Here is a 72089-nt window from a genome sequence, read left to right on the forward strand (position 1 = left end):
TTGAAAACGGGAGCCCAGTTGGGCTCTTAGTTGCACAACCCAGTTGGGCTTGGTTCTCTCCAGCAGCAGCATAGAAGGAGAAAGTAGCAGCAGCATAAGAAAGTAGCAGCAGATGCTCAGCACCAGCAGCAAGAGCACCAGAGGCTCAGCTTAGCAGGCAGCAGCAGCAGCAAGTAGCCGAAGTTGTCAGCAACAGTAGCAGGGAGAAGAAGCAGGTAACAGCCAGCTGCCGCAGCAAGAAAACAAACAGCAGCAGCACCAGAGGCTGGCTGTAGCAACACCTGACATTCATTGTGTGTGATCAGTACACATAGAAGGCAGGAAAAAATGGAAAACTGCATAAAGCAGTGCAGTTTGCAGCTGTAGATGCATTATCATGAGGCTACATGGCATCATGCTTATAGGACAGGGCAAAGCTACAGGCAATGAACAAAGCCACAGACACTTTGCAAAGTTGCAGGTATGTTACAAGGCATGCAAGAATGCAAAGAAGAAAAGCTACAGATGCAAGATGCAGATGCAGTATGGATGCAATGCTTACACCAAGATGCAGATGATTACACTAATATGCAGATGCAGATGCTTACAGTGATAGACTAAGTTACAGCTAAAACAATTACACTAAGCTACAAACAGGTATACTAAACTACACTAAATTACAGCTAAGTTACAGAAGATTATAATAAGTTACACTAATTTATAACAGCCAAAGAACAACAAAGAACAACTTCAACACAACAGCACCAAGTCCCCGGCAGCGGCGCCAAAAACTTGGTGGCTCTCTAAAAGAGTCACAAACTGATACCTGCAAGTGCACAGGGTCTGTTATAGTGAGTGTGCAAGGCTGGGTCGAACCACAGAGACTTGGGTGTGAATTGAAGTGATGAAGCAAGTGACAGTTAACAAGAAAAATCAGTGGTAATGAATAAGAAACATTGAAACAAAGATAAACAAACCAAGGCTGTGAGACAAGAGCAGTGATAAAGAAACAAAGGCAGGTCCTCCAGCTATGTTCTTGTCCCTTGTTAGTTATCAGTCAGCTTCTAGGCTTTCTGAATAACTAGATGACAGTTGCGGTTCAAAGCCGGCTGTTCATCTAAGGGTTGGTCTAGAAAGGAGGCTAAAGGCTCTAAGATGAATTCTAAACCTTGTGATAGTTGGGGCTCTCACACTGCAACTACCCGAAGAGAAGCTTGCTTAGTGTTTTAACAACCTATAAGAATATTCAATCCTAGACAATTCAAGCACAACAAGATCAGAGCATGGATAAGATAAAAACAATTGAAGTTTACAACATCATTTAAAATAAAAACTAACCCTTGAGGCACTGGCTATTCCAGTCCTCTTGGGTGAAGCACTGGCTAGTCCAGGCATGACTTCTAACACACACCCATCATCCCTATTTATACACAAACCAACTTTCCCCAAAACAGGACCACATCAGTCCAATTAGGGTTTGGTGAAAATACAAATTAAATAAAAAAAAATCCTACCTAACTCTGATAACAACCCTAATATACTAACCCATACTTCAATTAAACATGTAATCGATTCCCCCAAAAAATCCCCAATGTCAGAAAAATTAGGGTTTTAAAAATTGAAATTAAAATTTTACCTAATCTCTGAATCCAATCAAACTTCGATCCATGCTTGTAATTGGTCCTCTCTTGCTTCCCATACCGCCAATTTGACTCTAGCTCGACCTAATTTACCCACTTCACACCTAGGGTTTCGGAGAAGGATATGTGTGAAATAGGTAGAATAGATGGACTAGGGAGAGGGGAACAGTGATGGGTTATCATTGTTTGACGCTGTGGTGATTATGGTGGTGATGACGGAGCAGTTGGGAGAGCAGGTGGAGGAGAAGGTGGTGGAGATGGTGGTGGTATGGCGTCTGTAGAGGAATGGAGAAGATGGAGTCGATGGTTTTGGGAAGAAAGGTGCGTTTGGTTGGGTTAATAGATTTGGGTTCTTGGGTGTTGAGCGGGTTTAGCAATTGTTGATGCACAGCGAGGATGAGACGTTGGATGCGAAGATGATGGATCGATCTAACGGCGAGATGGAAGGAAGCGGGGAGCGACCGTTGGATGCCCGATACAACGAAACTGACGGCTCAAGATGGAGTTAGGTGCTGTAGTGTTTGACAGGATCTTCAGACTTCGATGCACGACGATGAAGCGACCGTAGGATGCTGAGATGATCCAATCTGACGGCTGAAGATGAAGGCGGGTATGGATATTGGAAATGGGTTTGGGTGAGGGTTTTGGGCCTTGGGTATGCCAAGACCATATCTTCTTTAAGAACAATTCTTCCTCTTCAAGCCCACTTCTAGCCTTTTGGTCTTGTGCACAACATTCTTCGCGGCTTCCTTGTGTAACTCCTCCCGACTTTTCATTACTTTTCTTCTCTTTTCGCTCCGCAATTCATCCAAACTTTATTTACAACCTAAAAATGCAAAATTAATTAATAAAAATATTTATTCTTGAAAACAAAGAAAATACAGAATATGGGATAAAATGTAGAATTAATGCACAAGAGATGAGTTAAATGCCAAGAAAAATATATAGAAATATGCACTTTTTAGCACTCATCAGTTAGCATATATGGAGAGTCTTCGTTCCCAATTGCAACAAGAACAAGAACGAGCCCGAGGACTGGAAAGGAAGCTAGATGAAGCCAAAGGTACTTGTTCAAAACTTTGTTACCATTGATTGATCGTGTAGTATCAATATCCTAAGTTTAGTATTGTCTTCTTAGCCGAGGTGTCTAGCCTAGATAGAAATGCTGCCTCCGAATATCGTCGGATGAATAAGAAGTTAAACATCGAAAAGGGACAGGTTTGCTATGCTTCAGCAGAAAATTTAGAATAAAGATGATAAGATCGATCGTCAACTGCAGAGATTGAGGAGATTCGGTACGAGTTACTCCGACATCAAAGGTTCGAGTATGTTCTCGATGAGATAGAAAATCTTTGGGCCAACTTGCTTCGGGATAAAAGGGATGCAGCTGATAAAGGATTGTTGGCTGAGTCTTTAGAGAGTCAGCGCGAATCATTGAGACTCTAGATTAGAGATCTTCATTCTGATCGCAAGCGGCTGCTGCAGTCAAAAGATGTGGACGAGAAATCTACTCAAGAGTTAAGGCAGAGGCTTCGAAAATTTAATCACATATCCCAAGAGTTGGAATGGACTCGGGCTCAGTTGTCGGGTCTTCAATTAGCACATGATCGACATAAGGCCATTTGGAGCGATCATAAGAAATATTTCCCCACTAACGAGTTTAATGAGCAGTATTATAATGAGTTGACTTCGAAAATATCCGCCCTTGAGAGTAGCTTGTTTAAATTCGAGAAAAACGTTAAAGTAGTTTTACCCTTGCTTGAAGGTGTTCCCGCATGTTTTAAATTTCCCCAATGTTTTTTCCTTATATTGTCATGTTGTTTGTCCTAATACTTACCAGTTCTTTATGTTTGTAGTCTAGCAAGGGAAGGTTCAGTCTTTGGAGGAAGAGACTAATCGATTGAAGACGAGTGAAGCTCATTTGATCGGGAAAGTTGCTAATGCTGAAATCACTTCAGCAGAATTGACTCTTCAACTTGCTAAGGAGAAAAAGAGGTTCGGTACTGAGCTCGCTGTAAAGATTAAGGAGGGCGTGAAGGAATTTCGTGATAAGAAGCGAGCCGATCTTGCTGCTAAGAAGGCGAGATCGGGTTCAGTTCCTCCGAAGGAATAGTGTATGCCTTTTGTAGTGCTGCGTCACTATTTTGCTTCTTTGTATGGGGATGTAATTCTCTCTTCGCTTGAACACCTTTACTCTTTTTTGAACATGTTGTTTTGTGGAGTGCTGCGTCATCGGCCGATCGCTTTATTTTAGGGATTGTTCCGTTTCGACATTGTTCTTTTGTTATCTGACTTGGTCGTTCGTAATCGTTAGCTTTTTTAGTTCCTGCATTTTGTGTCAATAATCCATATGTTAGTGGAAATTCCATTTCTGTCGAACACACTCAACAGGGAGGGTCATCAGACCCAATGCCATGTCCCAATTGAGGTACCTCATCACTGACACTTGAGTCAGTGGAAGGGTACTTAGTCATTCCTAAGTTATATGTCCCGATAATACCGGGTCAGTTATCAACCAACTGTCCCAGGCAAGTGGGATCGATCACTTGCGATGGGAGCAATGTTGTATGCTCGATTATCAAGTACTCATGCCTTGATAACCGGTTACTGGCTTCCAACCACCAGAACCCTTAGACTACCTTGGGACTTGCACACTGCCACCGCCCGAGTTCGAATAGACCTTCGAGTGTAAGTCGCTCCGACACTTGCACAATGTCGTCGCCCCGGGTTTGAAACGACTATTCGAGTGTAAGTCACTTCGTCACTTACACACTGTCGTCGCCTCGAGTACGAATGACCATTAGTCACAGATGTCATATTCCCTACCCCTCTTGGATTTAAAGTAATCGAATGACAAAGTATCATACTTGCTTATACACCATTCATGGGTGATATAGTTTCAGGTGCCGAACATTCCACGGTCGCGCTTATGGGGTTCCGTCTGGCTTCAATATATTATAGGCTCATTCTCTTACGTTTGACACGATAGTGTATGGTCCGGCCCATTTGGCCTCCAGTTTCCTATCCTTTTTGTCACGCTCATAACTGGGTAGTTCCTTCATTACCAACTGTACCGGTTGGTATTCTCTCAGACAAACACGCTTGTCGTATTCATGCTGTAATCGCCTCTGATAGTTTTCCATTTTTTGTAGAGCCATTTCTCTAGTTTCTTCCAAGTCATCAAGCTTGGCCAGAATTAGATCCGTCGAGATATTCTGCCTTCATGCTTCGGTCCTTGTGGTGGGTATCATTTCCTCGGTTGGAAGGATGGATTCAGTCCCATATGTAAGCATGAAAGGTGACAAGCTGGTTGCTTCCCTTAGGGTAGTTCTATAAGCCCATGGAACATTGTAGAGCTCTTCACACCATTCTCCGTATTCTCCATCCAACTTCTTTTTTAGGTTATTCGCTATTGTCTTGTTTTTTATTTAGGCCGGCCCATTACTCTGTGGGTAAATGGGTGTTGCCTTACTCTTTCGACTGTTGTAAGTATTAAACAGTAGGTCTATGTTCTTTCCTTGCAGCTGTTTCTCATTGTCCGAGACGATTGCTGCTGGAATGCCAAAGTGACAGATGATATGTACCCAGATGAACCGAAACACGTCCTTGTCTCGGATATGTCTTAATGGTGCGGCTTCCACCCATTTAGTGAAGTAATCTATAACTACAATCAAATACTTTCTTTGTCCCGACCCGACATGCAGTGGTCCCACAATATTGATCCCCCACTTGGCGAAGGGCCATGGACTTATCACTGAGTTTAATGATACTGCTGGTGCATGTATTTTCTTGCGAACTTTTGGCATTTGTCGCAAATTAATGCCATGTGTTTTGCGTCCTCATTCGTGTATGGACAAAAATACCCCATTGTCTTGGCTCTGACTGACATATTTCGATCCAGGCTATGATTGCCTGCGACACCATAATGTAGTTCATTCAAGATTGAGTACCCCTCTTCTTTTCTCAAACATCTTAAGAGCGGACCTAGATAAGATTTTTTGTATAGGATACCATCTTGCAATTCATATGATCCTGCCTTACTTTTCATCTTGTTGATTTAGGGTCGTCCCTTTGGTAGTTCTCCCGTCTTCAAGTATTGATGGATGGGCTTGCGCCAATAACCAGCCTCATACTTATCAGCCGTGGTTACGACCATGTACACCTGTGTGTTTACTGCTTCGGGTATTGTTTCGGGTATGGATGGCATCAGCACCCTCATGACTCGGATGCCTTCAATACTTGGGTATGTTAACATTGAACCGATATAGGCTAAAGCGTCCGAGTGTCGATTGTCTTTTCTACAAATATGCCGAAACTTGATGTTGGGAATCTGGTCGATGTAAAATTGGGCGAGCTCCCAATACTTCTGTAGTACTGGATCGTGAATAACGTACTGCCCACTAATCTGTTGAATCACCAACTGAGAATCGCTAGTTAGTCTTACATCACGAATTCCTAGTTCCATAATTAATCGTAAGGCATGTATCACAACTTTGTATTCAGTGACATTGTTTGTCGCCTTGAACTCAAGCCTAAACGAGTGGACCATTTTCTTTCCTTTTGGTATAGTGAAGACTAATCCTAGACCCGATCCTTCCTTATTGGACGACCGATCTACAAATACTTCCCATCATGTCGGACTACACATCTCGAGGAGATCGGATGGATCCTCTCGATCTTCTTCCATGCCCGAGATATCCTCAATCTCGTCCTCATCGTCTAAGGGAAAATATGCCAGGAAATCATCCACCGCCTGTGCTTTTACCGCTGTTCTCATTTCATTGAAGATGTCAAATTGCTTAATTTGAGCACTCCATTTAGAGATCCGTACCGATCTCGCTGCGTTGTCAAGAACTGATTCTATAGAATACTTTGTAAGTACCCGAATCGTGTGAGTTTGGAAGTATGTTCGCAGCTTCTGCGTCGCGAATACTAAGGAGAGTATTAATTGTTCAATTCTGGTGTAGTTCTTTTCCGCCGGGTTCATGGTCTTGCTTATGAAGTACACCGATTTTTCTTCTGCTTCGACATTTTTAACTAGGACTACACTTATGGCATAGCTAGTTTCCCCGAGGTATAGGGTAAGCACTTCATCGGGCTCGGGTCTTTGTAGTATGGGTAGGCTCGCGAGATGTTGCTTGATCTTTTGGAATCCCCCCTCGCACTCCTCGCTCCATTTAAATTTTTGCCCTTTTCTTAGTATCCCGAAGAAATCTTTACATTTGTCCGAAGATCGTGAAATGAACCGCCCCAATGCTGCCAAGTTTCCGTTTAGCCTTTGTACGTCCTTCACCGTTATTGGAGATGGCATTTCCAAGACGGCCCTGATCTTGTTGGGATCTGCTTCTATAGCTTTATCAGTGATTATGTATCCCAAGAATTTAATCGAAGTTACCCAAAAGGTGCACTTGGCCGGGTTTACTCTCATTTTATATTTTTTCATAATTTGAAAGATTTCACGAAGGTCATCGATGTGGCTAGATGCCACCCTGCTCTTCACCAGCATGTCATCCACGTAAACTTCGATGGTGTTGTGTATCTTGTCTTCGAACATATCCTCTACTAATCTTTGATAAGTGGCACCTGCGTTTTTTAACCCGAACGACATCTTGGTGTAACAATATAGTCCTCTAGGTGTAAATAAAGACGTGTTTTCTTGATCCTCGGGAGCCAAGGGAATCTTATTGTCCCAGAGTACCCATCCATTAATGTTATCGCTTTGTACCCTACTATGGATTCTACTAGTTGATCGATTTTTGGGGAGGGGAAAGATATCCTTCGGGCAGGCCTTATTCAGGTCGCTAAAGTCGATGCAGATTCGTACCCCTCCATTTCTTTTAGGAACTATCACCATGTTGATATCCATTGCGGGTATTGGGCCTTTCGAATGATTCCATCCACTTGCAAATTTTTTAATTCAGCTTCTACCGCTGCTTGTAGCTCGGGAGCAATTCTGCGTATTTTCTGTCGGATCGGCCTAAACTTGGGATCTATCCTAAGGTGATGACAACACACCTCTGGGTCGATCCCCTCCATATCGTGCATTTTCCAGGCGAACAGATCCATATGTTCCCGTAGCAGAGCTATTAGTTGTTCTGCCTGCTCTTCTGATAACAAGGACCCAATTATGACTATTTTTGGTTCTTCCTCGGACCCTGAGTTGACCTCCGAGTGGACTCTAGGGCCGAGAAGTTTGGCTTTGGTTCTTTGATAGGTGTCGGCTCATTTGATTTCTATAAGATCCCTTTCTCACCTGCTTCATAGGCCATGACCGCTTGCGAACTTACTTTCTCTAGTTCTTCCCCGGCCTTGATCTCCTTAGCTTTGTTCTTTTCTCGTCGTATCCTAGCTCGCCTATCTTCATTCTGTTGCACATCGACTTGCATGTACTGCCTTGTGGCCTGTGGGTCGCCTACTACTTCACCAACACTCCTGTAGGTGGGAAACCTCAACCTCTAGTGATAACCCGACGCTACTCCTTTGATACCTGCAATCCATGGTCTCCCTATGATCGCCTCATAAAGTGACACGACATCAACGACACAGAAGGTGGTGAGGGTATCCAGATATCCTTCCCCGTCCGAGACCCTAAGTGTGACTTCCCCTTTTGGTATAGTTACTGTCCCATTGAAGCCGTAAATCCGGTAGGTAGAAGGAATTAGAATATCATCGGAAAAGTCCATCCTTTTAAACGTATCGTAGAATAGGACTTCGACCAAGCACCTGCTATCCACTAGTATTCGCTTCACTCTCCATTCTTCAATGAATAAAGTGATGACCAATGGGTCTCCATGCGCTTGGTCGTTCATCAGGACATCTTTAGCCGAGAACGAGATTGGTTGCATCATCCATGCCTCCATGGGAAAGGTTTTGGCTATACTGAAGATTTCTTTCCCCGCTCGATCCCTCTTATGAATTCTTGACGTGATTCCAGTTCTAAGGTCCAGCCTTTGGGTAGCAGAGTGCGAGATTGTGTTGCATACGAACTGGGTTCCCCGATCAATCCTAACTTGGTGTACGGGTGCGTTGGGCGCCGGTGTTGCCTGCTTGACAAACTTCCTTAGGTATCCATATCGGATTAGATGTTGAACTATGTCTTTGACCTCTCGACAGTCGTTGGTTGAGTGCCCTCGGTACCGGTGATAATGACAAAACTCGGGATGATTCTTCGTCTCGTCAAATTGTATTCCTCGGGTCTTCAGGTACCTGATATAATTTCTCTTTTCCACCTCTTTGAAAATTTCCTCCAATGGTGCATATTTAATACTGTGTACGGCCTCGGCTCGTGCCTGGGTCTTTTTCCCTTTTCGACCCATTCTTTCTTCCCTGTAAGTTTATGTTGTGGTACCGCTCTCTTCTCAGGCCACTTGGATATTTCTTGTGGTGCTACTTCTTCTGCTGCACTGGCTTCTTGTACACCCCTAGGTTGTGTTCCTTCTTGTATTTCTTCCAAAGAAATGTAATGTTCCCGCATCTTTCGCATCTCCTTCAATGTTTGTGGCTTTTCGGTGAACATTGTTATCCATATAGGATCTGTTTTCCCAAGAGAATTCTCGAACCCGAAGATCTGATGGTCTACGGGTACTTTGCCGATGTCGGTGCACAATTTCCTCCACCTATCTGTCAGAGACCTCAAAGGTTCCCTGAACCTTCTTTCAAAAGTGAACAGTTTGTTTACCCTAGGACGGGAAATGCTGTTATGCATGTATGTTTCTAGGAAAGTTTCAGCCAATACCCCGTAGTTTCCGATGGATCTCAAACACACATATTGAAAGTAAACAAGCATGAGATGAACATGTACACAAGATATATGTGGTTCATCATAATTACCTACGTCCACGGGGGTGAAAGGATGATCTTATTACTCGATTCAAAGTTACAAGTGATGATTCTTGCCTACAATCTCCCTCTCTTCTCTCACAAGGTTACTAATGCTCTTCTCTCCTGCTGAGTTGACTGGTCTTAGCTCTTTACAAGGCACTCTATTTATAGGCTAACATGTTGATACATCCAAATCACAGTGTGAGTTACAGTATATCTTTCTTGATGCTCTTCTCGGGTGGTGAGTGATGTTCCATCCGAGATATTGTTCCGGCCTTGGTGAGTATGGCTCCCGATATTCTTCTACCCGATGTAGGCCACTTGATGTTGTATGGTCCGATGTATCCCTTCGTCCGGACCCGATGTTATTAGCGTTCGGCCCCACTTTGACCAGATTCTTCTTATCTTCTCCAGCTACCCTGTCAGAGCATTTATTACTCTAGCGTCCGAAAGACATCTTTCCATCACATCCGAGTTTCACCTTTACATGTGCTGGATTCACGGATTCTTCTAGGTATCTATTTATTCGCGCCAGGCTTTAAGAAGATGATTCAGTGCTTCACTCCTTTCTTATCATCGATAAGACATTGCTTAGGATCGCTCAACCTAGGTCTGTGGATTATTTACACCTACAGTTACCAAATTTGACAGTACCCTTGTTGAACTAGCGAAACAAATGAAAAATAATTTACCTGAAGGATTGTTGGATGGTCGCTCTGAGAAGCAACAAAAGCCTATTCTGAAAATCCTTTGTGCTTAGCATGCATTTCTTCAGGAATCCTTCGCAATTTCGTTGCAGTTTTGATCCGTTCCACCATTTCCTCGTATAATATCTGGAAACAACAAATTGAAAGAGCTGTAATTGTCATCAGAGCAGAGACAACAACCCCAATTCATGAGAAATCATTTATGACATGGTTGTGATTGACAGGAACATATAGCACACGAAGTGCTTATAAAAAAAAACGTTGTTAGTACCTTAATGTTAGACCATTCTTGAGAATTTAAAGCTGTAGTTGGGGGATTTGAAAGACATGCCAAGGGAGACCTTGGCTCCACCTTAAATTTTTTGCGAAATGAGAAGCCTCTGTCAGAGCGTAAAATCTCATCTCTTACCCACCGTCATCCGACAAGTACACATTGAGATTCTCAGGTGGGTAATTGAAAGCCATGACCGACAGAATAGTGTTGATCACCATTATTGGTGGCTCTATTGTGGGGTCTGCAGTACATACAAATACATCCACACCCGGTAACTTCTCCTCATATCTTCAAACACAGACAAACCTGAATGCCAAAATTCCATGCCAACTACAACGACAGCGAACGAGAAACTGAAATCTAAAGTTTCAGACACTGTTGTTCATACAACTACTGACTCCCAACATAGCAGTCAGCTGCTAATGATTTTTGAAGAATTTCTCAAGTGAGTGTCTGTGTTGTGTAATATGTTGTGTTTGGCACTAGTCTAGGCAAGACGAGGCGCCAAGCCCATCGTCTGGCCCCTAGGGAGCCTGTGGAAAAAAAAATTGTACACATCTTCGCACCATGGGTGCTTTACATGTCTAGGCACCCCTTGGGAAACTCTTGCGCCTAGGCGAGCGCCTTTCACACCATAGGTTGTGTGTGTAAGATAGAGAAAGAAGTAGCTGCTGGTACTAGTACCCGAGTGAGAGTCTATGTCTGAAGGTGTTGCGATATACGAGGTTCCATCGAACATCTTGAGTGAAAAGCCAATAAATAGCTAGTGAACCGTATCTCGCACCCAAACAAACCGATCCAACACCATCTTCTTGTTTCTCTAAACTCAACTCCATCATCAAATCTTGTTACAAAATACCTGACTTTATACAACAGAATCAAAAAGATACAAATGAAGGTAGAAACTGAAAATAATCGAAAAGCAAGTTGACCCTTCGATTCCTTTTTTTTCAAATAGTGGAAGAACATATTCTTCATCATCCCTGATCTCTCTACTGCTTCCCATCTCCCTCTACCTCACGGATCACCAAAATTGTCAAAGATATTAGGCGGCTAGAAGAAGAAGATAAGTTAGTCGATTTCTTAGTCGGTCAAGTAAGGGTCTGAAGGTAAAGAAGCCATAACCACTCAAAATCCAGGATGTTGGCCTTCAGAAATAAATATTACTCCCTTCGTTCATTTTTAATAGGTTGGTTTTGTTTTTAGAGAAATTTAAGGAAACTAAGAGAAATAATCATTGAAAGTGGTCCTCATGACACTTTTCAATAAAATAAATGAAGTGAAATGGTCCCCATGACACTTGTCAGCAAAAAAAAGTAAAGTGAAATGGTCCACATACACTTGTCATCAAAAGAAGTTAAGAGAAAAGTGGTCCCAGAAAATTAAAGTAACATTTGACTTTCCCAATTAGGAAACCAGTCTATTTCTTTTGAAACATTTATTTATAGAAATCAGCCTATTAAAAAGGAATGAAGGGAGTAGTAGCTTTGTCCAAAAACCAAAAGTAAAGAATTTCAGTAGTTTGCCATCCCAATAAACTTTTCCACATAACTTGATGTGCAACATAGTTAAGAAGGAATATGTACCACCCAGCATTATTTGACTTCTCAATTTGTTGGATTTTAATGCAGCACCATCACAATCATAATCTAGTACAAAGAAGATACCAATATACAGATTGATAGAGCTAAAGTGACTGATTTTAGAGACACAAAAGGCGGAATCCGACCCTTGTCTTTTCTAAATACTCCTTGGTACACTGGTAAGTTTATAAGTACTATAAAACCACACTGGACAACTTGTATTATCAATGGCTGCTCAATCGTCTCGAGTTTCATGTCAATGAACACTCTTTTCAGACCTCAAACTAAACTGAAAAGTTTGATCAAAGCAAGGGTTGCAATGATTGTTGTGAAAATGCGAGAAGACGTTCCAAAGTCCATTATTTCTTTTTCATATGTGTCGGAAACATCTTCTTCAACAACCTTAGACGTGATGACGAATGCTGACTTGGACAATCCTAATAGCTTGCTGATGGAATCAATGATTGCGAACAAATACGAGGTTGTCCTTTTAAACATCCATATCCTCTGCTCATTCCACCATCCTTGAAGTGTCCTACCTAACAATAAAAACTTCGCCAAGCTGTATGTGTACGTTGAGATGATCAAATACGCGAAGGGCAGGAACCATAGACTTGTATTTTGATCACATAACACCACATTTCGTTATAACTTGAATTTGTTGCCTTATTGGTCACCAGACAGAAAAAAAGAGAGTACCTTTGGGAACAAGGGAATGCCCTTCAGAAGACAAAGGGGTGGGATGGAAAGGTAGTATAACGTGGGTAAGCTGTTAGGAGCCCACAAACAGTAAACACAATAACCCATTTGAAGTCCTAAAGAAATCTTTTTATGTCCATACAGAAAAGGATTGTATTTTGAAAGAAAAATCTGAAAGTCTCCTTCAGACCATCTTTTATGTTGCACAAGAGTGTCACATAATCTGTTTGGAGCAACACCCAAGAACCCCTTCCTTTCTGGATTCAAGTAAACCGATTTCCAGCCACGGCATTGAATGGTCAACCCTGTCAGTACATCTTCCACCGGATAACCATACTTCAATCCCATATGAAAAAATGAATCATACATAGATATGAATGGCATTGGCTATCTCATACATGTATAATATGAAGAGACAGCGAGTGACTAACAGACGCACGCATACAGAACGAACCTTATTTCCTCATTGAGTATTCTCCTCATAAATACAATTTGCAAGATCCTTCACGTTGTCTTGGAGTTCAGCAATACTTTCTGTAAGTACTCACTTTGATAGGATATCATTAGTTTTCACATTGATCTCTCTTAGATGATTTGTTATTCTCTTTCCCCAAAAGTGTTTCTCTTCTGTGAAAGAAATTGTAAAGACCCTCAAGCTCGTCAACGCTATTAGACTAGTCATTTGACGAATTAACCGATAATAACTTGATTAGTTTAACAAGAACGATAATTAATTGGAATTAATCTAACAACGATTTAGATATGAAACTAGTATCTTGAGATAAACCTCGAAAAGTTACGAAGAATGGACTATTCGAACGTGTCATTCGGATATCGGACGAAGAAGATATCATCAGATTTATTTGAAGGGAAAAATAGTCATTTTGCAAATTAGCCGACTTGGGATCCCCATATCATCTGGGTGGGTACCTTTATCATTTTTCCTTGACCTTATCAAAAAATACCGGCCGAGAAGAATTACATCTTATCTTCTTCTTTCTCTTTCTTCTCTTCTTTTTCTTCTGCTCTTCTGTTCCCCGTTCTTCTTCTGCTGAGAGTCAGTGAGAATCAATCGAGAGAATCAGTTGAGTGTTATGTATGGTTGATGAAGGTATATGGTGTTGTTAATGGTTTGGCGATAAAAGAAGAAGATGATAATTATGTGAATCAGAGACAGGGTAAGAATTAGGGTTTTTCAGAAGACTGTGTAGAAGTTCGATTAGAAGATGAAATTAATGTTTTAAGAAGGGATTGTTGTTGAATCAAGTTTCTGAAGTTGTTTTGATGATGAATCGAATAAGTTAGAGTTAGGGTTTCTTAAACAGTAACTCAGAGAAGTTTTAAAGATGGAATTGATATTCTAAAAAATGGGATTTAAGATGGGTATTGATCAATTGACTGATTTTAGCTTAAGGATGAAGAGTAAATAAAGATTGAAGACAGTTAGGGTTCATGTGTTCTTCCCCAGATTGAAATTAGGGATTGAGTAGAATTGATCTGGTAATTTGGAAATTCAGAAGATGTTAAAGCTTGGGTAAGTCTCCAACTATTCTAATTTCAATATTTTGAATTCAGTTGATTAAGGTATTTGGTTCATTTGATTTAGAATAGAACCAGGATTGAGATAATTGTAGAATGGAGTTGTAAGTTTAAAGTTGTAGGGTATTTATGAAGAATGGCAGGGGACTAGTGTTGTAAGCTTGGAAGATACAAGTATTGATCATATAGATGAATGTTAGGGGATGTAGAAGGAATGAATATTGCAGATTGTTTGAATGAAGATATTACAGCTAGAACTAGGATTATCATAGTTATTAGGTTTAAGTGTTGTTACAGAAAAAGGTGGATTCAATGATGAATTGTGTATGTTGCTGATGAGGTTGGGGATTGCAAGTGTTGTGGTTGTTTAGGAATTACTGTTGTTGAGATTGTAATTTGGGGTTGTGTTAAATCACATGGAGGATGAATTGTATTACAAAGAACTATTGGTGTTTGCAATGAAGGACTGGAGACGATGTTTTGAGTTTTGAATTGAATTATGGAGAGGGTGTAATGGAACTGTGATTGTGGATATGAAAACGGTGTTGAATTGTGAACAACAACTGCAGGGGATGGTTGAATTCTTTTTTCGTATGTGTGTGGTATGAGATGAGTTTGTAGGTAGTGTTGTTTGGGTTGAGGCATGTTGGATATTGCAGTTACTGCACATGTAGATGTATAAGCTAAAATAGGTTGTAATGATGTTTTGACTGTGATCTTAGTGAAATCCTGCAAGTGCTGTTCAAGGTAAACCTTGTATTTCAGTTGTATTGAAATTATAGAATTCTGTTATAATGAATTTATTTGAGTAAAAAGGTCTTTGATAAAATCAGGTTGGTGAAATTGAACTAGGATTAGAGATGCAGGTGTGGTAGGATCTTTGACTTGTGTTTGTGGCTCAGGCCTGAACCTTATCCATGTCTGACTGAACAGATTCGGTCTGACTTAGAATCTTTTTTATCTGACTCAGGTTATCTGACTGAGTTGAATCAGTTTGACCATTGACCCTCGACTTGACTTGACCTTTATTGTTGACTTACATTGACTGTTGTTGACCCGTGACTGTTAGTTTCACCGTTATTGACCGTTAGTTAACCCTAATGGACCAGGCCTTGTGTAATGGGCCTGATTAGTGGACTTGGCCTTAGGATTAGAATTCCTACTTCTATGTTTTGGACCTCTTGTGGTCTGAATTATCCTTTGGTTTAGGGGTGAGCAACGGACGGTTGCGGATTAGGGGTCACCCGCAACCAAACCGTCAAAGTTGCGGATTTGGGAATTCAAACCGTGACCGGCCCAATCACCCGCGGATTTGCCCTCTGCGGATCGGCGGATTTTGCGGGCCAGTTGCGGATTAACCGCGGATTTGATCACAAGAATCATCAAAAAAAAACAAAGTATAGAAACTAGAAAGTTACAGACTAGAGTACAAACGTTTTTTTAACACAAAAGAGTTCTAATTCAGTAATTCAAAAGCAACAATAGACATAAGATAGTTAACAGCTAACACAAAAGAGTACTAATTCAAATGCAACAAGTCTGGTGCCAAGCCATATGAATCTCTGATGCCAAAAACTGAAAAAGAGACCTTGGATTCGAGTACTAGTTTATTCAATCCATGATAGATATGTCTGGAATTTCCTGCAAGATTTCTGCCGCATCTGTAAAATGAGGAGTTATAGATAATCAGTAAACACTAAATTTGGGCATCATTCTGATCATAAATATTGATATATGGTTCCCACTACAAGATTAACATGCAAAAACTGTTCCCACTACAAATCAATGACCTAACAATACCAACAAAAATTTGACTCAAATCAACAAAATAGAGAGGGATTTGGAAATCAGTTACCTTACCGTAATAATCAAGCGATTTGATGTCTACCCAAATCAAAAGCCTCCCAATACTCAATTCCTCTGATAGAAAAATTTTAGTGGGAAAATATGATTAACAACTCCATCCAGGCTAATCATTGTTATTAGAAGAATACAAACCTTTCTTTGCAACGCTTCCTCGTCTATATCCCTTCGTCTTCAGCCGACTAAAATTATACTTCTTTTCTTCCCGGATGTGAAGGAAAAGCTATCAACATTAATAACCCCTTTTCCAAATATGATTTATTCACAAAAAAATGGTACCCATTGATTGAACCAATGAAAATAAAAAAATGAATTAGAAATTGAAAACGAATATAATTTAACCTTAATTCCCAAAACAAATATACACCAATTAGAATTCCCTGTACCCAATTGAATTAAAAGTTACTTAACCCTATTTCCCAAAACAAAATAAGAACTCAAAAATGAATACAATTAAATGAGAATGAATCCCCAGTTCCCAATTGAATTGATAATTGAAAGTTAATCCTAATTCCTAAAACAAAAATCTGAACTGAAATTAAAATTATCTAAATTTAATTGATAATGGAAACCACTAAATCATACAAATGATCTAACAAATATCAATCTCAAATTCTCAATTTTCAGTTCCACATAATCTTAGATGAAAAATCAAACTTTACACCAAATTAAAGTAAACCTAAAAGTAATTACCTTTTATGAAAGAGTCAAAGAATACTGAATACATGAACAGAAAGTGGTATTTGCTTGAGGTTGCGAGAAAATCAACTTTTGATCGCCAACGCTGGTGATTAGTGAACAAAGAGCTTGGCTATTAACCTAGAAACTTAAAGAAACGAAAGAGAAAGAAGAGAAACTTTTACTTTAAACCAATCACAAACATGCAATCGATTTGGGGAAAAAAAATCAAAAAATTTAATTTTTCTGCAATCAAAACTAAAGTTAATCGTTACTTACTTCTCTGCAAATCGATAAAGATGTTACAACCAATGAAGAAGAAATTACTTCTCTGCAATCGAAGATGAACTCGATGAACTCGAAGAAAAAAAGATGAGACGATGAGACGATGAACTCGAAGAAAGAAAAAAAGGCTATTAGGGTTTAGAAATATAAGATCCTTATATATAAAACCCCAACTTCCCATATTATCCTTAATACTTTTAATAATTCCCTAAATGTCCTACGGTGCGGGTAATCCGCGGTTATCAAATCCCAACCGCAACTGTAACCGCACCACGTGCGGATTTGAAAATGCACCCGTGTCCGGTCCATAATTCTTGCAGATTGGTTTTTACCCGCAAATTTGCGGACGGATACGGATGAAAACCGCGGTTACGGTTTTTCTGCTCAGCCCTACTTTGGTTCCTTCGACAAAGTTGTAGATGTTCATAAGATTTAACTAATGGACTATAGAATCAACCTAATTGAATTAATAAACCTTGGATATGTTAAAGATAAATAATAAAATGGTGTAGAAGAAGGCTTAGAACCATTAGATAGACTTGTGTGATTCTTGTATGAGCCATTTTGGCTAGTTTCTTAGAGTTCTTGTATGATCAACAATTAGTCTATATTAACAACGATCGATTCAAAGGATGAACCAGTGGATCGTGGATATCGAGGTAGGCGTGGCTTGTCATCAAAATAGGTGGGAATACTTTTGACTCTCTTGTAACCATCGATGTTTTCTTTTACAAAGATTTATGTTTATCAAATTCATGCGTTGTCTAGTTGTGCATTCCATGCTTTGTTTAAATTGCATTACGATAATTCTGTTGTTTATGTTAATCTTTCCATGGTTTGGAAAAGACTTGTAATGTATTTTCAATATGAATTTTTATGGGAAATGAGAATTTCCACTTGTGGTATATAGGATACGCTCCTTCATATTTATACCTACATGAATTCTTCTTTTATTGCTTAGAGTGGGTCATCATGGTCTTGGTGATATCAGTAGCTATTGAGTGTAGTTAGCACGAATATTATACATTGTTTGAAGAAGGGGTTTGTCCATATACATGTTTGTTTATTTCAGTGAGGATAGGCTCTTTCACATTTATACCTACATGAATTCAACTTTTATTGCTTAGAGTGGGTCATCATGGTCTTGGTGATATCAGTAGCTAATGAGTGTGGTTAGCACGAATATTATACATTGTTTGAAGAAAGAGCTTGTCCATATTCATGTTTGTTTATTTCAGTGACTTGGTCACTTTTTAATGTTTGGGAAAACATTATTGTTTTCTAAATCTTGCAATGATTACTTAAAAGTTAAATGTTATTTCTGCGGGGCACCACTTTTAGGGATGATGTGCTCACCCGTTTCCACTTTCAGTTTCAGAGACAGATCAGAGTTGCACAGCGAAAGCTTCAAGGTTGATTTCGTTAGTTGGTTAACTTCTGTTATGTTTATTACGTTGTATATTCTGTTTGTATACCAAATAACTATTGTATATGTCTCATTTGAGAGAAGTTCTTATTTATATATTTCTAAGCGAGGTTAGTTATCGGGTTAAGTTTTGTAACAGATTTCTTAATTGAATGTTTAAGTAAATGATTTAGATTCTTAGTGCCTCTTTATTTAGTTAATCTCTTGGATTAGTCAGCTGTTAGCTTCGGAGGCGCTACAACAACCACTCCCGACGTATGACGGTCCTCCATTACCATCCTGACCCGGAAAGTCTTGCTTCAATTATCAAAACTAAACCAAACTTATTCTCATATTCACAAATGATTTAGCATGAAAAGCATTACTTTTGCTGATTACCTACCTCAGCAATTACTCGCAATACCCCACCATATAGATCGTTCTTGCCGATGTTATCGAAGTTCCGTGGGAACTGAACGTACGCAATTTCATGCCTCTTTTCTTCATTTATGAAGAAACACAAGGCATCTCTTATGGATATTGAATTGTTTGAATACATATCACAGTCCACATTGAGGATGATACTCCCATTGCTTATCTTTGATGATACCCGTATCTGCACATTTAAATCAAAAATCAATGGTCTGCTGTTCTTAGATTAACTCATCAAATGAAGGCAATAATGGAAACATGGCTTCCAGCAGTATAATTTACCAATGAATTCATAGCTCCAGCTTTGAATTTATGGTGGTGTTGTGGTCTTTTCTCCCGAGCCATGTACACTAGTGTTGGCAACTTACTTCCTTCCATATCCACAGCATCTGGTGTTCGACTATCGATCAGAATCTACATTTCATTTCAAATGTTAAGGAAATTCTTCAGAGTAACTAGAAAAATTGATGTAACTTGACAGAAAGAAAAAGAGAAAACACGCCTAGTATAAGGTTCATTAGATTACATTACCTGAAGAATCGTTTGATGGTCACGTGGAGAAGAAACGGAATCCCATTCTGAAAATCCCTTGTGTCGCGCTCTCATTTCATCAGGAACCTTACCCAACTTAGTTGCAGCCTCAATCCTATTCTCCATTTTCTCATATAGTATCTAGAATAAGAGAAATAATGGTCTAGTGATCAAAAAAGAATTGTGCTTGTGATTATCCTATTATCAGAATCCTATTTTCTCCGTGACTATAATCCGGCCCTCAGGAATGACATCCCTTAGAAAAGTGAGACGCGTATAATGCTCTACTTTTAAAATGATGATTTTACTAATTTTACCTTCATGGCTGACCATTCTTTGCTATTGAAACTGGATGAGCTATGGTTAGAGTTGGATGAGAAGTATGCAATAGGTGATCTCGGCTCCACTTGAAACTTCTTGCAAAATGGTATCAAATACTTGCAAAAATGAGAAGCTTCTAACAATGCGTGAAACGTCAAGTCAGAACACCGTCATCTGACAAGTAAATGCTAAGCTTCTCTGGAGGGTAATCATACGCCATTACAGATAACACAGTGTTGATCACCATCGCTGGTGGCTCGATCACCGGGTTTGCAGTATATACGAATACATCTACACGTGGTAATTTCTCCTCGTATCTGTCAATTTAAACTCAAGTCAGATTAATATACTAGTCAGTCAGCACAGAAACTCAAGTCAGATTCATATACTATTCAGTCAGCAAATAAACTAGGTACCGAGTCATCCAAAAAAAAAAAGCTACTACCCACCTCCACGGTAGCTGGAGTGATAGAGAGATACTTGGAGAGTAACAGTATGTCTCTGAAAGTGTGAAGAAAAACTTGATTCAAAGGGAGAGGCTGAGAAAGAATCCAGTAAAACCCGAACTAAATTTCTGCTGCAAACAAACCGATCCAGATCCATCTTATTGTTCCAAGCTTATGATTGTCAGCTTCAGCAACACTTCTAGGATCATACTTAAATCTATAAAACCAAACCAAGCATATACTTATCAGTGTAGAAATCAAAAATAACCAGCGAATAACTAGTTGATCTTTATTAGCTTTCTTTGTCTCGTACAAGATTGGAAAAACATCATCCTTAGTTTCATCATCTTCTCTCACTCTATTTCTCCCATCTTTCTCTGTCTAGATGTTTTAGTTTTATTATCCAAACGTGATTTACATCGATTCCGGCAGGATATATATAGACAAACTATTTGTCCTGGCTGATAACAAATCAAAATAGTGGATGAAAATTTTGGGCTCAATCACTCCGATCCATTTCAGCAATCAATCGTAAAAATATGGAAACACTAGCAATAATCACATTAATAGCGATATAATAGTATTGCTACATGTCAACTTCATCCCCAATCACTGGGTAAAATATGGAAACTTCATTAAATTGAGATATATGCAATGAATGATCAAAGTGTGGAAATTTTTACATATAGTGAAATATTAATATTAATATTAATATTGATGCAAAATCAATTACCTTCGATAAACAATGATCAAAATATGGAAACAAATAATAGGCAATTTGCATCCTTCAATGTCCACGGCATGTGGATCTCGGCTATTGATTAATATCTACACCCAAGTGAAAATTTTAACATTAATATGATAGTTCCCAACTTTGATAGTACCCTTGTTGAGCTTGCGAAACAAATGAAAATAATTTACCTAAAGGATTGTTGGATGGTTGTGCTGAGAAGCAACGGAAGCCCATTCTGAAAATCCTTTGTGCTTAGCCTGCATTTCTTCAGGAATCCTTCCCAACTTCGTTGCAGTTTCGATTCGTTCCTCCATTTCCTCGTATAATATCTGGAAACAGAAAATTGAAAGAGCTGTAATTGTCAATAGAGTAGAGACAACAACCCCATTGCCTGAGAAATTATCTATGACATGGTTGTGTTTGAGTTTGACGCAAATACATAGCGCACAAATTTCTTACGAAGCAAAATGTTGCCAGTACCTTAATGTTAGACCATTCTTGAGAATTTAAAGCAGCAGCTGGGGGATTTGAAACACATGCCATGGGTGACCTTGGCTGCACCTTAAATTTTTTGCAAAATGGTACCCAGAACTTGGCAAAATGGGAAGCCTCTAATAGAGCGTAAAACGTCAGCTCTGACCCACCATCATCCGACAAGTACACCAGGTAACTGCTCCTTATATCTGCAATTACCGACATAAGAATAACGTGAACTCCAAAATTCCATTCTAATTGAAACAGCAATTGAAGTCTTAGGTTTCAGAGACTGTTGTCATACAACAACTGACTCCCTACACAACAATCCACTGCTAATGATTCACGAAGGACTTCTCAAGTGTGTGTCTGTGTGTAAGACAGAGAAAGAAGTAGCTGCTGGTACTAGTACCTGAGTGAGAGTCTATGTCTGAAGGTGTTGCGATATATGACATTCCAACGAACAGCTTGAGTGAAAAGCCAATAGATAGTGAACCATATCTCACACGCAAACAAACCGATCCAACACCATCTTCCTGATTCTCCAAACTCACCTCCATCAACAAACTCTGTTACAATATACCTGACTCTATACACCAGAATCAAACAGATACAAATGAAGGTAGAAACTGAAAATAATCGATAAGCAAGTCGACCCTTTGATTCCTTTGTTTCAAATAGTGGAAGATTATATTCTTCATCATCCCTGCTCTCTCTACTATTTCCCATCTCCCTCTACCTCAAGGATCACTGATAACCCAAAATTGTCAAAATATTAGGCGGGTAGAAGAAGAAGAAGATAAGTTAGATTGGCTTTCTTAGTCAGTCATCTATAAGTAAGGGTCTGAAGGTAAAAAGCCACAGCCACTCAAAATCGAGGATGTAGAAATAATGAATTCCTGATTTTGGGCATACCTAAATATTTCTAGGCATACAAAGCAATAGTCCTAACTTGGGTGACCTTATAGGGGTACTCTATGGATAGTTCAATTACCTATACGCCCTTAAATCTTTTAAATTACTAATTTATATCTAACCCTAATACAAAAACCTATAATCAATAAACCTAAAATCAGTTTCATTCAACCCCCTTTTCTTCTTCCTCCTCCACGGCCGAACCCACCATTCTCTTCTTCTTTTTTTTCATCGTATCACCGCCGAAATTTAATCGTCGATTCGTGAAACGATTAAACTCATATATATAATGGGTCGTCGTAAGCCAGTATCTCGTTCTAATCGATCGATTGAACAACCTATTGAAGAAGAAGAAGATTTAGAGAATGAAGAACAAACTCAAAATCAACCACAAAATCAACCAGAAGAAGAGATTGAAGAAGAACCAACTCCGGAAATGAGAATAAGAAGGTTAGTTCTACAAACCCATCTCGTATTTGATGTTTTTGATTGGTATGATAGATTTAATTCGTCAAAAACATGTTTGTGCGGCGGTTACAGGGTATGGTTCGACATAAAAAAAAACCTTAGATGTGCGCCGAGCTGTTCTTGAAACTGAACCCTGAAAGTGCATATGAACGACTCGGCTTAAAATGCAAATCCGTTTTTAGCCGAACTTAATGACACGGAGCCTTATATTTAGGACGGCTTATTCGATGGTGTTAGTTTTGTGCCGAATAAATGTTTTTTGAATTTCAGAAATTTTGCATGTGCTTAGGATCAGCTTATATGGTAGTATTAGTTTTGTGCCGAATAAATATTTTAAGAATTTCAGAAATTTTGCATGTGCTTAGGATCGGCTTGTATGGTTGTATTAGTTTTGTTGTTTGAATTTCATGAATTCTGCATGTGTAGGATCGACTTATTTGTATGACACCATTTTGCGCCGAATAAATGTTTTAATTCATAAGTCTAGGTTCGGCTTATTCGATAGTATTAAGGTTGCGCCGAATATCATTGTTAAAATTCCATAAATTTTACAAGTGTATAGGATCGGCTTATTTATATGATATCATGTTGCGCCGAATACATGTTTGAGTTCATAATCATAGGTTCGGCTTATTCGAAAGTATCGGTTGTGAGCTGAATATAAAAGATCGGCTTATAATTATTTTGTAGTATGAGCCGATCCACTCTATGTGTAAGCTAATGAAAATTTCAAGACATGGTCCCGCTCATATGTGTTATTTCGGGTAAGCCGAGCCTTCTTATTTGTTGACAAGTTTTTGGCATTTCAAATCCATATTTCATATAATTTGTATCCCTTTGTTGTTCGAAACATACTTATAACTTTCATACTTGTGTCAAGACCAATGCATCTAAAAAGAGGAAGAAGATGGAGGTAACACCTTCTACTTCTAAAACTCCCGATCCTCGAGGAGGAGGTAAGAAAAAATTGGGAGCGGGAGGTAGAGGAGGCATTTTAGAAGAAAAAGCTGAACAATTAAGAGTTGAAAGACAAGAAGAAGGAATACTTGAAGATGAAGAAGTTGATGATAATCAAGAAGAACATCAAGAAGTTCATCAAGAAACACAACCCCAAGGAAAACCCAAGAAAGACAAGAAAGGTAAGAAGGTGGCAGAACCCGAGAAAGAGACGGATGATGATGATCGACGGATCATTGGTTTACACATTCCTGGTGAAGATGATGTAATTACACCTCTATCAAATGGTTTGTCTCATGGTCTTCCGGAATATGGAGGATATGTGTTGATTGGTTATGTCGAATCTTGGGCGAAGAGAACTTATGAGACTCCTAATCACAACCGTGCAGTCCGAGTATTAAGACACCAGGGGGCAGCGGAATGGAGTCTTGATGAAGAGGTTCCTGAGGTGATTGCTTACGTGCAAGCCAGTGCTTTATGGACATAAGGAATATGATAGTGTGTCGGCCTCTACCTTTACCGAGAGATTCTGTCCAGGAACTTACACATTTCAATTACCTTTTGGAGAGATGGCAATCACTCCTGATGAGGCTAATAAGCTTACAGGCCTTAAAGCAAGGGGTAGAAATGTGGATGCTGATTTTTATGACATGAGTTGGGATGATCTCTACAATTTGTACCGGGAAAGTCTTGGTTGGGGTAATTACAAAACTGAGTTGGAGTTTTGTCGATCCGTTAAAGATGTTGATTCCGTATGCACTCCCAATGGTAGAAATAAGAAGAATAAGAAGATCAAGCTGACCAACTTGAAAAACGAATTTGAGAACACAAAGGATAGAGTAAAGGAAGGTTTGTTGGTAATGGATCCCGTCAAAGTGAAGCAAACCAGAACTGCCTACTTGCTTTATACTCTTGGTAGAGACATCTTTCCCGACCTTACCGGAAACAAGGTAAATGCTAATTATCTCCAATCGGTAAAGAATCTTGAAACTTGTAACAAGTATGCTTGGGGAACGGATACGCTCGCGTACCTGCTGGACCAAATTTCCACCGCGTCTAGGTTGACAAGTACAAACATCGAAGGAAACTTCCCTTTGCTCCAGGTAACTTCTGGGAGTTCAGAGTATGGTTCGGATTATAACCATAAAATCGTATAAGCCGAACTTATTATTTATTTGGTTCGGCTTATAATACTTGATCCATATAAGCCGAACAGTTCTCTGAGTTTGCAAACTTTATTCTTACTTTGATGTTTCCAAGTAAAAATAGTTTCTATCACTTCAATTCCTTTGATTTTTGAATGTGGTTCTTTGGATGTAGGTGTGGATATATGACCATTTCCCAATTTTGAACTTGGCCAAAATATTTCAGAAGGATGTCGATTATGTTGATATGGAGCCAACTGCAGCACGGTACGCGTACGAGGACTCGAAGAAAAGGAACAAAAAAAAGTTGGTGGCAAGTTTGAGAGAGACGTTAGACCTGATGGGTGTTGATGATGTCGTTTTTCAACCATATGAGAAGGAAGATGAAGAAGATAAAGTTGTTGAAGATGAGGATATGTCGGTAGGTATGTATCATGGGACATTGTTTTATCCCGGTGGTTATGTTATATACGATCCTCGACGAGTACTCCGTCAATTAGGATATGTCCAAAAGGTTCCTTTGTTTGATGAGAAATTCAGGTTGTTACCAAAGAGTTGTACTGGAACTAAAAGCACCAGTTTATCTTGGGAACCAAAGTATGATCCTGATCCCACCCTTGATTTTTGGAATAACTTAGACGATCACACATTAGATGCGTCCAAGTTAACACCTTTACTTGATGATCCATGTGAAGAGGATCCAGGCTATATAGATTGGTATAACCAAATTTCTCATCCCTTTATTATCAATAAGAAAAGTCAAAAGGTAGCTGATAAGGGGAAGGCGAAGGAAATCAAGATCACCAACAAGTCTACTTCCGAAGATGTAGTCAACGCTTTCAAGATAATGGTAAGAATGACTTCACTTTATACTATTTCCATATATTATTTATGGTAAAAACGTCTTCAACCTCACGATTATAAGTTGTTGACAAATGAAACAATAGATTGCCCGGGTAGGGAGATGTTGAAAAAAATGAAGGCCAAACTTGGTTGCAAAACACCAATGACCGTGGAAGAACAAAAATACCTCTACAACAAGTGGGATGCAATCATCAACAAAGGATAAGGACCCGAGGAACCCGCACAAAGGATTACCACTAAGAGATCTCGACAAGTTTCCGAAGGTACAAGTGGAGGTGGTGCTACCGGCCAACCCGGTAATGATGCGTCGGAAGATGAAGACCAAGGTGGAAGAAGAGGTGGTCGTGGAACTAAGAAGAGGGGTCGTGGTTAAGTGCCCTTTTATGTTTCCAAGTTCCTTTTAATGTTTTATTAAGTTTTAAGTATACTTTTATGGTGTTGCAAACACCTTGGCTTTTAGGTGCTGAACTTTGTTTTTAATGGTGCTGGGACTGTGTTATGGACACCTTGGATTTCATAATCAATAACGTACCAGTTAATTAGTTACTTATTACCTAGAATTTATGAAGTTCGTCTTATCCTGTAATTTGAGTTATGCGCCGAATCTGAAAAACTCTGGTTCGGCTTATCCTACAATGTTAGTTACACGTCGAATCGTTTGTCCTTTAGGTTCGGATTATTCGATAATATTAGTTTTGCGCCGAACCTGTAATTTCGATAGTATAATTTGAGTTCAACGGCTAGTTTTTTTTTTAAAAAATTTAAAATATTGATCCGTTATACTATGCGAGATTACATCATAATATTAAGATGGGTCAATCAATATCATCCCATGGTGACTAATCGCCGAGATTTGTTAGAGATAATTTAAGATTGAACTACTATGTAAATCAGTGTATGGTTCGGCTTAGATCTGCAAACTCGTATAAGCCGAACCTGTAAGAAGTTTCAAAATTTGAAATTCTAGTTGTTACTTAAACAGATTCAACTTATTTTCTAACCTTCTTATGAGTCGAACATTGTTTTTTTTTTTTGCAAAAAAAATTTGTGAACGACTCTTTTTTGAAATATATAGCCGTTGTAACCTGTATTATATATATACATACATGGTTTTTCATAATCTTCAGAGCATATACTAAAAAAATGGCACCCCCAACTCATGAGTTTACTTTAGAAGAAGATTTGTCTCTTTGCAGTAATTACGTAGCATATTATCCAAAGAAGGGTGAAGAACGACGAGTGAAGGGTTTGATGAGTATGTACTACTTGGTTAAAATTCATGAAGCCTTCAGCACCGAAACGGGTAATCCTCACAACCGGGATAGTGCGTCCTTGTTTTGCCGAATTGAAACTATTAAAAAAACGGTCAAAGACTTTATAGCTTTAGTTCGGATTGTGAGTCTATATCGTCTCAAGGGTGAAACAAACTCTGAGATTGAAGATCGAGCTCTAGAGGAATGGCGAAGATGGAAAGGAAAGAATTTCGAATACAAAGATCATTACTACATTCTTAGAAGGTTTCTCATTACCCGTTTTGGATATTATGTAAGGGGTGTGTAATCCACATTTTCTATGAATTTGAAAAGTCTATTTGGAATGATATAATAATTTTTGTGTTCATGAATCATGCAAGGTTCGGCTTATCCTGTAATTTCAGTTATGCGTTGAATGTTGAAATTCATTGTTCGGCTTTCTTCAAAAATATACTACAAGCCGAACCTAGCAGAGTAACTCTGGGTTTTTTTTGGGGTCAGGTTCGGCTTGCAGTAGAATAATGTGAGAATCCGAACCTGACAAAAAACTCTAGTTTTCTTTTTGTCAGGTTCGGATTTCATCAAAATAATACTACAAGCCGAACCTGACAGAAAAACTCTGGATTTTCATCACTCTGTCGGGTTCGGCTTTCCTTGAACTAATGGTACAAGCCGAACCATCTCCTGTGTTCATGGTTCCGATTTCCAGAAAACAACACGTTCCATAACCAAAAAGTAAATCATTCAAGTATTTCGTTTTGATGGGTACATGTAACTGCAATTCTCCTCAAAATATCATCCTCATCATACACGAAAATCAAAAGACACAAAATACGCGGATAAATCCATGAAGCATTTATATGGATATCCTAAACGAATCTCATCCTCTTCACTGACCTCTTTCTCATCCTCTTCACTGACCTCATTCTCATCATCTTCACTGACCTCTTGCTTATCATCTTCATCCCCATCACTTGAAAACATAATTACTTGTCCACTTGGGGGCTGCACATTCAAAGAAATCCAAAGATCCATTTCCGTCGCATAATTTGCACACCAATCTATTGCATAATTATTTTCAAATCTAGGACAAAAGGCCACACTCATCAAGGGTGGTAATGGGAAACCGGGTCTAAGTTTGAGGCCGATAAAATGAAAATTTTGAACAAATCCAATAACAAGTCTTCTATCTTTTACACCATCATGGCAAGGTTTTGTTGGAGGCGTGTAAGTAAAGCTACTACCCGTCCATGCGAAACAATGTACGACGCAATCGAAGGTCTCCGCTATTAAAAACCCACAAATGGGCATTGACATCCAATGTTCTTCGGTAATGATAAAATCCCCATGAAAACGACATTTGAATGCAATGTACTCCGCTGCCACCCCTTCATATCCTCTTGGACCTGTTCTCATCATTGTCTTATAGAATTCTTTTTTTTACGTAGGGTTTGTAACAATCGTTTCCGAATATAGTTCACTTCATTTTCAGGGGGCACAAGATTATTCCCTTCCTTAAAAGGACCAAGTTGTTCCGCCATAACGTAATATCCATAATTTCCATCACCTAGTACGTCGTCCGTTGCTATAATATGCTCATGAATTATTAGCGATAGATCTTCCAAGTAGTTATCGTATATAAAATTGATAGGCCTCAAATACTTACCGGACTTATCTCTTTTGGGCCCCCTCATCCTACCAATTTCATGTACGGTCCTTTTCTCCTTTATCTTAGTTTGTGAAGGATACATCTTAGTCTTCCCCTTGACATCCTCTTTACCATCCTTTGCTTGTGACGGACAATCATTATCATTCACCTCTTTGTTACTTGTTTTGGCTTTTTGAATACTAGGACGACCTCGTTTTCTTGGAACTTTGACTTCTTCCTCCTTCATCAACTTCTAAATTTCCTTCTTTGCCTTTTCATACCTTGCATCATGGTAGTTAACACTGGATGGATCCCTTTTAGTATCCAATAGTTCCTTGTTGGCTTGTCTAGTTTGAAAATTATTCATTTTCTTACTCTTTCTACCTTTCGGTTCACTCTTCTCCGGTTCCAAAATATTTTCTTGGGTGAAAGGATACATGACCGGCATCATGTTGTCCCATAGGGTTTTCTTTTGAGGTCGGGACATATTCCTATACATCTCCGCCAACTTTTTTCCATTTGTCGTTAGATCATCCTCGTCCTCTTTGGTTGGGAGAGGATCGAAGCTTAATTGTTTCCAAAAATGATCAGTATCCTCAAATGGTATGATACCACCCTTGTACCGAAGTAGGTCGTGGCGGCATGGAAGTCCCATAGATGTGTTCATTTTAAAAACACACTCTTCCTCCAAGTTGGCGCCTAATGTCTTAATCAAATCCACTTCTTGCATCAACAAGTCGTTGCATAGATGAGAGACTCTATAAGTTAATTCCCGTAGCTATTTACTACCATAATGCTTGTGTCTAAACATAAGGTTATGCTCGAACGCAACTTTAATTCTCCCAACATCACTTTTGAAAAATTCATTAATTGTATCAAAAATCGTGACAAAAGTGTCAACACATCCAAAAAGGTTCTTCTTCAACCGATAATGAGCCGACTCTACCATACTTGTGGCTTGGTTATCGAAGTGTTTGTGCCGATTTATGAAACCATCCACGAACCTTTCTTTATTAGGTTCCAACACATCTTTGACCAAGTAAGTAATAACATCGGGGTAGTCGGTCTTCCAATGCTCAATAAGCATTTTTAAAAAAAAAATCATAGACATCCTAGGTGATTGACCATACCAAAGCTTCCCATTTGCCTTGGAAAGAAGCCCACAACATCTCATTATGTTCATATGCTTTCAAGAATTTCTTCTTTTTCTTTACTCGTGTCTTCAACGGTAGTTTAACAATATTCTCGAATTCTTTCAACTTAAGTGGTTGAATTTTCAATTGGCAATTTTTCCTCACACTGCACCATATGTGAAACGTACAAAGAAAATTGAATGCATCCGGAAATACTTTCTTAATAGCATACATCAACGATGAATCTTGATCGGAAACGTACACTTTAGGAAGAGGACCCTTCTGGAAGATTAACTTCAATTGTTCTAACCCCCAAACATCTCTCTTTCTTCTCGTTTTTCAAGAAATAATAAGCCATGGTGAATGGTGCCTTTGTCGAAGTATGCCCCACAATGTTCATCAACGACATCTCATATTTATTAGTCTTATACGTGCAATCCAATATAATAACTTGTGGGAAGCATAGAGCCAATTGGACGCATTCCGGGTGGGCAAGGAAAAGGTGTGTGACTTGACCGAAGTCATCCAATTTATTTTGGAAATCGTAGTTATTCTTCACCCATAACCACATTACTTGTTGCATCACCATCCTACCTTGCAAATTGAGTCTTCTAATCTTTTGTCTTGCATTGTAGATAGTTTGCATAGTCGACTTGTTATTCTTGTTGTCCGCCTTCAATTTGCTAAGAATCCTAGACGGTGGAAAACGTGCTCGTGTCATTTTATCCACTTCTAGCATCTCGTAGGGTTTGAGTCGCGCCACTTTCGCATGTCCATGAAGGTCTTTGGGACGTGGGTGGTTATGATGACAATCCATATCTTTATTCATTATCCAATATTGATCTTCTTTGTTCAAGGACTTATTCTTGAGGTTGAAAACGATCTTGAAATGGCAATTTCTTTTCTTCGTCTTTGTCCTATTCTTTCTCCCGGTCTTCCCAACATATACGGTACCCTTTTTAACCTTGCTAGCGCCGGTTCCACTATGGTCACAAATCATTTCAAACCGATCCCCTCGGCTGTGTTGTCCTTTAACTAGTACACAATTTACTTTCATCGCGTTTTCCTCAACCCAATCAAGAACTTCGGGTTTAGTTTTCCATCTCTACGTTCATTCCAAAACAAATAATTTGTAAGAAAAACTTTGGAATATTCCGACAACATTAAGGTAAACGAAAAGTTCTTACATACCAAATCATTTTGGAAGTGATCCTTGGTATCCTCGTGAATTATGTCTACTGGATCAGGTTGATTTTCCATGGGTACAGGTCCGCCAAGCACGATCTACAAAGAATATCACAAGGTTAAATACTAGAAAAGGAATACAATAGCAATGTTCGGCTCATTCGATAATCATATTATGTGCCGAACCATGAACATTTACAAGTTTTGGCTTATACGATATTCTCAATATGTGCCGAACCACGAACAATATTTAACCCAAAAATTAACAAATTCATGTTCGGCTCATACGATAAACATATTATGTGCCGAACCTTGAACATTTAGAGGTTTCGGCTTATACGATATTCTCAATATATGCAGAACCAATAACAATATTTTAACCCAAAAATTAACATTTCATGTTCGGCGCATACGATTTTGAATATATAAGTCGAACCATTAATTTTTTTATTCCGGGCTATTCAGGATGTTGTTCGGCTTACTATGAAACTTTCATATAAGCCGAACTAGTGTCTAGCAAAAGGGTTGGAATTGAAAATTATAGGTTCGGCGCATGCTGTAAACAGATTCAGTGAGCTGAACCGTTCATCATTCGGTTGATTCGGCTCATAGATGTGAGCCGAACCTCAACCTGGTTCGCCGAACCATGAAGCAAAAATCCAAACTTTTGATAATTTAGAGTTATAGAAGTGAGACTGAGCATAAGATAGAAGTGTACCTGTGTATTAGAAGCATTGGGTTCCTCATATATGTACTCATCATCTGGATTTGGCTCATAAAAATCATCATTTTGAGTTTGAGTTTGAGTTTGTGTTTGAGTTTGAGCTTGAGTTTGAGTTTGTGTAAAATCGTTCTCATAATCTAAGAAATCAGCCATTTGGGAATCATTGTTGTAGTTGATATGTATTTTCCTAGGTTTTTTATAAGAATTATGACCCTTCTCATCCTCCATTGAATCAGGAATTAAAATTTTCTCACTTTCTCCTTCTTTTTCTCTCCTTCTTAATCAAAACTTTGATTTTTTTTCTCCCCAAATTTTTTCATCTAAACAACCTTTCTAATTCTGAAAATTATCTTAATCACTAAACAAAATATTTAATCACTAATCCAGATCACTAACACTAATACGTAAAGGGTAGATTTGCCATTAAAAGAAATTTGGATTAAGGGGATATCTGATTTTGTTATTTCACAATTTTTTTTTGTCTTTATTCAGTATGCCTAGAAAGATTTCAGTATGCCCAAAATCAGGATTTCAAATAATTATCAGTAGCTTTGTCCAAAAACCAAAAGCAAAAAATTTCAGTTGCCAGCCCAATAAACTCTTCCACATAACTTGATGTGCAACATAGTTATATGCCCCATACATAACTCCAGGTAGCACAAGCAAATGACATAAACAATAATAGAAAAAGAGAAATATATTACCCCCAACATTATTTGACTTCTCAATTTGTTACATTTTAATGTAGAACCATAATAATCATAATCTAGTACAATGAAGATAGCAATATACAGATTGATATAGCCAAAGTGACTGATTTTAGAGACACAAAAGGCGGAATCCGACCCTTGTCTTTTCTAAATAGTCCTTGGTACACTGGTAAGTTTATAAGTACTACAAAACCACACTGGACAACTTGTATTAACAATGGCTGCTCAGTCGTCTCGAGTTTCATGTCAATGAACACTCTTTTCAAACCTCCAACTAAACTGAATAGGTTGATCAAAGCAAGGGTTGCAATGATTGTTGTGAAAATGGGAGAAGATGTTCCAAACTCCATTATTTCTTTTTCATACCTCTCGGAAACGTCTTCTTCTGCAACCTTAGACGTGATGACGAATGCTGACTTGGACAATCCTAATAGCTTGCTGATGGAATCAATGATTGCGAACAAATACGAGGTTGTCCTTTTAAACATCCATATTCTCTGCTCATTCCACCATCCTTGAAGTGTGCCACCAAAAAATAAAAACTCAGCCAAGCTGTATGTGTACGTTGAGATGATCAGATACGCGAAAGGCAGGAACCATGGACTTGTAATCTGATCACATAACACAACATTTTGTTATAACTTGGTTTTTTTGCTAGTTGGTCATCATACAGAGAAAAAGAGAGAGTACCTTTGGGAACAAGGGAATGCCCTTCAGAAGACAAAGTGGAGGGATGACAAGGTAGTATAATGTGGGTAAGCTGTTAGGAGCCCACAAACAGTAAACACAGTAACCCATTTGAAGTCCTAAAGAGATCTTTTTATGTCCATACAGAAAAGGATTGTATTTTGAAAGAAAAATCTGAAAGTCTCCTTCAGACCATCTTTTATGTTGCACAAGAGTGTCACCTAATGTGTTTGGAGCAACACCCAAGAACCCCTGCCTTTCTGGATTCAAGTAAACCGATTTCCAGCCACGGCATTGAATGGTTAACCCTGTCAGTACATCTTCCACCGGACAACCATACTTCAATCCCATCTGCGAAAATGAATCATACATAGATATGAATGGAATTGGCTATCTCATACATGTATAATATGAAGAGACAGCGAGTGACTAACAGACGCACACAGACAGAACGAACCTCATTTCCCCATTGAGTATTCTCCTCATAAATACAATTTGCAAGATCCTTCACGCTGTCTTCTAGTTCAGCAATGCTTTCTGTAAGTACTAACTTTGATAGGATATCATTAGTTTCCCATTGACCTCTCTTAGATGCTTTGCTATTCTCTTTTCCCAAAAGTGTTTCTCTTCTGTGCAAGCAACCACTCCCGATGTATAAGGGTCCTCCATTACCATCCTGACCCGGAAAGTCCTGCTTCAATTATCACAAAAAAAACCAAACTTATTGTCATATTCACAAATGCTTCAGCATGAATAACAGGTGCACGTCTTATTACTTTTCCTGATTACCTACCTCAGCAATTACTCGCAACGACCCACCATATAGATCGTTCTTACTGATGTTATCGAAGTTCTGTGGGAACTGAACGTACGCAATTTCATGCCCCTTTTCTTCATCCATGAAGAAACATAAAGCATCTCTTACGGATACTGAATTGTTTGAATACATATCACAGTCCACATTGAGGATGATACTCCCATTGCTTATCTTTGATGATACCCGTATCTGCACAGTGAGACCAAAAATCAATGCTCCACTGTTTCTTAGATTGACTCATCAAATGAAGGCAATAATGGAAACATGGCTTCCAGTATTTTACCAATGAATTCATAGCTCCAGCTTTGAAGTTATGGTGGTGTTGTGGTCTTTTCTCCCGAGCCATGTACACTAGTGTTGGCAACTTACTAATTTCTTCCATATCCACAGCATCTGGTGTTCGACTATCGATCAGAATCTACATTTCATTTCAAATGTTAAGGAAATTCTTCAGAGTAACTTCACAAACAGAGAAAGAGAAAACACGCCTAGTTTAAGGCTCAAAAGATTACACTACCTGAAGAATTGTTTGATGGTCGCGTGGAGAAGAAACGGAATCCCATTCTGAAAATCCTTTGTGCCGCGCTCTCATTTCATCAGGAACCTTACCCAACTTAGTTGCAGTCTCAATCCTATTCTCCATTTTCTCGTACAGTATCTAGAATAAGAGAAATGATGGTCTAGTGATCAAAGTAGAATTGTGCTTGTGATTAGACTAATTAACAAAATCCTATTTGCTCCGTGACTATAATCAATGGCATCCCTGGAAAACCGAGACGCGTCTAATGCTATGCTTTTACTAATAACAGCGGATGACTCTGGTATCAAAGGCTGATGAACACCCACATTTAAGAAAAATGCGGTTGTACTAACTTTACCTTCATGGCTGACCATTCTTCGCTGTTAAAACTGGATGAGTTATGTTTGGAGTTGGATGATGTTGTTGAGAAGTAGGCAACAGGTGACCTCGGCTCCACTTGAAACTTCTTGCAAAATGGTATCCAATACTTACAGAAATGAGAAGCCTCTAACAACGCGTAAAACGTCAAGTCAGAACCACCGTCATCTGATAAGTAAACGCTAAGTTTCTCCGGAGGGTAATCGTATGCCATTACCGATAACACAGTGTTGATCACCATCGCTGGTGGCTCTATCACCGGGTTGGCAGTACATACGAATACATCTACACGTGGTAATTTCTCCTCGTATCTGTCAATTCAAACTCAAGTCAGATTCATATACTAGACATTCAGCAAAAAAAAAAAAGGCAAGACTATCCACTCCACAGTAGCTGGAGTGATGGAGAGATACCTGGTGAGTAACAGTCTGTCTCTGAAAGTGTGACGAAAAACTTGATTCAAACGAAGAGGCTGAGAAAGAATCCAGTAAAACCCGAACCAAATTTCTGCTGCAAACAAACCGATCCAGATCCATCTTCTTGTTCCAAGCTTATGATTGTCAGCTTCAGCAACACTTGTTGGAACATACTTAAATCTATAGAACCAAACCAGACATATACTTATCAGTACAGAAATCGAAAACAACCAGCGAATAACTAGCTGAACTTTATTAACTTGCTTTGTCTCGAACAAGTTTGGAAGAACATCATCCTTAGATTCATCATCTTCTCTCACTCTATTTGCTCCCATCTTTCTCTGTTTAGATGTTTCGGTATTATTATCCAAACGTGATTCACATAAGTTCAGGCAGGATCTATAGACACAAAATTTGTCCTGGCTTGACAAAACTAGCAAATGACTACGCGACAACAAATCAAAGTAGTGGATGAAAATCTGATGCGACAGATAAGTTGCACTTATAGAGGCTTAATGTTGCACCCCATACCAAGATGACGAACGTGCATATGCCTAGGTTAGGGAATCTACTCCTTGGACTTTTAAAAAAAAAAGGTACACTTTGGTCAAGATAAGTGTCCAAGACTCAAAGGGAAGATCTAGATTAGATTGTTTTTGTAAATTTTTCTCACTAGTAAGGAGTAGGACCAAAACCATTATGGCAGGCTGCTACATAACATTGTATTTCCCAACAAGAAAAACAAAAAGGACTAGATAGCCTTTTTGGTCCATGATTTTATTGTACAGCAGACATTGAGGACTCTTTTAGTATCCAATGACGAAATCACAGTAGATTGCTGATGAATTTTACAACAATAAATGAGCAGTTGTTCTTTGGAATAGACCAGTTTTCATATTCTGGTCACTCTTGACTTTCATAATCTTATTGTCTATTATTCTAATCAATTTTTAGTAGTCATAATTCAAGATATGGGAATCAAGCATGCCAATGAAGCTAAAACAATGGAAGTGACCATAGCGGAGAAGGGTATTGCACCATTGTCTTTGCGGAAGAAGAGCGCTTCGTACACTGGTACATTCACAAGAACTGTCAACCCACAGAGGATAAACTGCGAGATCAATGATTCAAGAACCCAGATTCCTCCACCAATTATCACACTCCTGACCAATCCACCGAGCAGCATAACAAGATTCAAAACTGCAACAGTTGATATGATAGCAAACATGGGAGACGTGTTGCCAAATTCCAACATCTCATTCTCGTATCTCTTGAGAACCTCGTCATCTACAACTTTGGGAGTAATTACAAATGTTGTTTGGGAGAAACCCAATTGGCGGATCACAGTGTCAACAAAGCTAAAAAGGAAGGATGTTAGCCTTCTGAATACCCAGATCCTGTGTAGATTCCACCATTCTGTAATTGTATCTCCAACTGACAGAGCCTCATAAAGACTGTATAAGCTAGTGGCGCCGAACACATATGCAAAAGGTAGAAACCATAAACTAGACATCTGACAGGAGAGCAAGGAATTGTTAGCTAAGATGAATTAGGAACTAAAACAAGCAACACCAATTAGAATCAGCAAGCTAAAACACTACAATCTGAAGAAATGTAGACTAAAATACTAGAATTATGGTCTATTTTTAGAACCATGACAGACAGTTTTAATCTACTATAAGAAATTCTCATTAAACTTACCTTTGGGAATAAAGGGATGCCATTTAGGAAGCAAAGAGAAGGAACAACCAAGTAAAAGATGGTTGGGAATGAATTAGGAGGCCATAAACAGTATATGCAGTAACCCATTTGAAGACCTAGTTTTATCTTTCCATAGCCATATGTGAATGGACAATACTTCGAGAGAAAAATCTGAAATAAACCTTCAGACCATCTCTTATATTGAATTAAAGCTTGATCCAGTGTTACAGGAGCAACACCAAGAAAGCATTTTCTTTCAGGGTCGAAATAAACCGAGTTCCATCCCCTGCATTGTATTGCTAATCCTGTTATAACATCTTCTACAGGACACCCATATTTCAGACCCATCTGCAGTTGTCACTAAACCCCGTTAAACAAACTGAAGTGAGTGTATGTGCATGTGTCAGTGAGTGAGAGAGAGATACCTCATTTCCCCATTGGGTGTTTTCCTCGTATGTACAATCTGCAAGAACTTTTGATGCATTCTCTAACTCAGTTATACTTCTTTTTGCCTTAATAGGATCGATTTCTCGATTCCAATTTTCTCTGTAATCTTCAGTAAATTTTCTTCCACATATAGTTTCTCTTCTATGAAAACACCCTGTTCCACTGTATATAGATCCCCCGAATCCGTCTAAACCTGTCATTTCCACGTTGTTGATCACTCTAAAACCATTAGCATATAAATCACTCTTAGTAACGTTGTTGAAGTTTTGCGGGCATTGCACAAATGCAATATCATAGCCTTTCTTTTCATCCATGAAGAAACATAGTGCGTCTTTTAATGCTTTTGAATCGTTCGAATACATATCACAGTCCACACTTAGAACCATCTGTCCACTACTTATCTCGGATGACACCCTTAACTGCAATTTTAACACAGAAATGAGTGGTTGAGGTTTAACAGAATCAAGTGAACATTTTTTTCGCAAAGCTCAAGAAGGCATTTTATTTACCAATGCATTAATGGCCCCAGCTTTGAAGTTGTGAGAGTGCTGTGTTCTCTTCTCACGCGCCAAGTAAACTAAAGTTGGAAGTTGATTCCCATCTGTATCGACTGAACTTGCATCTCTTCCGTGGATCAATATCTATTTAAAATTCATAGACAGCTTATTAGTAACTCAAGCTTTATGAAAGTAGCTACATACATTTAGTACAATTTACCTGAAGAATCGTTTGATGGTCACACTTAGTAATTTCAGGGGTCCATTCTGAGAATCCTTTGTGTTGTTTCTTGATTTCTTCTGAAACCTTACCTAATTTAATTGCTGCTTCAATTCGATTTTTCATATCTTCGTATAGTCGCTGTATCAACAAAAAATTGCGTATTAGAATATTTGAGGACATCAAATAATAGTGTACTCTGATGGCTAGCTAGACATTATTGGTGGGACGCCGAAACTTAGAGGATACGCTCTGAATCTAGGCAATTGGAACCTGCCGTGGAACTTTAGGGTCAAAATCATCATGTCTTGACAGCTTTGCATCTTATATACTTGTAGCATTTGGTTCCAAGTAATAAAACTTCAACCGACCACCGAAGCAGTAAATGAGAAGGTAAATAAGAAACAGTAGACCAAAAGCATTTTCAGTTTTCTAATGCGTGGTTCAAGATACGGTTAGATGTTGGACACAAGGTATGACTAATTCTAGCACCCCCACAAATCTCTACTTGGACCACAACTATCTTACTTAGACTTCAGCCACACCTTGACAATCTCAGTGAGTCAGTGTTACAATTTGATATCCACAGGACTATATAAAAGGTCCTCCAAAACAGGCTAATAGATCAAAAGGCATCAAAACAGCAATTAATAAAAATCAAAATGCTGTGGTCACATGGACTCCCCTGTCCTTACATGCTCAGCATATACTGAATATAGATATTCTCGTGCACAATCTAGCCTTCTTTGGTATCCTACAGCGAAGTCAGATTCGTTTTAGGACAACCAGGGATTCAGTGGTCCATGGGATGCGGACCTGATGGTCCTGATAGAGCTCAAGTACACAAATACAAGGTACAAGTTGAGATAGGTATTTCCAATTTTATCACTAGCATTGCAATATTAAGCACCATAAATAGAAAAAAAAAACTTCTCAGTTCATTTTCCAAGAAGCAAATTATGCATTGAATTGTTTTCTGCAATGTATTAATCAGAAAATTCATAAAGCATATCCTCCCACTAGAACTAAACAGATGACATGGGTATGATTATAATATAATCAGCTTAATGACTACTTTAACTTTCGCCATTTAAGAGTTAGGTTATACCTTAGTTGTCAGCCAGTCCTTAATGCTTTGATTTTTCAGAGAAGGAGGTGGGTCAGATACTTGGGCAAAGTAAGCGGCTGGAGATCTTGGTTCCACTTTGAACTCCTTGCAAAACGGTATCCAATGTCTTGAGAAAATGGAGGCCTCATACAGAGCGTAAAATGTCAGTTCTGATCCACCGTCATCGGAGAGATAAACACTCAATTTGTCAGGTGGGTAACCGTAAGCCATGACCGATAACACAGTGTTGATCACAAGTGTTGGTGGTTCTATTGTTGGGTCCGCCGTACATACAAATATGTCTACCCCTGGCAAATTCTCTCCATATCTGCACCACCCCAAGACATAATAAAATATTACACTAAATTTTTAAATTTTTAAGTACACATATATCTGTCTAGAGTCTAGACTACCTTACAACTGAGGTTGATCATTGCTGACTCGAGGTTGTGTCACAAAGTATTATGAACTAATTTTTAGTATTCATTGTAGTTTGTTATGCCTATGTCTAACTTAAATTATCATGTAGAAAGTATTTACACCCTACGGCTCATACTAGTCAGGACCGAGTCAGAAAAACGAAGAGAATAGCGGCAAATGAATTGATAAAGTACCTGAGTGAGAGTCTGTCTTTGAAGGTGTAACGCTTGATGTTATTCCAGCGAATAGATTGAGTGAGGATCCAGTAAAGACCAAACCAGACCTCGGAAAGCAAGAGACCAATCCATACCCATCTCTTTGGCACTCCTAGTTCTTCGTCAACGCCCAAAGACAATGAACTTATTCCAGGGATATGTGTAGCTCTATATACCCAAATCAAACAAATATTCACAAATATACTTCCTGCAAACAACCTGTACCCCAACTTACCAAGCTTAGCTTCCTTTGTTTCAAACAGAGGTAGTTCATGTTCACTACCACTGATCTCTCTGCTTCCCATCTCTCTCTCTATCTCTCTATCTCTAGCGAGTGGTGAAGTGTTTTACTCTCCCACTCTATGTATATATAAAAAGATAATTGCGTATGAATAAACAAGTAGTATTCATATTCAAAGATAATGAAAGGCACCCAACCAAAATATATTTAATAGGAAAAAGTTAAAAACAAACAAGCCAAAATCTTGATAACATCACTTTGTCTAAAACTGATTCTTTTTGGTTCATTAGTAATTTAGTTTGTCTACGTCAGGCTTGGTTGTTATACTGTGACATGCTTAAATAATTGGGTATTAAAAGAAAGTGTCCCTCTGTTAATATGTTTATTACAAAAGTGTTCCTCTTTGAAACAGAATTACAAAAATATCCCTCTTCAAGGTTTTTCCGTCCAAACGTTGTTGACTCGCCGTTAAATCCGTTTTAACTCGGTCTGGTCCCACCCAAAGGTATTAAATAAGCATATTGAATTACCGATTTGTCCCTGGAAAGTCAAAATTCCCAACTTAACCTCGAGTTAATCTCAAAACGGATTTAAGATTCATCTCGAGAATGATCTGACGACTGTTAATTAACAAAACGGATGATCCATCTCGAGCACGATCTAACGACTATTAGCAGGGACACGTGTGATCGTACGGTCTAGGATTTGGATATATTAAGAAAAATGAAACCCTAAAATCAGAATATATCTTCACTTTCCGCCTCTTTTGTTTCTCTGCAACTTTTCTTCCCTCTCTTCTTCTCTTCAAGGTCTGTTGATGAAGAGCTTGAAGAACTGATTGAAGTAAAGCGAACCCCGTTTAATCGCAGAGATCTACTAATTTGCCGCCTCTATTTTAGCAGAGTTTTTTCTTCCCTCTCTTCTTTTGTTCAAGGTCTGTTGATAAAGAACTTTTGAAGAAGTGATTGAAGTAAGAAGTTCTACAAGATGAGTGGTGATGATAGTGATTCGAGCAAAATGAGGTAAGAAGTTCTTCAACTTTGTTTTGATTCTCAAAATGATTTTGTATTTTTAGGGTTTTTATTGTTTCTGGTGATTTAGGGTTCAGGGTTCTTTTGATTCGAACAATCATGTCTCTGTAGTGTTAGGGTTTGTTCGATTTACCCTTATTTGATTACTGATTTTAATTTTTCAAACCCTAATTTTGAAATTTTGGGACTTTTCAGAAACCTAATTTTCAATGGTAATTGAATTGTTTGGATGGTTTTTTGTTTGTTGTATGTGCAGAAGAAGATTTGTTAGGTACCCTAAAAGGAGCTTTAGGGTTGAATTATTCACCACGAATAAATGGATTGTATACCATGATTTGGATGTAAACTTTGTTGATCTTCATATGTTGATTGATATGATTATGTGGGAGATGAAGATTAGTGAGGCCAAGAAGCTTAATTTGTTTTGGTTCACTCCAGATAACATACCAGAACTGATTACCAATCATGAGGATTTCTTTACAATGTGGGACAGGGATGAATATCAAGATGATGGTTATGTGCATCTTTACTTCAGTATTAGTGACAAGGTTTTGAGGGCTGGTGATGAATGCCCATCATCTTCAGGTGTTACTAATGAAGTTATGTATTTAACTCCTACTAATGAAGTTGGGGCATGATGAGCATGTGAGTGAGAAGAGACAGAGGACATGTAAGAGATGCAACCAGATAGGCCACAACAGAAGAACTTGTGCTGGTGGTGAGGTTGGTCTAATCCTAAAGGAAGGATACCAAGAGCCATGGTAGATGGAGGAACCCAAGAAACTACTTACCCAGATTCAGCTGAGTGCAGTTCCAGCAGGAGCAGGAGAGGTAGAGGATCTGCATCAACTTCTACAGCTGCATCAACCTCAGCATCAACATCTCAAACTGCACCATCAACATCTTCTGCACCTGCATCTGGAGGAAGAGGTGGAAGGGGTGGTAGAGGAGCAAGAGGTGGAAGAGGAGTTGTGCAACAGGCTTTTAGTCAGTCTGTCAATGGTGCTGGTTGGTTCAGCCAGACTTTGAGCCAAACTTTTCAAGCATCAAAGCCACAAAAGAAGGGAACATCTGCAACTCAGTAGAGCTTGTTTTTTTTTAAATGTTTCTTTATAAGACTATTTGGGTTATGTTATTTGGATCAGTTTATTGTAAGGATAATGGTGTTCAATTTCTTTTGGATCAATTATATATATATAAGTAGTACATTATATTACTTATTGTTCAACACTTTCATTACATTTGTAGATTGTTTTGTAATTGCTTACACAGGTCAGCCATCTTCAACTTAGCAGATCTTTTCTTGGATTTGACAACAAGGAAAACAGCATCAGAGACCCACTGGAAGTCTTGACATTGGATGTTGTTGCATTGCAGGTAACATAAATGGTGGTTGTGTTTATTTCTACATACTTTGAGCATGTATTTTCCACTGCATTTCTTCTTACAAGGTTGATTTTGGAATGAACAGGAATTGAACTGGTGGTTTATGTCACCACAATCAAAGCAACACTTATTGGCAGGAAGCTGAACATCCAAAGCTTTAACATCATCTATTGCATCTACAAACCATTCAAAATAGTTGCAGATGGAGCAGTTGAAGAACTTCTCACCAGGATGCTCAGGAGTTTGAGACAGCAGCATTCTCCTAACACCATTGCAAGGTACATTCTTGCACCTAGAGTAGATCCATGGACACTGAATTGTTGGATGATTATCTATTTCACACATGGAACATACACTGTTGGAACTGCTACTGCTAAATACCTCCACCATGCTTCTCATATTGAACTTTTGCATAATTTCATCCATTGTAGATTATTGTTTAGATTTTTATGGGATTTTTATCTGCTGCAGATAAATGGATGGTGGTTTTATAGCAGAGAAAACAGAATATGACCGGTCATATTTGGGTGACCGATCTGCCCGCACACCGCTGACCATAAACCGTAAGCTAGTGTGGTTAACTACCTAGAGTTAGATGTCAAGGACAGGTTTATCTACTTTGGGTGCAAATACATGTGACGTGACACCGTTTTTTTCATTTGAAAAATTCGGATGGAAATTCTTGTTAGGGGAAATATTTGTAATTCTGTTTAAAGGAGGAACATATTTGCAATTAAAATTATTAAGAGATACACATAGTCAAAAAACCCATAATAATTCAACTCTTCATCTGAATTGAATACATTTCGAGTCGCATAGTCCAGCATAACTAATTTGGATTGAGTGTGTTCGTTATAGACATAAAAGTTGAGTACCAGGTAACCCAGCGGCTAAAAAGGACATACAAGATTTCTGCTGGTCACGATGATGCATACTCGTTTGAGTAGTGAAAATAATAAAACTGGCAGTAGTAGTACTAACACAGTTACACAGGGATGAATTCCGATCCTCAATTTGCTACCTTTCATTCTCTCTCTCTAAAATATTTGTTAAATGGCCCTTCAGTATAACAGTTAGATACTGATGACGCATTCCATTCATAAACAACAGAAACATATTAAATAAAATTTTCCTCCTAGTCATTTGTTTCAAAGAAAAAAAAATGAAGTTTAGAGATAGATAACGTAGGCCGGCCTCAGAGGCTCAGATCTGCCGGCACCAAAAAAACATACTAATAATCTTGCAAACTAATCCGATATCGTAGCAAACACATAGGTCTACATATACCTTGAGGAAAAGATGCCTAAGAGCGTCCACAGTGGGCGACTAAACCCAAATATTTGGTCTTTTGAATAGACGTAGTGGAACGTACTATCGATCAAATTTTGATCGACGACTAAAATCCAGAGTATATTTGGTCTGGACCTAGACTAAACCCAAATATAGTCGAGCGTTGGTATAGTCCACGCCCCACCACCAGGCGGACGTATAGTCCATGTCCCACACCAGGCGGACGTATAGTGCACGCCTGATTTTTTGTTTTTTTTCTTGTGTGAGGCGTGATTTTTTGTTTTTTTTCTTGTGTGGGGCGTGGTTTATACCAACGCCCCACTGTTTAAAACTTTCAATTGCATGGGGCGGGCTTAATACCTCCGCCCCATTTTCTTCATTCTTTTTTTTTTTTTTTTTGAATTTCTCTTCACCGGGCGAACGTATAATCCCCGTCCCACACCAGGCGTTGGTATAGTCCACACCCCACACCAGGCGAATGTATAATGTACGTCTGACCAAATTTATTCTTTCCACCGTAGCGTACTAAACCCAAAATTTGGTCTTTTTTTCCCTCTTTGGTCTTTGGTTATACTCGCACCACTGCGGTCGCTCTAACAACATACGGAAAACCAAAATGATTATGAGAAATGAACAAATCATCAACCCATATATCTAATGATTTTATTTCATTTCCAAGGGATAACTACTGTCTAATGAGTGTGCATATGCATTTATGCAGGGCTGGTGTTTCAGGAAGCCCACGCCAACATGCAACTTGGAAGTGCAGACCTGTAGATGTTCAAGGGTTAACTGAGCAGCCTTATCAGCACTGAGGAATCGTACGAGTAATTAGGGCTCAGAAATTGAAATTGTTGGTACCATAAAAATTAAAAAAGACCGAATCATCTAAATTAGCATCTTTCAACCTGATGAAAATAAGTACGGAGCAAGTCACTTCAATATTTACAGGTAATCATTCAGGTACCGCAATAAGGGGTAAGTTTTAACTCAAAAAAATAGGGACTTTTGGGACTACTTACAGAGTACTCCATATAGAGTTCAGTCACTCTCACATCCCCAAACATAGGTCATTATATCATCTCTTTATTCACAACTAGTTTCTGATAATTCCAACGCGCCAGCAGTCAGACATCCAAAATTTCTATCCTAAGTATTACTTTACCACCAAATTACGATTCAGCATGTCACTTTGGAACCACTTTAGGCTTCTTTCTATTGCTTGCATTGGAGCGGAGAATAACGTCTTCCTCATCCAAAGATAGCTTTCCATGTAGACCTTGTACATCTTTGGCAAAGCCCGTAAATAACTCCAGTAATTGCTTCCCCGTAACGTATTCATCTGTTAACCAGCTTACAACCCTTAAACCAGAGCCTTGTGCAATCTACAAAATTCGGACAAGTATGACTTCATCAATTTATTGATAATTTAACCCTTCTAAAATCTAAAAGACGAAATCAAAACACAGAATGATCTTACAGAATCGAATGTTAAATTAATATAACAGCAGAGATATAGAAACCGATCACTTTCTTCCAATGGCAAAGACAGAATACGCTTAAGCATACCTCGGTTTTCGGCATTAAGCTTCCGAAGGTTCCATCCCTTGGTTCCACATCTGTGATTACCCATGGCCTGCATCGGACGAATATTGAACTCAAATGTAAGCTGATGCGGCCACACTTCAATAATGCCAGGAAAATTATTACTAACAAAAGGCTAGAAGTTTCAACCCCAGTATCTACTAAGTAAATATGTGAATGACATTTTCAAAATTGGTTAATTTTCACTGAGTTTTGTCTGGTATTCATTTTATGATATAATAATAATTACATAAGTTCCAATATCTTCACCCCAACTCTTCCTAGTTGCAGTCGTCCAGGCAGGAGTGCCCAAAAGGAAACTAATGAATGATACTCCCTCCGTCCAAGTTTACTTGCCTAAATTGGATTTTGCAAAAACTTGAAAGAATTCAAATTACTTCCACATACACCATCAATCTTCCAAATTGTTTGTTTAATATACAAATTTTGATATCCTAGTTTTTGTTTCTGTCTTGATAATTAGAAAATTTTAGTGGGAAATATCTCAATTTTTTGGTACAATTTTACTAAAAAAAACACAATTTAGGCAAGTAAAGCTGGACGGAGGGAGTATGTGACTAACTGAACCCAATGTAAAAATTTGAGAATGATTTACAGTATCACAACCAAAAAACTTGTTCAATAATCACAATATAGTTCGAAATCTAGTCTTTAACATTGTACTACAGACAATGAGATGTAAAGAAATTAATTGACCATACCTTCCTCTTGAGGAGATAATGAGATGAGCAGGATCACATAGATACTTCAATAACTTTTGAAGCTTCTCCTTAGAATCTGCAGTGATGATTCCCCTTGTATTTACGTCTGACAACAAACTTGGGAAAACAAATGCTCCACAAATAATAGAGACGTGTTCATATAAGAAGTTCACAATCGTCCGTGGGGACAAATCCTTCTCTAAATTCTCAATTACTATATAGTAGCTATGGCCTTCTTTTGTAAGACTCGTAGTAGTCATTAAACAACCAACCAAACCACGATCCTTTACAGTCTTCTTCAAATTTATCCCATCGTTATCCTGTTTCAATAAAGTTCGACAACAATAATTAGTAAACCATATGACAAGCGAGTTCTTGAAAATATGCCATTTAGTAAACCAAATCACTGCTTAGAACTTTTTGCTTATGAAACACAAGAATCCAAACTACAATCTCATTTAGCTTTCGTCACTATTATGTAAATTTCAACAGTTATTTTTTTTTTACCTCAACATCTTTATCAGAAGAATCATTTGAAGGCAGTTTGAGTGGTGCTTCTGACATACTCAAGAAATCGGCCAGCTTAAGATCAATTAGTGGGGTTCCTGGTATAAGTTTGCAAATACGTTCGATGCCCATGGATTCTTTAGTCCCAGTCCTCGGACCATGTAACCAAGCAACCACAAAGGAACAATGACAAATCTCTTTTTTTCCTTCACGTGAGTGAGGTTTTCTGTCTACCTGTTAATCATACATACAAGATCAAATAACAGATAACAACTCCTGATGAAAAACATTCTTCCCTCACAATGTATCAATCAGAAACAAACCATAAGTTCCAGAAAATACGCTCTCCATAATGTAATACTTGTTGGCCTCTTGAGTAAACAAATTAGCATTTACCCTAAACCCAGAAATGAAACCCTAACTACAAGATAAAAAGAGGAAATGCAAGAGATAAACTAAAATCTAACAAAATGAAAAGGATGTGAGAATGAGTCTTTAAAAAATCAAAACAACACAGTGAAAAAAATGACTCACCGAGTCAATCACTCCATTGTAGAACTTGATGTCTTCATCACCTTGAATGAAAGAAGCACAAACATTCATCATCAACTTAACATCTTTACATTCTTTGTCCTGCAACTGAACACAAGCTGGACGAAATCTTTTCTTGAAATTCTCTACTTGTTCAGGGGTTTTAAAGTCTTGAACAAAGTAATATTCATCATTTTCTTCTTCTGTGAAATCCCAGCACTTTACAACTAGGGTTTCATTGTCTAATACTAACGGGCGGATTGTGTACCAAGAATCGTCAGAAAATGATCGGAAATCCAATAGCGGTGGCTGTTGGTTCTTTTCTCGGTAGCCCATACTGAAAACCCTAAATTTTCTTCTAGTGAAGACAAAGAATAGAGATAGAGGCAAAATGAAAATGAAGCAAGGGTTGTATAGAAGTTCATTTCCTGATAAAGTTTTTTTCCAGAAGCGGAAAAGATCGAAGGGTTTTAGCTATATTTGGATACGAAAAGGGCCAGTAATATTTACAGAGAGAGAGAGAAAAAATGTTAAATATTTACAGCGTCAAAAAAGTAACAAATGGTCAAGATCCGTCTCATTCAGATTTCAGAGTCTCAGACCACTAGAAGGGTGTCAAAAATGGGACCTTTTTTAAAATTTTTTGAATTGATTTGAAGCAAGGCTGAATTAATGGCAACCAAATATAGGTTTAAGTTAGGTTTCACATCAAGCAATTTCTTAGGAAATTTGGTGATCTGTTCACATGTGAGTGGGGTCTCATTGTGTAGATGAATCAAATTGGTAGATTTTTAGTGATCTTTCACCATATTTTGAGGCCTGAAGTAAACAAGGTCATCACAGACTGGAAAACTAGAACAATCCTTTTTTTCAACTTCCAGCAATTTTTTTTTCCAACTTCTAGCAATATACCAACGAAGAATGAGAATGAAAGTAGTTTTTTTTATTATATTTTCTTGCTGAATGCAATCACGAGACTCTGAACTATCCTGCAGACTCAAGTTGAATATCACGAGATATTTTCAGTGTTAATTTTGATAGATTATAAACTCAGATACATTGGCAGCCATAATCTATGGAACTAATGCAGTTGCGGGAGCGCACGAAGACACTGGACTGATGAAGATAGATCTACCTTTCTAACCGTTTACTTAATTTACAGGGAAGGTTTTGAAGGCTCGCTTTAACCGTCCCTGGGAAGATGAGACAGCAAAGCATGCTTTAAGCTCGTAGACGTTCTTCAATGGTATCAAATATCCTTTCAGTAGAGATCCAAAAAAAAAAAAAATCCTTTCAGCAGTGATAGATTGAATAGCCTCAGGGGGTGGAGGTCGTGGGTGTCGAAGACAATCGACAAATCGACGGACACAATTGAAAACAGGACGACAGCGGAGAATCAAGAATCCAATTTGTCCTACTACTCCCCCTGTAAACGCCACTATTGTGAATGGTTCCATGCTTGCTTTCGATTCCTTCTGCCGCACTATCAGTTGTTTATGCGGCATCAAACATGTGCAATGGGAAGAATATGCTTAGTGGTTATTTCTATTTATAAGCTGGGAGAGCTAAAGATCAATCGACTTTTAAGAAAGGAATACAAAGATGGAACTGAAAGAAAAATTCAATACTACAAGTTAGAATTTATGAAGTTACATGCGTTTTCCTGAAGAAGGATTAAATGCCTATGTAAAGGACTTAACTCGTGAAAGTTAGCATCTTAAATGTAATTAAAAGGTGGATATATTAGATTTCAAACTGTTATTTTTTAGTTGGTTTAGAGATGTCTTCCCCACAAGTCAAGATAACAAACCATAACATACTATGCCTTTGGCCGTGAGAATAAAAAGAAGAGGATTTAACCAAACTGATGGTGACGCACTGACGTTTACCAAACAACTCTGTTGCTTGTATTTTCGTCATTGCCTCTCCTCTCCACTCCAAACAAGAAATGCATGAAAAAAGCAGCTAAATGTCTTAATCTTTCCTAACTTTCGGATATAGAAGCTAAAAAATGTAGCATGTTAGTTAAAATTAAAATACTACTAATAAACTGGATTTATAGATTAAAATGCTTACAGCGACATCTGTTTTCTCCTCTTGCATCCTACACGGCCGCTCCAGTTTGAGACAGCTTCAACCTAGCTTAGATAATATAGTGTACCAACAAGAAGATTAACTGAAAAGCCTAACTAGCATTTCCTAAACAACTTTGCATCGAGCTGATGCAAGAGCTATTAATATAAGCATCCGAATACATAATCTGGAATCCAGACCCCTCTCTCTTTGCCTGACATCTATTATATAAAGTAATATGGCGAGGCAGGTAGTGTCTAGGGTTTCATAGTATCATAACTGGTATACATACATGACTGTTTTCTATTTTTCCCTACTATTCGTCAATTTTGAGCACGTTAACAGAATTGCAGACGCCATTCATACCCCCAAACTTGTGGAACTCGGACTCAATGGTTTCAGCAATCTTTGTACCTTCCACATCTGTCTGTGGAAAAGTCACGTGGAAAGACCCTTGTTTGAGAGGAGCAATGGGTTTCAAGCTCCTGGATTGCTGCTTCGTATAGCTATAGAGCTCTTGATGGAAAGAATGATCTAAAGAGAAGCAATCATCACTTCCATTGCTTGAACGCCTTGAGGAACCAGAACCTTCTTTTCTACAGAAATGAGGTATGGATTCTAAGTCCATTATCTGCAAAAGAACAAGAATCTTGGTTACTAAGAAAACTAAAGAACAAAGCAAATACACCGAAAATGATAGAATATCACTATAAACATCTAAAAGTTACTGTTGGTCCCCGAGAACATCATCTTATTCAAAATGTTAGTGAAACTGCGGTATAACCATATGGGCAGCTGTATATAAAACTTCTTACCTTCAATAACTCATCTCTTCCACAACCCTGCAGAACCTGAATCTTCTTCCTAGTCCTCTCTTGCAGTAGAGGTTTCACTACCTGCCAACCAGAGTGTTAAACAACACAAAGGCATAAGGGGGAGCGCCAGAATTATTAAAATGGAAAGCATCACGAGGAGAACTAACCTTCCAGCATGCCGAAAATATGTAAGGGACATTTACGACGTAGTAAGTGTCTGTCTTCTCGGGATAATTCAGGTCATCAATGGTAGATATCACAGTCAATAGCTGCATCAACAGAACAATGTAAGAATACTCGGAATGAGTACCGACAGTATATATATGGAAAATGATCAAACATTTTATACAATCACCCTATCAGTAAAACTTCTATGGATTTACTTTGGACATGATAAACTTGTGCATAAAACTACACAAATGGCATCAATCTGTTAAAAACCTGTCTATATTTCACCAGTATAACAGAATCCATACCTTAATTTGGCTCAACGCTGAAAGCTTTAAGCCAGTCATGTCCAAAACTTTCACACACGTACCAATATGTCGCCCAAATTTCTTTGTCGCATTAGGCTACAGCAATAGCTATGAGTTATAGATGATTGCAGTTTTCAATTTAAGAGCTCTAGTTCTGTAAATAACTTACCAACACAACACGGTCCCGATACTCATTGATTTGAATGTGTGACTGGACATAATAGTTGACCTGTGTTAAAAAGCACAATAAATGTGTAAATTACAGCGTCCAATACAGATACCAAGTGGAAAGGGATATGAAAGGAACTTGGAACATCGGAAGCCTTACAGAAGCTTTGTCAAACGTACTTTGCCCTACACCAATAGCAAATATAGGAAGTCCCTGTTCAAAAGTGAAACTTAATTAGCTGCAAGAATTGAAGAAACATTTAGCTATAGCTTACAAGCAAAATTAGAAGAGCTTTTTCCTGATCACCCTCGGCCTATCAGATAGACCCAAAGGCACTAAATGGAATATGAAGTAACAAACTAATACTTCGAAGACTATGTGAAGGTCGTATAATAACATCCGTTGGTTAAATTCTTAACCTACCGAGAGTTAATGAGGGGACTCAAATGCTAGAAAATGTATTCTTGGAATGATTACCTATGATGGTCATTCAGGTACAAAATAAATCAGTAGTCTCTGCCGTCAATGACACTAAGAAAAGAATATTTTGTCAGGAAATATGAATGTAACTAGCATAGGGAAATGTCTCTTGTGACTAGCATGAGAGGCTTACAGTTTGCAGCAAATAAAACTAGAAAACATCTGATTTACAAATAGTACTGCCATGCATAAGAAAACTAGGAATGGAATGGTAAGTGCAAAGAAGCCAGAGAAAGCAGTAAAAATACAACAACTGCATAACAGATACACGATTTTTATACACAGCATAAAAGAATTGCAATGGCGGCACCGGCTGTAATTTAAGACCGTGCCTGAAAATAAAAGTTACTACAATATATAAAATACACAAATTTGAGAATAATACCTCATTTGAGTAACCTGACAACCCAATGAGCTGAGAATCCCGAATTCCTCTATATAAATCAGTAGGAACTATAGGTTTCTGCATAATGAACGAGCTTCAAATACTACAACATTCACAGGATTGATTTGCTAAGATACCATTAAAAATCAATATGGAATACATTACTGCTAATGTAACATAAAGACTTACAGTCAATATACTGTCAATTTCGTTTGTTATTCTCCAGTTCAAGCAATCCACCAACTAGAACATGATAAAAAGTGAGTCAGCAAACAAAACAAGAATTACTAAAAACTTGTGCGAAAGAAGCTAACTAATTTTAGCGCAGTATAAAAGTGTATTAACTTCCTCTCACCATCTTTCGTGCTTTGGCAACATTCCAGTCTCTTGCTTTGAGAAATCTCACTAAGGCTTCATCTACAAAACCCTGGTGTATATTCTGGAAAGAAAACAAACAAGTTACAAAGTTGAAGCCCCACATGCACGATACAGAGAACATAGAATATCATCTTACACCAAGTGGATGGTTAGACCTTTGCTAAAATTTGAAAGCAAGCTCTAGAATCTCTTAAGATATTACCACTACACCATTAAAACCTAGAACAAGGTCATTTAGAGTCCACTACTCACAACTCTCCAGGACTTTACTTATTTACATTCTGCAGTTCGGGCTCTTGACATAATTATACTCCCTAAAGTAGTAAACCAAACTCACAAAAAAAGTATCACACCTTTACCACTTCTGTCGAAGTTCCTTATAACCACAACTTCTAGATCACTAGCTACTGCACTACATCTCCAGAGATGATTCTATTTTAAGGCCACATACTTGCAACTCACAAAATCAATATAGTACGTTCATCTACGGGTTTGCCAAAAAAAAATTCCAATTGAGGAAAATTTGAAGTCTTATAAGATGGCCAATTCTTTTAACAGATTTTAAGCTCAAAGTAAGCAAAATTTGGGGCTAGAAAATTTAAGAAGTAAAAAAATAAAAATAAAAGCAAAATACTCAAGATCAAGTAATTTGGGAGAAAAAAATAAAGATCCAAAAAAAAAAAATCAACAATGGAGAAAGTAATAAGCTAAAAAGTAAAAAAAAAAAAAGGCTGAACCTTGAATGTGAGTTGCAAATGCCCATCTGCAAAAGAAACAAATAAATAGTAGTTAATTGAGAGCTATTGCAGATTTAATGATCCAATCCAACGAAATCAACACTCAGAGAAAGTTAAGAGAGATGAAGTGAATATTACCTTCTTCCTCCATTAAAGTTTGAAATTGCTTGATCAAATCAGGAGAAACATTTCCCATTTTTTTTTCTCTTCTTCTTGTTCTTCAAATATTTTCCTAGAACTATTACAAGATTTAATTTTAAATCAAACCAACTATTATTTCTTTTGAAAGGAAGCTTTTTTATTCTATTTATTTAAATTTGGTTAGATCAGAGAGATAGTACAAAACTGAGAGAGGTAGAGAAAGAGAGTTAAAGAGAGAGGGGTCAAGTCTTGTGATTTCATCTTCAAGTACTGAACAAGCTCTCGTCTCTCTCTTTTTCTCTCGTCTCTCTCTTTAGCTTGGCTTCTCATAAATCTCAGTATTTAATATTTTTATTTTTATTTTATCTCAAATGGCTATTTATGTATTATTATTATTACAGTGATATATATTATTATGACTAGTAAAAAAAAAAAGAAAAAGGAAACACCATAGTCGAAAGAAATAAAAATAGAAACTGACAAAACAAACTAAAAGAACCCTTTTCTCAGCAATTTCCTAGCAAGCGTAAGCCTTAGAACTTGTTTGTTTGCAGCTGACTTGGCGTCTGAATCTGAGTCAATCCCTGACTCGGACCGAGTCAGCAGTCAGACTGTTTTTTTTCCATTTTGAGTCAGATCTGACTCGACCTCTGACTCAGACATAACCCCTGACTCGGACTTATTTGAGTCAGGTAACAAAATACCCCTGACTCATGGGACCAAACCACTGATTCACTTATTTCTGAGTCAGATGAGTCAGATCTGATTCAAAACAAACATATCGACTCAGATCCAGATGAGTCACGTGATTTCACTCAGATCCAGATGATTCAGATCCAGACGACTCAGATGAGTCAGGAGTAAACAAACATGGTGTTAATCTCTTACACGTGATCTATACCAGACACTGGCTGGTGACTAGGGCTGGCAGCGGATAACCGATATCCGATATCCATTTCCGAAGTCCGACATCCTATAGGATTTTATCCGACATATCGGATATCGGATATCGGAATCAGATATTTTATCGGATATTTTCTCTTAACGATAACGATATTGGAATGGGCCTTTCCATTAGGTTAATATCCGATATCCGATAGTCTAGGGGTGTACTTGTAATTTCCTACCCCTAGATATATGCTGCCGACAGGGATAACCTAATTAATCTAATCTATCGAAATCGACTTCTCTATTCGATTCTAGACTCAGAGACTCTAGTAGAGGAGGAACGTTTTTCATCAGAGAAGAAGTGTGATTCGAGATCGAGAAGTTGAGAAGGAAGTGACTCTCATCATCAGAGAAGAAGTATGATGATCAGTCATCATCAGAGACTCTCACAGAAGTAAGTCGATGTTTAATTTTGATGTTCAAAGTTAGGTTTCATTTTTCCCCAAAATCGACTGCATATTTTGATGTTCTTCTAATCTAATCGAAACCCTAAGCCCTAAGGAAGTCATGAATGTTTCTATGTTTTTAATTTTTGAGATTCTGAAAATCAATTTTTTCCAGATAAAATTAGGGTTACTAAAAAATTATCAAGTTTGTATAGGAAATTGGTTTCTGTCTTTCTGAATTCACTAAATCTGGTTTATATGAGAAAAAGGGTCATGGGGTTGCAGTTGGTTTCTTGTTGTTGTTTTTCTATGGTGATTTGTGAAGGAACATCAGAACATGACTAGCAATTAGAAATTAAGGTTTCTTTATCTTTCATTTCTCAAATAGTTGATTCCACTTTTCTTGAGGTTTTTTGATTTGGTGACTTGATTGATTGATTAGAAGGGTGAAGGGGGCTTTAAAATGTGGAATAAATATTGGTTTCTTCAATACTAAATTCATTTTTTTTTCTTGCTTTTGTGATTAGGTTTTGAGTTTCAGCTGCAAATTTCAGGTCTTCTAGGAGTTCACTCATTCTTTAAGTTGGTTGTTGCTGCTACTGCTGCTGTACATTCAAGGTTTGTCACTGTACATGACTTGCTTTACTACTTAACTGATTAGATTTATGATTTATTCAGCAAGTATGTTTACTAATACTATATTCATGTTGTTGTTCTCAGAATGTCTCATAAAGCATCCAACAGAGTTGAAACTTCAGGCACTCAACCAAATTCCGAACAACCAGAACAAGAAGATCAAAGTGTTGAATATTCAACAATTGCTTCAAGTTCAACACCTTCTTCAAGTAAGAGATTAGCAGAAGTAGCGAATGAAAATCATCCACTTGTTGTTGCTTTGTTGAAGAAATTGCGTACAACAAGGTCACCGGCATGGGATGAATTCACTAGGAGAATCATTGTACAACCTGTAAAAGGGAAGACAGATGAGGAAGAAGCTGTACTTATGGGTGAATGTCATCATTGTAAAAGGTTAGTACCTGCTCAGAGTGAACAAGGAACTACCCGCTTGTCTCAACATCTAAAAACCTGCCTTGAGAAGCCTGAAAACAAGACAGACAGAGGAAGATTAGCACTGCATTTAAAAAAGGAGGTAATAACCAAGTTAAATTACTTAATTGGAAGTATGATCCTATTTTTATGAGAGATTGCCTTGCTAGAATGATTGCTAAGCATGATTACCCTCTCAACATGGTTGAGCATTTCTACTTTAGAGAGTTTGTTAAGGCTTTAAACCCTGCTGCTAAAATGCCATGTAGGAATACAAGTAGAGCAGATGTTATGAGGTGTTATGCTGAAATGAAAGATGAATTGTTACTACAATTAGAGAAATTGACTTCCAAATGTAGTCTTACAACTGATATGTGGACTGCCAAATACACTAAAGATGGTTATTGTTGTGTTACATGTCATTTTATAGATGATGAGTGGAATTTGAAAGCCAAAACCTTAGCTTACATTGTAGTGCCGTCACCACATACAGGAGATGCTCTCTCAGATTTTATCAAAACTTGCACTTTGGAATGGAACATAGATAGGAAATTTTTCGCTTTGACTGCTGATAATGCTCCAGCTAATGGTGTTATGATGAGAAATCTTATCACTTGGCTAGATGGTAAAAATTGTTTGTTGCTTGGAGGAAAAATGTTTCACATGAGGTGTAGCAACCACATACTGCATTGATTGTATTGTATGGCATGAAAGTAGCTGCTGAGTTTATAGAGGCTATTAGAGATGTGTTAAATATGTAAAGTCTTCACAAGCTAGGAAAGAAAAGTTTGATATAGCATTGGCACAATGTAGATTGTCTGGAGAAGTTAGTTTAGATGTGGACACAAGGTGGAACTCCACTTTCATGATGCTTAAGAATGCAATTAAACTGCAAGAAGGTTTTGAAAGACTTAGTGAGTTTGATTCTGATTTTGATATTCTACCATCTAAAGAGCAGTGGGATCAAGGAATAGAAATATGTAAATGTTTAGAGGTTTTTAATACTGTTTCAACTCAGTTTGCAGGGATTAAGTATCCAACTGCAAATCTGTATTATAATGGGGTTTATGAAATTAACAAATGCATAAACAGTTGGGAAGATAGTGAGTTTTTTTATATCAAAGAAATGGGGTCGAAAATGAGAGAAAAGTTTAATGGATATTGGAGTGAGAGTAACTTGATTATGAGCATTGGAGTGGTTTTAGATCCTAGGTATAAGGCAAAATGGGTTAGGTACACATATAAAAGAATGTTTGGAGATGCTAAAGCTGCAGAACTTTATGAGAAATTCAAAACAGACTTGTTCAAGGTTTACAATGCATATGAATCTCAAAACAACACTGCAGCTCCTGCTTTCTTTAGAAACTCTGTCGCTCGCATGAATGTAAGAAGCTCAGGTGCATCTAGCACAGATTATGCTAGTTTTGTGTTGGAAAATGATGAAGATGATGTTCAGAAATCTGAGTTAGAGACATACTTAGCAGAACCAATTCTTCCAACTCTAACAGCTCAAGATGAAATGAACTTTGATATATTGGTTTGGTGGAAGATGAATGGTTGTAAGTATCCAACTCTGGCAAAGATAGCAAGAGATGTATTGGCTGTGCCAGTGACTAGTGTGGCGTCAGAGTCCATGTTCAGCGATGGTGGAAGGGTCCTAACAACTCATAGAACTTCACTAAGTCCAGATTTAGTCCAAGCATTGCTATGCTTAAGTGATTGGCTGCCAGACTTCTTTGATGCAGGTAAATCTTCGTTTCTTTTCCTTTACTTAATTCTTTTCCATATTAAGAACTGTATTAATATTAGATGAGCTACCATATGATTAGAACTGTGACAATATTCTTTGTGAATGCAGATATGGAAGTCGTCGACTGAAGTTGATGCAAAATGAAACCAGCAAAGAAGATCTAGTCATCTAGCCTTTTTTAGTGTAGTTTTTTGCTTGTAGTTGCAGACTCTGTTGTTGTTTGTTTTTTCATGTGTGATGTGACTGAGGTGTTTGTGTGGTTGTATTTCTGAACAAAAAAGACTGTCAAAAAACTATGAAGAACAACCTAAATTTTCAGCATTTCTGCATTTGCTTCTGTGACAGGCGTTATCGGATTTTAACGGATAAATATCCGTTATCCGATAGATTAACGTTAACGATATCGGTTTGTATTTTTGATATCCGTCGGATGTTAACGGATATCGGATATCCGATAATTCTTAACCTTAACCTTATCGGATTGTCCAATATCCGGCGGATATTTATCCGTTGACAGCCCTACTGGTGACCTTGTGCATGCACCATGAGGAGTTGCGGCCAAGCACTACTAGGGTTCGAAACAAATCTACCAATTTGATTTTATTTATTTTCCGGAAAACGACTAACCTCGCTAAACATATTGGTAGAGCAGATTTAGAAAATGGAAAACCTTAAAAAAATTATTTAAGATCATAAAAAAGTTATATAAGTTGTAATATTTTCGTCAATTCTTGCCTGTCAAATCTATCCTTTCAGAACTAAAAACAATTTCGGATGACATTTTTCTCTCATAGAAGAGAGGATCAAACATCTAGGGCATCAAAGTACATGGCGATGATTGGATCAAATCCAACCCAAAATTCATCAGAACATGTAAATAACACGAACGAAGATTTTTAAGTTTAGATTGCCTAATGTAATCAAGGTAGCAGTGATTCAACTAGTAGTAACAGCAGCCAAAAAGTAACCAAAATGTTTCAAGTAGCAGTGACAATCTGAATCGACTTTAAATGTCTGGAGCGAAAAGAATCGGGTTGTCTCGGCTTTGGAGATGTGGTAACAATTGTAGTAATTAAGAATTTTTGTTATAGGGAAAGCTGATTTGTTCGGGGGAAAGAAATTTAAGGGGAAAGCAAAGATTTGAATGCTATCTATAAGGGGAAGTATTTAATAAAATTTAAGTTCTATAAATTATGTATATGACCAAATTATCCTCTGGAGTCTGGACATCATAGTCCCATCTAATAGCCTTTCGTGGGAATCTTCACCATTATTACTAGTTATCTGTCCGCAGAATGAAAAAAATTGAATTCGTTTCGAAATAGAGTCGATAACTTAAAATTCAATTGAGAAACATTCAGAACCTCTCCTAAAAGATCCATCAACAGGAGAAGAAGACAGTTTGCTTCTACCTAAAGGATTTGTTTAATTTCTTCCTCTTTGTTTGAAATTCAGAATCCCTTGATGCAAGTAATTAATCTTCAATTTCTCTAGCATCTTTTACAACCTTCAAATGGTTTCGATTTAGGGGTTTCATAATTCAGATTATGGGTGTTAGTTTAACTCACCTATCCTATGTTTCTTTATCTGCTGATATAGCATGCAGGGGCGAAGCACAGCCTCACCAAGTTAGGAATTTGCTTTGCCAAAAAAAAAATTAAAATAATTTAGTCCTCCATGCTCATCAATTTATCTGTTATTTATGTCTTATCAGCGGATTAAGAAAATAAGAACATAGAAAAAAGGGGAGGTGTCCGCCAGAGTTAGTCCATATTATGCAACACTAGAGTTGCTTGGTAAGTGTTTGTTGAAATGCTTCAACTATTTGTGTTATGTATTTGCTGGTCTATTGAGCACATTCTTCTATTCTGGGTGAAGTGTGAAGTGGGTAATGAAGACTCCTAATTGAGATGGGTTAGTCTTTGTATTTCTAATCTTTACTGCTTTTAAGCATTTGTGTTTAGAAATATAGATACTAACCCAATTTCAGTTAAAAAAATCCAATACATGCGAGCATATATTTCTCTCTAGACTGCGTCCATCGTCTTGTCGATCTACAGTACTTTAATGCCTTGTCATTATGCGGAATTGAAACATGACAACGACTATTTTACTCTTTGCCACAACTTTTTAATTTATACATTTTGGTTTAATTATTTTTGAATTCCATCATTTAGTATTTAAGTTCTGAACATCATAGTAACAGGGCAGAAAAGTTCATTTTATATAGCTCTGAACGTACTGGAGGAAGACCAAGTTTCAATCTGCCAAGGCAAGTTCCTTACTGCACCTAGAAGTTCTCGGTATGTTGCTTCCTTTTTATTTTATCATAAAATTGGGTGGCTATATTTCACGTGTAATGGCATCTGATATGGTAGAATATAGAAATGATAGCGTACAACAAATATATGGATATGCGCATAACTTTGACAGATGTTCAATATGTAAAACACAATGCATGCAATGCATGTTATAGAACTTGGTGTGCACAATGTTACTGTGTAAAATAGATAGTCTGATGTTATTCTGAAGTAAATCTAAAATTTATTCATTAAGCAAAAAACTGAAATAAATGCAAAGACATTTATGTATTGCATACTGATTCACTTTTCCCCATTTGTTATTCTTGCCATTGACTGATAGATCGCAATTCTCCTCTCATATAGGCCTAGCCATTCCTTTCCATAGTCCGTCAACATCTTTTCAGAAAAATAATATGATGGATATGGAGGAATTGGTGCATTCGCTTCCATCTGTAGACTGATATAATGTTTTTCACTGACCAGACCCATAAAGATGATTCTGTTTTTTGTCTTAGTGGATGGTTTGACATGATTTGGCACAAAGGTCATGCTTCCCTTCTTACTATAATACACCACAACAGTAGTAAATGCCTCGGATATAAGAAAACCAACCTCGGGCATCATCATCCAATATTTATCACTCATTTGAACTCCACGAATAGGGAAATCTATATTGGTCATCAGCTTATTAAAACCTTCCACATCCCACACTGATTTATATACTTTCTCTAACTTCTTTAAGTTCTTAACCATTTCATCTCGCACATACTTCCATGGTGCTAGCTCATTCTTCTTATACAACTTTAGTTGTTTAACCACGACCCAATAGCCACAATGTCTATCTGCTTCGACATCTTCAGTATGATTTATGAATGGTTGTATTTCTATGGGAAGTTGCTTCAAGTAATCCAGTTGTTGTTGTCTTAGTTTCCATAACCCATGTTGTTATGTTGGCTGCTACTTGTGGAATGATTTTTTGAAATAATTCTGAAAAGGTACCAAACTAGATCTATATCTTCCTCTGTAACTGGTGTAAAATAAGCTCGCCGGAACACACGACCGAACTTAACAACCCACTGAAGGAAAATACTAACTAATTTGTGGTAGCTAAAAACATCATCAGTAAGGCACACATATAGCAAACCACAAGCAACAACCATTAATATCACAACTAAAGGAAATATTAGATAATCTAGATAAGAATGATTCAAATCTAAAGACAACCCCTTCAATCTATTACTGAAAAGAACCATCACTAAAAAAAGTGAAAAGACGAGAGTACCCAAATACACCACAATCTTTAAATTATCCATCTATAAGTCCTCTTACCGAAAGTGATTGTCTATGGACAAAGTCGAGACAATATGACAAATCGGTATTCACACTTTGTGTGATTGTCTATGGATACGAGATCGAGACAATACAACAATCAAAAAGTGATTACTTGATAATAGGTTCAGACTTAACCAAACTCCATAGGATCACTATTAAGTAATACGGAGTTAACGTTTGTGTATTTTACTTCTGATTATAATTGCGGAAATAGAAAAGTAAAAGACACAACAAGATTTTGTTAACGAGGAAACCGCAAATGCAGAAAAAACCTGGGACCAAGTCCAGAATTGAATACTCTCATAATTAAGTCACTATACAAAATCTTAACTAACTTCATAAAGTTGAGACCAAGCAACTAAACCTAGTTCACTTAGTTTCTTCAGTATCCCTGCTGTTAGAGCATTGCTCGGTCGAACTCGCATGCATTGCTATCTCAAGTATGTTTGTCAATGTTAGTGATCAAAACTATAAGTCTTGATTTCTAGTATATTATAGTTAAGTCTCAGACTAGGATAGAAATTGTAGTTGAGCTCAAGGACTTCATGGCGATTCATCATACAAGAAGAAGAACTACTCAAGGAACCGGTGGAACTTCTCGACAAAAAAGTATGTGAAGACTTGAACTTATCTGTCACTCAAAAGTCTATCTACTCTATCTCCTACTCTTTGAGACAAGAAGTCGTATGTTATATATATAGACTTGGATTATACACATTGGTATTTCGAGCCGAGTATACCTCGCCTATCTATATCTCGAAATATGTGTTGGTAAGCTTTTCGCTTCGATCAAGTTTATCTTTACCATGTGACGAAAGTCATAATATGTTTCAATCATTTTGAAAATTGCTTTGACGAGAAATGGTGTAACAACTAGATAACGTCCTCTAAGAATGTTTCAATGATTGAAATGAGAGTTTAGATTACATAACCAATGGTGGACATAAGCATTGTTGTGGAAACACATTTATGTATAAGTCATATTCCTTGAACCAAAGTTTGCGAACTTTGTTGATCAAGAGAACCGGAAGAATGGCGTGAGCCAAGTCCGCGAAATCAGTCTGCGAACTGCTGAAGTTTTCAAACCCGAGAATTTCTACTGGAGTTGACAAACTACTTGCGTGAAGCTAAGTCCGCGAACTGGCGAAGTTCTCAAACCCGAGAATTTCTACTGGAGTTTGTAAACTCTGTCCGGTAACTTAAGTCCGTGAACCTAGTTTGCGAACTTGAGAAGGATATATATCTGAAGATGATTTCTGAACTTAAACTTAAAAAGACTAAGGAATGCAGTTTCCAAACCGTGGCTATAAAAGTTCATGAACCGATTCAAGTGAATCAAATCATCTTTGCTTCAATTGTGTCTTGTGTAGTACATGAGATTTCCTTGCAATTGAACAACTCTCTAACTAGTTCATTTTGAAGTCATTTTAACTAGTTATGGTGAAGAAGAACATGGTTGATATGAAATGCTCATATGGCTAACCTTTTGGTTAACTATTGTTGAACCAACAAGTGCATAGTTTGGGTACGGTTAACAAACCTAGAAGCGTGCATTTTCAAGTGTGTATAACAAGATAAGTTTTCATCTAACGATGAATATTGAATGCTTTGTTACTAAGCTAACATTGATTGCAAACCTTGATTTGAAAGACTATATAAAGGAGACATCTAGTATTGTGCAAAACTAATCCCCACACCTTACATGTGATACTAGTTTTCATACTAGAGTCGATTCTCCTTTAACCTTTGGTTTTCTTCTTATAAAACCACGTTAACGACTTAAAGACTTCATTGGGATTGTGAAGTCAGGTCGATACTACTTTTATCGTAGTTGTGTGATCTGATATTGCATCTTCTATCGTACGAGTACAATCAGATTGATTGGCTTGAGATTGATATCTCTGATAGGCAAGATATAAAAAGTAATCACAAACATCTTCGTCTCATTGTTTGTGATTCCGCAACATCTTGTTTCGCTACCATACGATTAAGATTGTTGTGAGGTGATTGATAACTCTAGGCTGTTCTTCGGTAATATAAGACCAGATTATCGATTGGTTCCTGTTCACCTTGATTATTATCAAAAGACGGAACAAAACATTTAGGGTTTATCTGTGGGAGACAGATTGATCCTTTGATAGACTTGTCTGTGGGGGACAGATTTGTTTATTGTTAAAGCCTGCGATTTAGGGTCGTAGCAACTCTTAGTTGTGGGTGAGATCATCTAAGGGAATCAAGTGCGCAGTATCCTGCTGGGATCAAAGGCGTAGGAGCATAATTGTACCTTGGATCAGTGGGAGATTGATTGGGGTTCAACTACAGTCCAGTCCTAAGTTAGCTTGGAGTAGGCTAGTATCTGTAGCGGCTTAATACAATGTGTGTTCAATCTGGACTAGGTCCCGGGGTTTTTCTGCATTTGCGGTTTCCTCGTTAACAAAATTTCTAGTGTCTGTGTTATTTCAATTTTCGCATTATATTGTTTTATCTTTATAATTGAAATAATACAGGTTGTGTGTTAGATCGTCAATTAGAGTAATCCAACCTTTGGTTGTTGATTGTCATTGATTGATCCTTGGATATTGGTCTTTGGTACCATCCAAGTTATTCCTTGTATTTGATTAGAACTCGCAGTTCTTGCTTGAGTAAATCAAATCAAGAATACAGATATAAACTCGTTGATATACCTTTAATTGACTGAGTCTTGTTGATTCTCTTAAAATTATATTCAAGTTTGTCCATACAGATTGCTAAGCGAAATATTGGGTGGTGTTGTTAGACCCCCGCTTTTTCAATTGGTATCAGAGCAGGCAAACACGTTTAAGACCTTACAAGTATGTGTTTGTAGCGATCTGACTCTATGGACAGAGGTGCTATCTCTATTAACGTACCACCAGTCTTCGATGGCTCTAATTACTTATGGTGGAAAATTGTTATGCGATCTTTTCTTCAAGCACGTGATTTTCAATCATGGGTATGTGTTGTTAGTGGGTATGATGCTCCCGTTGTGGAAGTTGGAGATGTAAACGTTCCCAAGAATATTGGTGAATATAATCCTGCCGAGATACTTGCTGCAAAGCAAAATTCCGACGGTTTGAATGCCATCATACATGCCATTACTCCAAATCTTCAGCACCATGTGTCAAATTGCATTATGTCTAAAGATGCTTGGGATATCTTAGAAACCGTATTTGAAGGTAACTCCAGTGAAAAGGAAGCTAGGCTTCAAAACTTTAATTCCGATTGGGAGAACCTTCGTATGGCAGATGAAGATACATTTGATGAGTTTAATCACAAAGTGTCTGAAATTGTTAATGCATCTTTTGCATTGGATAAGACTATTCCTGAAAAGGACATTGTGATGAAAATTCTCAGATCGCTGTCATCTATATACGAGTCTAAGAAGCATGACATCGTTGAGGGAAATAACCTTGATAATCTTTCCATAAATACATTGGTTGGAAATATAAAGATCTTTGATCATGAGCATACATCCAAAATCGTAAAGGATGTTGCCTTTAAAGCACAAAAGAACACTAAGTTACTTGATAAAAGTAAAAGTGTTTATGTCTCTGAGGATGATCAGTCTGAGGGTGATTTTTCGGATGAAGATCTTGACAAATCATTCTCCTTGATCACAAGACAGTTTAAGGATCTCATATTGAAGAGAAGTAAACGGTTTTCAAGATACAAACCTAGGTCGTCAGATAAACCTCACAATCGCGTCCCTCCTAAAAACAGGGATGCTGACAAGGCTGATGACGAGGACATGCCACAGTGCTTTAAGTGTAAAGGTTTTGGTCATTTTGCAAACGAGTTCCCAAATCGTAGAAAATACACTGGGAACAAATGTCTTATTGTAACACTTGATGAGATGTCTGAGATCTATGATTCTGATGAAGATAGGAAATCAAGTGTTGGTCTTCTATGTGAAAACATTGACTTTGATAATTGTAGCAACACGTATATCAACCTTGATGGTTTCGGTGAAGAAGAGAATCCAATCAAGCTGGAAGAATCAATTGACCCATCCTTTGGAAACTCTGTTTGTAATGTTTCAGGATCTACTATGTGTCTGGATGCTTTCACACCACAGATGCCTGAATACTATCCAAGTTTGACGTGCTCATTTTTTTCTCAGAAGGGTCATGAACTATCAAGATGTTACAAGTACAAACATCAAGTGAGGCACGCCAACAAACTTCAACGAAGAGCAGATCGATTGACAATGAAGCTTAAACTTGCTCAGAAGACTGCTGAGGTATGTAGGATTTTATATTCGTCTAAGAAGTTGATTTCCAAAGACAATATAAGACCATTACAAAAGAAAGTATGGTCAAATCTCTTTGATAGACAGAAGTCTGAGGATTCCTCTCTGGAGGAAAATGGTGGACAAATTATTGTTCACCACAACACAAATTGATTGTGTTGTTAGGTAAATATTGTCTCATGTGCCTGATCAAAAGAGATAAGGTTGTGTACCAATCAGGTTTTAGGAAAAGTTTTTCTTCTTCTTTTCTTAGTTGTTTGTCTATCAAAATAAAAGAAAGGGTTATTATCGACAATTCTACTTTTTATAGGGTTTAGAGTTGGGCGTCCACGAACCTGTTTAAAGGTTGCGAACCCTACATTATTTTTCATCTCTGATATCTTTTATATATTAAGACTGCTTGATGAGATTGTAAATTCCACTCACAAAAACCAGTTGTTTATAATTGTTCTATAAGCATCATGTCTTTGGATGAAAAAGATGTCAATATGATTGCTAAGCCATCAATCAAGGAAAAATAGAAATCTCAAGTAACTCCTTCCTTGAAAAGAAAGAGGAGGAATACAAGAAAGCCAAGGGCTGTCCCTTCTAACTCTCAGAAGTTTCCCGATGTTCTTGATGAGTTTAAGGAAGTAAGAAAGGATATTAGTGAAATAAAGGCTTGCGTTTTAAGATATTTGGAAAATCAGAAAGCCCTGGTTCGATATCATCAGCCAAGAAGGTTTGTTGGTATTGACTCCTTCTTCCACGAACCTTATATTACAATGGTTGTTGACGACAAAGAGTTTGGGAATGAAAAGGAATTTCTCAAACATATTGTTGCCTAGTAAGTCTTCTTTTTGGTTTAGTTGGAAGAATATCTAGTGCTTTGAATAGCAATGATTGTGACTACACATAACTATTATTTTCATCTTCTTGTTCTTTTTTAGGTTTATTGGTTTAAATTCTAAAAATATTTGGAGGATGATGTTTTTGCGGTATTCATATTTAGGATTTGATATATTGCAAATTATTATGGGATATTGGTGTTTACGTCCGTGAACTATGTTTTTCCCATACTTTGTTAAACGTAAAGTCGTTCGTGTTCGGTATTCACGTACTGGTAAAAGAATGAATGGACTTTTGACAAATAAAAAAGTTAAGACTATATTGTCAAACATTTGATGGAAGATAGGTTAAAATATTTTGTTTTCAAGGATTATGTCTACTAATTGTCGTTATGCAAATAGTGATTGAAGATAGAATGAATCCTTGTGTATTCCGCAGTATTGATCATCCCTGATCCATATTTTTATGTATTACTGTGAGGCTCCGTAATGTATCTTATGTTGAGCATTATACAACCAAGTTGATTTTCTTAGCTTAGTTATTGTTCCGTGAGATATGTTATGTCGAGCATATTGAACTAAATTAATCATCTTGTTTGGTTATTTAGTTATTGCTCCGTAAGTATTCTTATGTCGAGCAAAACAAATGATAATTAAATTGATTACTTTTGTAATTAGTTTGGTTGTGTATTCCAATTAGATTAATTATGGGTTCTGTTGTAATTAATCTAGTTGAGTATTTTCGTGACTCCATAAGGTTTTCTTGTGTTGAGTATGTGAATAGTTAAGCTAATCATTGTCTTATGGTTAACTTAGTCGTAGCTCCGTAAGTTATCTTATGTTGAGCACAATTAATTGAATTGATCACTTTTTGTGTTTAATTTGGTTGCGTATTCCGACTAAATTAATCATGGGTTTACTTGTGATTAATTTGATTGAGTTTTTGGATATAGAAAATTATTCTCATGGTTTTTGGTGTCCAATAAAAATCCTTCTTTTCTTTTGAAATTAAGGTCGCTCTTGTTGTTCTTTCGAGAATGACATCAAATGAGGGAAAGTTCTTTTGAACTTGTGCTTAATGGTCATATCTTGAGGGGTGTGCGGTTATGGAATTTTAAAGGGGTTATCTTGTATCTTTAAACTCCTTGATGAATGCATTTAGCTTCGGCTTTATGATTGCATCTAAATTAGTTGGTATGTATTTTTTCTTTTAGTCATGAAATGTCTCATTCGGAAATTTCATTATGATCCCGTTCTTGTACCTTTGCCAATTTTATTGACAAAAAGGGGGAGAATTAATATGTAGTTCACACTACAAATACATATGGTTTTCGGATCATTGTGTAAGGGGGAGTGGTTTCCATGTGAGATGAGGGGGAGTGATACATATCACCATAGTATTATTGTTAAAGTTATGATACAAATGGACTTTGACACCGTGTAATAAAACTATGACACTGTATAAAAATGATCGAGACCCATGCTTTCTCATTTTTATATCTACGGATCTTCAAAAACGGTGATGTTAAACTTACAACCTTTTGGATCATTGGAGTACTTGGAAGTGACGAAGATTTCAAGGAATGTTGAAGATTAGACATGTGGAATAGGAGCTACTAAAGTTTCTTTATCTTTTTTGTATTCCATATGTATTGATAGCTTTTTCACTAAAATTGACAAAGAGGGAGATCGTTAGAGCATTATTCGGTCGAACTCGCATGCGTTGCTATCTCAAGCATGTTTGTCGATGTTGATCAAAACTATAATTCTTGATTTCTTGTCTATTATAGCTAAGTCTCGGACTAGGATAGAAAGTGTAGTTGATATCAAGGACTTCATGGAGATTCATCATACAAGAAGAAGAACTACTCAAGGAACCGGTGGAACTTCTCGACAAAAAGGTATGTGAAGACTTGAACTTATCTGTCACTCAAAAGTCTATCTACTCTATCTCCTACTCTTTGAGACAAGAAGTCGTATGTTATATATATAGACTTGGATTATACACATTTGGTATTTCGAGCTGAGTATACCTCGCCTATCTATATCTCGAAATATGTGTTGGTAAGCTTTTCGCTTCGATCAAGTTTATCTTTACCATGTGACGAAAGTCATAATATGTTTCGATCATCTTGAAAATTGCTTTGACGAGAAATGGTGTAACAACTTTATAACGTCCTCTAAGAATGTTCAATGATTGAAATGAGAGTTTAGATTACATAACCAATGGTGGACATAAGCATTGTTGTGGAAACACATTTATGTATAAGTCTTATTCCTTGAACCAAAGTTTGCGAACTTTGTTGATCAAGAGAACCGGAAGAATGGCGTGAGCCAAGTCCGCGAATTGCCGAAGTTCTCAAACCCGAGAATTTATACTGGAGTTGACAAATTACTTGCGTGATGCTAAGTCCGCGAACCGGCGAAGTTCTCAAACCCGAGAATTTCTGCTGGAGTTTGTAAACTCTGCCCGGTAACTTAAGTCCGCGAACCTAGTCTGCGAACTTGAGAAGGATATATATCTGAAGATGATTTATGAACTTAAACTTAAAATGACTAAGGAATGAAGTTTGCAAACCGTGGCTATAAAAGTTCATGAACCGATTCAAGTGAATCAAATCATCTTTGCTTCAATTGTGTCTTGTGTAGTACATGAGATTTCCTTGCAATTGAACAACTCTCTAACTAGTTCATTTTGAAGTCATTTTAACTAGTTATGGTGAAGAAGAACATGGTTGATATGAAATGCTCATATGGCTAACCTTTTGGTTAACTATTGTTGAACCAACGAGTGCATATGTTTGGGTACGGTTAACAAACCTAGAAGCGTGCATTGTCAAGTGTGTATAACAAGCTAAGTTTTCGATCTAACGGCTGAGAAATATTATCTTGAATCTAAATCAGGTTTTCATCTAACGGTGAATACTGAATGCTTTGTTACTAAGCTAACATTGATTGCAAACCCTGATTTGAAAGACTAAATAAAGGAGACATCTAGTATTATGCAAAACTAATCCCCACACCTTACGTGTGATACTAGTTTGCATACTAGAATTGATTCTCCTTTAACCTTTGGTTTTCTTCTTCTAAAACCAGGTTAACGACTTAAAGACTTCATTGGGATTGTGAAGCCAGACCGATACTACTTTTATCGTAGTTGTGTGATCTGATCTTGCATCTTCTATCGTACGAGTACAATCAGATTGATTGGCTTGAGATTGATATCTCTGATAGACAAGATATAAAAAGTAATCACAAACATCTTAGTGTCATTGTTTGTGATTCCGCAACATCTTGTTTCGCTACCATACGAATAAGAATGTTGTAAGGTGATTGATAACTCTAGGCTGTTCTTCGGTAATATAAGACTGTATTATCGATTGGTTCCTGTTCACCTTTATTATTATCAAAAGACGGAACAAAACCTTTAGGGTTTATCCGTGGGAGACAGATTGATCCTTTGATAGACTTGTCTGTGGGAGACATATTTGTTTATTGTCAAAGCCTGTGATTTTGGGTCGTAGCAACTCTTAGTTGTGGGTGAGATCAGCTAAGGGAATCAAGTGCGCAGTATCCTGCTGGGATCAGAGGCGTAGGAGCATAACTGTACCTTGGATCAGTGGGAGATTGATTGGGGTTCAACTACAGTCCAGTCCGAAGTTAGCTTGGAGTAGGCTAGTGTCTGTACCGGCTTAATACAGTGTGTGTTCAATCTGGACTAGGTCCCGGGGTTTTTTTGCATTTGCGGTTTCCTTGTTAACAAAATTTCTAGTGTCTGTGTTATTTCAATTTCCGCATTATATTGTTTTTTCTTTATAATTGAAATAATACAGGTTGTGTGTTAGATCATTAATTAGAATAATCCAACTTTTGGTTGTTGATTGTTATTGATTGATCCTTGGATATTGGTCTTCGGTACCATCCAAGTTATTCCTTGTATTTGATTAGAACTCGAAGTTCTTGCTTGAGTATATAAACTCGTTGGTATACTTTTAATTGATTGAGTCTTGTTGATTCTCTTAAAAGTATATTCGATTTTGTCCATACAGATTGCTAAGAGAAATATTGGGTGGTGTTGTTAGACCCCCGCTTTTTCACCTGCGCTTCCAACATTCAACAAGTGCACGCACTGGAATAATTCCTTTGGATATTATTCCAAACAGTAAAGGAACAACAAATTCGTTTGGTAATAACTCTATTGATTCTTTCGAGATAAAGATATCTCAAGTCATCTGCAAAGGCTCTTCCCTTTAAACTAATAAACTCCTTTGCCTGGTTAGATCAATCCAATCTCTATTACCTAAGTAATAAGATTCGGATTTGTAACAATTAAAATAGAACTCAAGAGAACTATTATGTGTTACCGATCTCACGCAACTAATCAATCGAATAAATCCGATTCTAGTTGGATCCCAGCCGATCAAGGTTTGTACTACACAAAGATATGAGAAATCAATAAAAAATCTTCTTTATCTTTAAATCTTCTTTAATCTTCAATTAAACCTGTACTACACCACTTGAATCTCTTGTGATCAATCACGCACAGAACGAAGTCTGCTAACAATGGATTATCACAAGATGTATTTAGATCTACAAACAGTTCTAAAGATCCCGTCGACACTTCGATCTAGTTTGAGTGAATCTTATATCAGAAGAGAAAATTCTCAAGAATAAACAAACTAGGTGCAATCAAAGTTCAACAACCGTTAGTCAATCAAAATGAATCGAAAACTAATAAACTACGGTTATCTAGTTTCCCACCAACGATACTCTTAGAGCTTCTTAATCCCACAAAAGTCTTTAAACGAGCGGTCGTAAGAGATTTCGTCTAATTAGGTGATACGTATGATCTCTGTACCTTGGTGACTATTATTAAAGAGGCGGAATTCAGAATAATAATAGACGAAAACTAGAAAACAGAACATAAATAAGCAATTCGAAGAAATATATCTTCTCTAAATTATGAACAAGAAAACTATTACAATTCTCTCTTTGTTACGCTCACAATCACTCTAAACAGTGGATGAACCTTAAACTGTTTTGCTAAGCTTACTTTTACAATAATTAATATTTCCTCACAAGCTTCTCTTTGGTCTAGGTGTGTCTGTATCACAAACCACACTCTATATGTCTTAGCTACGAGTTAAAAATCTCTATTTATAGCTTTAACGGACTCCCAAACCTTCTACGAATTTATTTCCTTATCTAGGAGTAATTCCTTTTCTAAGTATATTTCCTTTTCTAGGAATATTACCTTGTTCTAGGAATATTACATTCTTCTAGGAATATTCCTTTTCTAAGTATATATATCTTTATCTAGAAATATTACCTTGTCTGGGAAATATTCCTTTTCTAGGTATATTTCCTTATCTAGGAATATTACCTAGTCTAAGAATATTTCCTTATCTAAGAATACTGCCTAAAAATCAATATTCATTCCCAAAGTACAAGTCTATCCTCAATACGTCTTGAGGATCACTAGTTCTCGAAGAGAGGAAGATACACATGTATCATGCACCCACTCCACCCCCCACCCCCACCCCACCCTCAAGAACTTGAATTCCTGCGAAAGTTATATTTGGAGGTTAGGGAACCCGAGAGTTCCTTTCACCCTGCTGAACCATCTCTCTTTGCTGGAAACTTGACCTCGACGTATAATTAGAAAAGCGTCATTATCTTCTTGTCTTGTCTTAGTCATTCTTCGCTCCATAATACAATCCTCTTCGAGTGGTTCTTCTCTATCAAACCACAACTCTTCCACATTTCGAAAGATCATCTTGTCATCTCCATTATATCCTTGTAACGATGGATCAAACAACTTCAATTGTTCGGTATTAATAACCGGGAAAATTCTTAGATAAGGTGGTAAATCAAGACTAAAGAAATTGTTACCAATCTGACCGAAAATACGAAAAGATCCACATCTCAATGGCTTCAACTTATTACCTTCGTCATACGATCGTTCCTTATCCACCTTCAACCATTCCATGGTCATCTTGTTCTTCTAACATTTTCTTTCTTTTCGAGTAATTCACCAAGTTGTTTGTAGATAGATCCAGTAAAGACCATAAACCATGGGAATCTTCCCTAAAAGAAACGAACCTTGCTCTGATACCAACTTGATACGTATGATCTCTGTACCTTGGTAAATATTATTATAGAGGCAGAATTCAGAATAATAATAGACGAAAACTAGAAAGCAGAACAAAAATAAGCAATTCGAATAAATATATCTTCTCTAGATTATGAACAAGAAACTATTACAATTATCTCTTTGTTATGCTCACAATCTCTCTAAACAGTGGATGAACCTTAAACTGTTTTGCTAAGCTTGCTTTTATAATAATTAATATTTCCTCACAAACTTCTCTCTGGTCTAGGTGTGTTTGTATCACAAACCACACTCTAGATGTCTTAGCTATGAGCTAAACATCTCTATTATAGA

General features: G+C 37.6%; 4 protein-coding genes, 1 long non-coding RNA gene and 1 pseudogene across 6 annotated transcripts; all 6 read right to left on the reverse strand.

Moving 5' to 3' along the window:
- Positions 1–12070: 12070 nt before the first annotated feature.
- Positions 12071–22191, reverse strand: LOC113288192 (annotated as a pseudogene).
- LOC113288193 lies at positions 15673–18055 on the reverse strand. Its single transcript, XR_003330515.1, has 3 exons — positions 16241–18055; positions 16098–16162; positions 15673–15903 (listed from the first exon to the last, which is right to left on the reverse strand). It is a non-coding gene; the product is annotated as an uncharacterized LOC113288193 (long non-coding RNA).
- Positions 22192–32381: 10190 nt separating the features above from the next.
- LOC113288190 (cellulose synthase-like protein E1) lies at positions 32382–35759 on the reverse strand. 2 transcript variants are annotated; one of them, XM_026537149.1, is made up of 8 exons: positions 35228–35759; positions 34795–35125; positions 34434–34574; positions 34200–34334; positions 33893–34105; positions 33557–33790; positions 33103–33450; positions 32382–33023 (listed from the first exon to the last, which is right to left on the reverse strand). In XM_026537149.1, exons 1-8 carry the CDS (start codon positions 35563–35565, stop codon positions 32469–32471), a joined length of 2295 nt encoding a protein of 764 aa, XP_026392934.1. In that variant the 5' UTR covers positions 35566–35759; the 3' UTR covers positions 32382–32468. The 2 variants fall into 2 exon arrangements, with proteins under 2 accessions (XP_026392934.1, XP_026392933.1); XM_026537148.1 differs by having other exon boundaries at positions 33557–33793; positions 35228–35758.
- Positions 35760–36034: 275 nt separating this feature from the next.
- LOC113288191 (cellulose synthase-like protein E6) lies at positions 36035–40207 on the reverse strand. The gene is made up of 7 exons (XM_026537150.1): positions 39818–40207; positions 39204–39531; positions 38096–38236; positions 37888–38019; positions 37357–37797; positions 36932–37279; positions 36035–36743 (listed from the first exon to the last, which is right to left on the reverse strand). Exons 1-7 carry the CDS (start codon positions 40141–40143, stop codon positions 36195–36197), a joined length of 2265 nt encoding a protein of 754 aa, XP_026392935.1. The 5' UTR covers positions 40144–40207; the 3' UTR covers positions 36035–36194.
- A 4491-nt stretch (positions 40208–44698) lies between these two features.
- LOC113285812 lies at positions 44699–47567 on the reverse strand. The gene is made up of 5 exons (XM_026534565.1): positions 47134–47567; positions 46600–46833; positions 46093–46412; positions 45356–45422; positions 44699–45171 (listed from the first exon to the last, which is right to left on the reverse strand). Exons 1-5 carry the CDS (start codon positions 47464–47466, stop codon positions 44974–44976), a joined length of 1152 nt encoding a protein of 383 aa, XP_026390350.1. The 5' UTR covers positions 47467–47567; the 3' UTR covers positions 44699–44973.
- A 1588-nt stretch (positions 47568–49155) lies between these two features.
- LOC113288194 (SEC14-like protein 5) lies at positions 49156–53117 on the reverse strand. The gene is made up of 11 exons (XM_026537151.1): positions 52782–53117; positions 52644–52669; positions 51884–51967; positions 51718–51771; positions 51529–51606; positions 50823–50876; positions 50664–50723; positions 50495–50590; positions 50186–50287; positions 50019–50099; positions 49156–49834 (listed from the first exon to the last, which is right to left on the reverse strand). The coding sequence occupies exons 1-11, from the start codon at positions 52837–52839 to the stop codon at positions 49520–49522; spliced, it is 1008 nt and encodes a 335-aa protein (XP_026392936.1). The 5' UTR covers positions 52840–53117; the 3' UTR covers positions 49156–49519.
- Between the last annotated feature and the right edge of the window lie 18972 nt (positions 53118–72089).

Source organism: Papaver somniferum, chromosome 6, assembly GCF_003573695.1.
Source record: "Papaver somniferum cultivar HN1 chromosome 6, ASM357369v1, whole genome shotgun sequence".
NCBI lineage: Eukaryota > Viridiplantae > Streptophyta > Magnoliopsida > Ranunculales > Papaveraceae > Papaver > Papaver somniferum.

What these genes read in the sequence shown, in the direction of transcription:
- LOC113288190 (XM_026537148.1), bottom strand. Translation starts at nt 35,565, where the DNA reads ATGGGAGCAAATAGAGTGAGAGAAGATGATGAATCTAAGGATGATGTT. An exon ending in GACAGACTGTTACTCACCAG is followed by an intron (nt 35,126 to 35,227) that starts GTATCTCTCCAT and finishes TTGAATTGACAG; the next exon opens with ATACGAGGAGAAATTACCAC. An exon ending in GCATTCCCTTGTTCCCAAAG is followed by an intron (nt 33,024 to 33,102) that starts GTACTCTCTCTT and finishes TTATGTGATCAG; the next exon opens with ATTACAAGTCCATGGTTCCT.
- LOC113288191 (XM_026537150.1), bottom strand. Translation starts at nt 40,143, where the DNA reads ATGGGAAGCAGAGAGATCAGTGGTAGTGAACATGAACTACCTCTGTTT. An exon ending in AAAGACAGACTCTCACTCAG is followed by an intron (nt 39,532 to 39,817) that starts GTACTTTATCAA and finishes GGGGTGGTGCAG; the next exon opens with ATATGGAGAGAATTTGCCAG. An exon ending in AGGACTGGCTGACAACTAAG is followed by an intron (nt 38,237 to 39,203) that starts GTATAACCTAAC and finishes TTGTTGATACAG; the next exon opens with CGACTATACGAAGATATGAA.
- LOC113285812 (XM_026534565.1), bottom strand. Translation starts at nt 47,466, where the DNA reads ATGGGCTACCGAGAAAAGAACCAACAGCCACCGCTATTGGATTTCCGA. An exon ending in CTTCTGATAAAGATGTTGAG is followed by an intron (nt 46,413 to 46,599) that starts GTAAAAAAAAAA and finishes TTATTGAAACAG; the next exon opens with GATAACGATGGGATAAATTT. An exon ending in ATTATCTCCTCAAGAGGAAG is followed by an intron (nt 45,423 to 46,092) that starts GTATGGTCAATT and finishes CGTCCGATGCAG; the next exon opens with GCCATGGGTAATCACAGATG.
- LOC113288194 (XM_026537151.1), bottom strand. Translation starts at nt 52,839, where the DNA reads ATGGGAAATGTTTCTCCTGATTTGATCAAGCAATTTCAAACTTTAATG. An exon ending in TTGCCAAAGCACGAAAGATG is followed by an intron (nt 51,772 to 51,883) that starts GTGAGAGGAAGT and finishes ATCATGTTCTAG; the next exon opens with TTGGTGGATTGCTTGAACTG. An exon ending in ATCGGGACCGTGTTGTGTTG is followed by an intron (nt 50,591 to 50,663) that starts GTAAGTTATTTA and finishes CTATTGCTGTAG; the next exon opens with CCTAATGCGACAAAGAAATT.